Below are 72,089 nucleotides of genomic sequence, written 5' to 3' on the forward strand. Positions count from 1 at the left end.
TCTTATTACATCACTTAAAATACTGTATCATTCTTCAAAAAGGTTTAAGAGAAGTGTGGTGCCACCTTCTTTATAGCCTTTTTGTTTGCTTGTTTGTTTTAAGTTTTCATTAAACAATTAAGAACTAAATTAAAAAAATTTTCTTCTATAATGGCAATGAGTAAAACATTGGAAAAAAGACTTTTCAAAATTATTAGGCAAATGAGGAAATAATGCAGAGTCAGATGGCACTGCTCAAGATTCTAATGATGATGGTGAAGTTGAATAGAAATCTCAGAAATGTCTTCAGATGACCATAAATTACATGATTTTTCTCAAGAATTAGCAATATTGAACAAGTGAACCATCATTTCTAAAGACAAAAAAGGAGCTATGAGTTTCTTGTGCAGTACTTCATACAATAGAAGGCATTTCATCATGCATGTTTTATGATAAGGGCATGAGGCATGCTTTTTTCTTTAAAAAACGTGAAAGTATTTTGTATTTTTTTATTATGTTTGTTTACCAAAATGTACTTGATATATTTCACAAGTGGACAAAAGCTGAAGGCTAGTATGCATGCAAAGATTATCGAAAGGATATTGATGAAATTGAAATGAAAAATAATTCATTGGCTTCTTTACTCTAATTGGTTTTCATAAATCTAAAAGTAAAATGCTTTACAGTTATGGGGCGTAGATGATGGACATCCTCTTTTTTAAAAAATGAGGACAGTCAAAATATTCAAAGGTATTATGTTTTGGTGATATAAATGCAAGAAGGAAAACAAGGACAATGATAAACTGGAACCCATAAGAAATGCATTTGAAATTTGGAATCAGTATTTAGAAGATGGGTATGTTTCAGGTCCATGCATAATAGTTACTGAGCAGTTAGATGCATTCAAAGAATGTTGTCCATTTTGGCTATGTGTTTTCAGAAAAAAATGATGAAAATTATGGTGTGTTATGTTTAAAATCTTATTAAAATTTCTAACAAAGCTGTTTTTTCACTATATCTTCTTACATCTATAAAGAATTTACAAAATGACTTAAGTGTATCTATTTTTTAAAAAGAACAGCTAATTGGCCTCAGAGTAAGCGATGAGGACAAATTTTGGGGGCATACTGGAGTTAATGTGTTTTAACCAGGCCCATAATGCTTGAGCATGTATGTTTTTGACAAAAATAAATCTCTGTAATTTTTAAACTCCTTCCTTTTTATCTCCTCTCCCAGATGATATTAAATGGAGGGACATGATTATAATGTTAAGAGACTGTGGATTGTGTTGACCTAGTACATTTTGAGAGCTTAGATGATATAACAGGGTGTTCACGTTACAGAATTCCTAGCTTGAAGTGCATGAGTACTTCCTCCTTGTTGAATTAATCAACTAATTATTGGAATATTTAAATTATTGACTGTGATTGTGGGTATGGCAGTAAATAGGCCTAAAATGTTTGGTATTATATGTTTCACATGTGTCTCATATATGAACTAAAGTATAACTTACATTATACAGTCTATAGCACCTACTCCTATTACCCTTACAACAAGAATGGCTTTTGAAAGAAGCTGTTTAGATAAGGGGCCATTAAAACATTCTGGCAGAATTTGCCATGAAATAGAGCACAAGAAACTGCATTTTTAGTTTTCACACTATCATAATGAGCCATGAGAACAAATCAACCCCTCTGAGCTGCATATTTTTTGTCATCTGTAAAAGGAAGGATGCTAAAATTATCTCTAAATACTTTCTGTCCCAGAAAGTCTAGATATCAATGTCTTAGATGCCCTCCGACCATGCAGGGATTCAGTTTGGACCCACAGTCTCTTCTAACTTAGCTCTGACCTGAAACGTACTTTATAATTACAGAAATTGCTGGAGTTGATTGGTCTACATCTTGAGTAGTTTCTTCTCTCATTCTTGCTCTATTCCAATCCCTTTCATCTTTCTTTATGTGAAATGACAGATTAATGTATTTTCCCTTAGGCCATGTTAATATAAAATTAGAGGCAAATGAGGGTGGTTCACTCATAACTCTGGTGAGTTATATGAGATAACAGTTTTCAGCATACAATAGGAGCATAATAAATATTGATCAAATGAGTACATGAATTAACAAATAAGCCTAGTGAGAGAATATTACACCTTAATTTATCTTGTTTTCTTCTCTTCTACCAACAGAAGAAAAAAAAAGTTCGAGAAATTGAGGTAGCACAGTAAAATATCAACTTCTGGGGACTTCTACAACTTACAAATATTATCCCTTTCCCCCTGCAAACTCAATCTATTTCTCATGCTTGCTTGCTTGCTTTCATACCCACACACAAACAATCCGATCTTCTTCATTTCCGACTCCAACAGAATCAGGTCAGCAATGAGGATAGAAGCAATAAATCTCTTTATCTCTGTTGACTTTTATGGGACTGACATCTCTTAAAATATTTTTCTTGACTTTGGTGCTTTTTTACTGACTGATTAGGCAGTAGGGCATGGCAGTCAATCGAATCTCCCGAAATCCAATATTAAAAGCGGAAGAGGAAAGACCTGTGGAGCAGCAGAATAAGTGAAGAGGACTAAAGAAGGTCCAATAATTCCTTTCCAAAAAAATCAGAAATTGCATTTAAGTGTTAGCCTTTCTGTCTACCCAAGTTACTGTCTTCGTGGCTCTGACATTCTCTGTTTTCTATCATTGAGATAGCATTCCACTGTTTTATGTTAGTAATAGACTCAGCTCCTAAAAATGGATTGATGATAAATATATTACAAAGTAAAATGTACATATCTAATGCCAAGTAGGAAGGAAAACATTTCTCCATTGTGATGGAATAGACAAGTTATCTAAGATAGTGGAATGTGCAAAACAAAAACACAAGCTCTGGGAAATTTTATTTGTGTTTTGGGGTAAAGTTTTTGATTTGGGCATATTGGCATTTGCAAGAATCAATAATGAGTAAAATCTGGAACACTAAACTGCAGAAGAGCATCACAGGTACTGTCTCTTTCAACTTCTAGCAAGTATGGATATGGATGGCACCCAGGGCAGCAACTGAATAGTATCCAGATGCTTGAAGACATAATTAAAATGTAAAAAGCCACACAGAGATTTTTGCTAAAGCATCATGTCACTTAGCCAACTCTTTATAATTTCCAAAGTAGCTTTATTTAAATCCCCTGGACAATATGAGAAGCAAAACCAAAAATAAACAACAATGAAAACTCCTATGTTCCTCCTATAAGGAAATAAACATCTCCCCTATCTTAGGAGATAGTCAATATCAATATCCAATGATATAAATACTGCATGGTTTAAGGAAGTATGATAACTTCATCTTGGAGGCTGATAATCTAAGGGCTTCTAATTTCTTACCCTTTTCATGTAGTTCTTAACTCTGCAGCTCATAGAGAGGGCTTAAGTTGGAGGCTGTCATGGCACTTAATAGCTTGTTTATTTGCCCTACAAGGCCAAAGAAGGCTTGGAAAAGAGCCATTTAATTTCACTTTGTTTTTTTTTTTTTTTTTTTTTTTTTTACCATAACAGCTTTCCAAAGTCATCCAATAGGTAATATGAAGAGACGTGATCAAGAAACATGGTTGCAGGATGAAAAAAATCAGTCTTTTACATTTTTGATTTTCATTGTATAAAGGTTTTCAATATTGCAAAATTCACCAAGCTTCAAATTCAACCTGAAGAACTAGAAAAGTTAGTCTTTCAAAAGATAAACACAGTAAAAAACAAAAACAAAATATAATCACAAGTCCCTACATTTATCAATCTACTTGTTCTTAGGAATGGGTTTAGCTGATAGAATATTTCTCCTCTGAGATCTTTTGATGGAAGAGAAAAATATTTAATATTTGATAATTCCAACACTAAAGAGAATATGATGCAAATCATGAGTTCCTTATGTATGAGCCACTTGACTCTGGACCAATTTTGTGATATTGTTCAATGGTTGGCCTAGAAATTGCTTAAAGAAAAATTCCTTCTAGAAAACTCTAAGATGGAAGTGGTCCAGCAGGACATATCTAGGTATGTTTGCCCTGTTTACTGCTCAGTGATGCTTTAGGGTGCACTTTAAATCATTTCAAACATTCCAGCATGTACTACCTTCTAAGTTGCCTTGGCATAGACTCAAGTCTCTACATACAACAGTAACCTGCAGCCAAGCTTTTAATCTCATAGACCTTGAAATAAAAGAAGAGATTTGGAATGGAGAACTTTCACTGTCACTTCTCAGTTCCCCAAACCATTAGATTATTTGGAAGTTGGAGCCCTAAAACAAAAGTTAAGCAGAACACTATAATTAAAAGGCTATCTGGGCAATTGCTGCCTTGTTTTTGTCCCATTTCCTTATTTTTAAGTTGTGATTAAGAAATGAGATTAGAAAGAGGCAGTAGGCAAGACTTTGAACTAGTCAATGTTTGTTTGCAGGAATCCAGCAGCTGAAACACAGAAATCTATACAATTATTTGAAAATTAATTATGTTAAAATGCCTCTGTTTACTCAATCACTACTTTTCACTTTTTTTGTTCTTTCCTGCAATTTTCTATTACTACCTTAATTATTAAATTACTTGCATAGAATGACTTACAATAAAATAAGTGATATTAAATATGGATAAACATCATACTATATACTCTATCACCATATACTCTGTCACCATATTTTGACATTTATTTGCATATATATTTGCAAGCTCATATGAGAAACAATGGTAGCACTTGCTAGACTATGAACTATGATCTTGGGAGAAGAAGGTGTATACAGTTTAAATATTACATATCAGTTTGAGTTGTAACGTCAACTTAAGTTTCTTGAACACATTGCAGAGGTTAATGTTGAGGTATGGGTAAGCAGAATTATATTTGCTTTCAAGGTAGTTTTGAGGAGTGGGTAATATAAATATCAAAGCATGTTCAAGGAACATTAATCCAGTGAAAATAGTTTTACAGTTACTTTACTTTTATTAATACTTGCTCTTAGTAGCAATAGAATTTGATGAGGTTTCATAATGCTAAAATGATCCTTACCATCTCTTGTACAGTACATATCATCAAGGTGAATATTCAGCTTCCTTCTTCTTCTTTTTTTTTTTTTTTTTTTTGCGGTATGTGGGCCTCTCACTGCTATGGCCTCTCCCGTTGCGGAGCACAGGCTCCAGATGCGCAGGCTCAGCGGCCATGGCTCACGGGCCCAGCTGCTCCGCGGCATGTGGGATCTTCCCAGACCGGGGCACGAACATGTGTCCCCTGCATCGGCAGGCGGACTCTCAACCACTGCGCCACCAGGGAAGCCCCAGCTTCCTTTTTTTGATAGATGAACTATGTTATACCAGGTTCTTCCCCCAACATTGCTCACGATTGTTAATTTTAGCCTGGTGGCAATGAATAATCCTGGTTTTCTCACCGTCTGCAGAAGAGTTATTCATTAGGTAGGACACCATGAGGCACAGATAAGTGTCTAAGGATAGATAATTGAAAGTCACTGCAATTCCCCTTAAATACTTTGCCCACCTGTCAGGCTCTTTGGCATAACAAACTTATTTTTCTGTCAAATTTCAGTTTTCCAATAGCTCAGGAAATTCTGAGAGAATATCAGCCTCTTTAATTGTTAAAAAAGAAGTCTCAGAACATTCAGAGTTTTCTGTTTCTCAAGGCAAATGATTAGTTTGCTAAATATAAATAAAAATCCAATTTGCCTGACACTGGAATATCTTAAAGTAAATATGCAAATTGGAAAATCTCCTTTGCCAAAGTTGCATTATAATTAGGGTGAGCTTTAAAAAAAAGAAAAGAGAAGCAGTGAATTTAAAGTCATTGTAATAAGTTCTTTTTGCTTCTGATCCTCTCCTATCCCTATCAACCTCTTTCTTTGCTTTCTTTTCTCCCTTTCAACTTTTCTCCCTTTGAAGTACACAGCTTTGAAATGTGCTATTGTTATCCTATCTCTCATCTTTTCCTGCAGCTTCTTTTTGTTACCCTTTTGTTAGATATCTACGGGAAGCTGTGTTTGTGGGTGACCTCTGAGTGGTTTTTGGCTTCAGGTATATACTTTTGTTTTCTTAGTCTGGTGATCTGAGACGTGGACTTGAAAACCTGGTTAGTGAATATGGATCAACTTTGGGTCGGTAGTCATTTTTGTCAGAGTCACTTTAGATGTATATCCAAGTATATAGGTATATTATTCCACTACAACCTCTTGTAATGATGTCTTCATTCTTCAATTTAGAATTAAGTATAAAATCAAAGCACAGAAACCTTAAACTTTTATTTGTAAATCACAGCCTAGTATTTTCCTCAAAAATTATACTGTGCCTATTCTGTCTTCTACCTTCCCTCACCTTATAGCCGTTGGATCTTTTACTTGGTCATCTCATGCATCTGGCGTGTTCTTTTCTGTACATTCACGACAGAAGAAGTCACTGGGTGTGGGCAGAGCAGCGGTGTGCAGTCATGCACCCCATCAATCTAGACCCTGTGCTTCACCAGCCATTGATCACTTTAACTTTATAGCACTGCCAGTTCATTATTAACCATGTGACCAACTGTATTTCCAGATACACCTGTCCTGTAACTTTCACAACTAATTTTTAAACTAAATGTAAGACTTGATTTTCAGTATTCCTATTAAACTTAATCTTGTTTTTTTGGACTGAACATTCTAGCTTGTTGAGAAAACTTTTATATCTGATTCTTTCATTTATCATCTCTCTCAACTGTATGCCATTCAAAATTTGATAAGCATACTTCCTGTGTCCTATCCTAGTCATTAAATTTTTTGTACAGGACAAACCAGACAGAATCTTTCATCAAACTAGAAGAAAATTCTAGTCATGTTGACATTAATCGATATGCTCTATGTACTCCTCCACCAGTTAAAATTTATTTCTAATCCTCAAGAATATTAAGAAAGTCATGTCAAATATATCAACAAAATTAAAATATACTGTGTGGTAGTTTCCAAATCAATAATATCAGTAAGACTGCTAAAACCTAAGTCAATTTTTGTGTAATTCTTTCTTAATAAATCCTTTCTGATTTCCAATTGTTTTAATTTTATTTTTAAAATGTCCATAAACTTCTTGTTTAGTAATTCTTCCCTTTCCAGGCATTTCATGTGACTATTAGTTTAATCACTTCCACATTAGAGATGTTTAACACAGTCTATTAAGGCCTAGTTTTACACAGAAAGAAATCTCCAATTTTATAATGGAAATTATATGGGAAAGGGAATACATATCATAATTAGTTTTCCTGAAATGCATCTATTCTGTTAAGTGAAGATGAATGAACAAAGTTATTAGAATGCAATGGGTATTTTACAAATTATGTGTTCACTTCCTCCTGCCCCATTACAGAATGATTAAATCAGTCAAATGATTACTATGTATTCAGTGTTGTTCAGTAGAGCAAGTGAAGTAAAAGTTTGGCTTTTATAAATTCAGTACCCTTAAGGGATGTGAAATCTAGACAATGAGACAAAAATAGCAAATTAGTAATAAGAATGCATATATCAGTTCATGTTTTACATTCTAGCTATTCAGTTGGACATAAATAAAAGCTATAGTAGAGAGGAGAAAATAACAGATGAGTGTAGTCATTTGAAAATCATATCTGTGTACTTTATCTAATTTGATCAGAAGGTTTTATGGGGAAGATAAGATATAATTGTGGTGTAAGGCCTAAAATTAAAAGTCTAGTATCATGTGCTGCCTTGAGATCTGGAGGGCCTCAAATGGCCTTTCTGCAAGTTCCCCTCCCCAGGATACTCCTAACAAAACAACCCTTCTCTAACCAAATATGGTTCTCTAACCAAACAACCCTTCTTATTAAAGGGACCAGGTAAATTTCTTGCTTCTACCTGAGTAGCAGGTTTCAGTTCTCTGCTAGCCCATGGAATTATTCAAACAAGCCAATCGTATCCTTCCTTTGGTACTGGTGGCACTCACCCTCTTGATACTACAAAACTCTTGTTGTTTACTCTGTTCCTAAGTGCAACCCCTGTGGGGCCCTGAATGGCAGGTAGGGTCCTCCTCCCCTCCGGGCTGTGAGTATTTGTGACTAATAAACTGCCCTTGATCTCATTTGTCCAGAGTTGGTTGTTGTGTGTTCAGCCATTCCCACAACCTTAGGACAAGAAAAGTCCTTCATTAATGGGATGATAGGAGGTGTTTAAAACACTAAACCAGATATTGAGGAATTAGCCTATGAATAATGAAGACATTAACCTAAACAGAAAAGGAAAATTAAGATGGCATTCTGAGTTTAAAAAAAAAAAAAAAAAGGAGATAGGCATGGCCATGGTGTATTTGTGGCACAAGGTGAAGACTATTCTGGCTAGAGTAGAAGATACTTTTGAGGGATAAATATATTTAAATAGAGATCATACACCATGACAATTATTCAGAGGAACTGAATACAATATGGTTTAAACTAATGAGGCTTTTCAAAAGGAAGTGCCCTGATGAAAGCAGTATTTGAGGAAGATTAGAAATATGGAAGCCAGAAAATTATAAAATCTCAGGGTTAGTAGAAATTCTAGTCCTGTGTCCCTTTCAAGGCTTGGGTCTCCTCTCCCAGATTCTTGCCATGTGATTAACCAGTATAAGTTTAAGTTTGAATATGTATCCCTCCTGTGTCCCATGCCATCTTTGTGTACCTCTAACTTGTAGAAATTTTAACTTGAATTTGATGCTTGTACTTGTTAGTCCTATTATAACTACTGAGATCCAAAGAAACAAGTTTAATTACCCTTCCATGGGGATAGAAAGAAACTTTTTTGCACTGCAACTAGGACCCAAACAAGCTAACTGGATTGCCTACCATAATTGGAGCAGAGAGCTGCAAAGCAGAATTTGAATCCAGTTTTTCCAATTAGTAGTCTTTCCATTACACTGCTGTTGTCATTGACAAAGACAGGGAAGTGAAAACATGTATCTGTGGATAATTTTACCTTTTTGCAATTGCAAAAGCATGATCTAATTTTGTGATGAAAAGCTTAAAATAAAATGACTATATATATTGGCTTTTTTACATACATGGATTCAGATTTTTTCCTCATCTTTAAGGATTATTGGATTTTAACATCTTGGAAGCATATAAGAATAATAAAAGTAATTACTTAGTTTTTTAAATGTAATTAGTTAAAGAGAGTTTCTATTATTTTTTTTTCAAAGGACTGCATATGCTAATTCTTTCAAAAGATGTGTATTCTTCCCCAAAGGGAGTTTTATGATAATCATGACTCTGTAAAGCACCTTTGCATTAGTCAAATTCCCAAAGGGAACATGTGGATTCAGATGCTTTCAAATACTTTAGATTCTTAAACTACAGAAGTTTATAATTTTTTTTTGTGATTACAACTAACATAATTATATAAAAAATGCAGGTCAAAACTCAGGAGCTGTAGCTTTCTCATGTGAGATGAGTTGATATCTTTGCATTTTGTGGTTTATTTTCTGTTAGTGTCATTTTGGTACTGATAAATGCAGATATTGTCAAAAACTGGGTACCTCTGGCATATGAAAGGCATCTACCTTTTTTGTTTTCATTTGAAAGATTACATTATAAGTTGAAGCATCAAATATATTTTGATATGTATTCAAGTGTAATTCATCTGTTTTCTTTCTGTCTAAACTGGAATCATAAAGTTGAATATCACATTAGGGCTTGCATTAGTTATTCAGGTGATAGGACTTTATTTTTTTTTACACAGAAATGCCCTGGAGCATTAAATCTTTTTGTATTCATCTTAGTAACTAGAAAAAGAACTTTGTAGTGGTTGCTCGAAAATGAAAACCGCTGGGAACTGAAGGAGAGGAGATGTACGCAGTTCTTTGTCCTGAGTCTCAGCTTATGGGTCACACAATTCTACCACGAAGAATGAATTCTGTGGGATTTTTATACCTTTATTATAGAAAACAGAAGTTTGAACTTGGGGATATTTTCCCCTTTTTTATGATGTTCTGGACAGATAAATTTCAAACTCTAAGGAGCAATCTAAAACCTTTGAAACATAAAGACTGAAAGTAACAATAAGTTACAAACAAAAGGAGCTTTGTAAACTACGATAGGAAGTCACTTCATCATATTACCTTTCATATTTCTCTTCAAAGTGGGCGAACATTCCCAGTCTGAGTATATTGTTAATAAAATATAGCACCAATTCCCATGACAAATTATTGAACTACACTCACCTTCTGTTATTACCAAAAGCCTTTTTTAAGAAACCTCAAGCCCAGGTGCAGCATGCCCATGGGTTTGGGGGATGGGAATTGCAATAAAGGGAAATATGTAGGAACTAAATGAAAGCTATGACCAAGGACATGGTTTATCTCATTCATAAGTTAATACTGCCTCCATGAGCAAATAATAAATCTAATAGGACATATTGGGGTCCAATTACTCAGTCCAATATATTGTACCATTCCTGTGGTTGTTTATTTCTACTGGTACTTAAGGAAGTCTTCACTTTTCTCTTTGGAGATAAGAGGCGTAATCAGTATAGGCAGAAACAAATCTACTTCTGGAGGTAACAGACATATTATCACAGGGTTGGGAAGGAGGCCATTTTCAGAGATACTCTGGCCCTTCAACTATCGATAATGTTAGGAATGGCTAGAAAGCTTCCTTGGTAACACACCTGCTTTCAAACTACACTTACTGTCATTATGGTGACGATAAGACTTACTGAAGTGGTTTGGTTGCTAGTGGATACCAACAATGGGGCTCAAGTAGGAAGGGAGGGCAGAAATGACATCTCCAGGTGACAAGTCCTTGAGCTGGTTTATTAGGAATAGAAAGACCCTTTTTGGAATTCACAAATTTAACATAATCCTACTTACATTTACAGGATCACGATAGCTTTAGACTATAGGAGTGTAAGAATAGAATCAGGAAGACCAGTCAGGAGGCTACTGCAATATCCACTTGAAAGAATGTGGTGTCATGAGTCAGAAGGGTTGCCTGGAGATGGAGTCAAATGCATAGATTTAGGGTGAATTTAAAGGTATACTTAGCTGATGGATCACAGTGTGATATGAGGGAAAGAGAGGGGGCAAAGGTGACTCCAAATTTTTTTTTTTTAATCTGAGCAATGGGTGAATGGAAGAATCGTATGTGGGATTTTAGACGATCGGAGGAGACACAGATTGAGGGACAGAAAACAAATATTTGATTTCCGATACGTCAAGTTTGAGATGCTAATTAGATATCCAGGAGGAGATGTGAGAAGGTAGAAATATGAACGCGGTATCTGGGTGATAGGTAGAGACCAGAGTGACATTTGAGTGCCGTCAGTAGGAAGATATTTAAAGTCATGAGCCTGTATAACAACAGAAGTGAGTATAGATAATGAGGGCGGTTCCAGGATAAGCCTTCTAGTATAGAGAAAGTTTGTGGTAAATACTTTACCCTGTGTGTCAAAACCCTGCCATGAAAGTCTCTGCCACAACCATGAAGACTGATTTCTACATTTCCCTCGTGCCAGACTGATGGTCCTATTCCTCCTATCCCCTAACCATCAAAGATGGGTCTTCTTTCTCTTAACTGAATAAAATTCTATTCAACAGGCTGTTCAAAGCTTTCTTTAAAAATCAGCCAGCTTTTGCTTAGGTAAAGCCTCATAAGCAGAAGTCAACTGTTCATTGGTTTAAAGACTTGGGAGTCCAGCCATGTGCCTACTGAGACGCATATTGAACAAATTCACCCACCTTCAGACAGTTGATATCTCTTCTACACAGTGAAATGGGATAGGAACTGCTTGATGTTATTTTCTTGTTCCCAGCTCTTCCTGATAAGATTGGGGATGAATGGGGACCTGAGAAACCCTGTGTCTTCCATCACATCTTGATGTATGCAGAAATAATGCATATCATATGAGTGGTGTAGGGGAAGGAAATTAATGTTCCTTCTACCCTTCTGAGTTCATGGCTGAGACCCCTATAAAAATAAATTAGTAAAAGAGCAATAAACAGAAGTTTAGCATGTATACCACATGTATACATGAAAGATACCAGGGAAAAATGAGTAACTCTTCGAGGTGGTTTAGAATTTAGGACTAAATGCCATATTAATAGCGAATACTTTTTAAAGGTAGAATCAATGATTTTTAGGAAAGATGAATGGGGCTTTAGAAGAAAAGATGGAAGATACGACAGTTTGTGACAAAGTTTGTCTGGGTGTAATATAGTTTTTTCTCCTGTGATAAGAGTATATCTTCCCTGGTCAATGAAACTCCCAGAGAGGGGATTTATGACAACTGAGTTCCTTTTGGAGGTTATATCTTTTGGCAGATAAGGGAAATTTAGAGAAAGCTTCTACCTGCATTTGTTGTTTATCAGGTGCCTACAGCTCAAAGAAATCAATATACCAAAGCAGCATATTTTGGGGTGGCATGTCGTGCTACTCTTTAGTGGTTATCAGAATAACCCCCTTATCTGCAGCCTCTGAATGGCTTTACCTGTGTGCCCCATAGAGGAATATAGAAAGCCTTCTGTAAGCATCAAGGTTGGTGCTAACACCTACCTAGTGTGCTGTACTGTAGCTGTCTGGCCTTCTGCATCTATTCTCCCAAAGGAATGTGTTCTGAACATCTGATCATGAAACATAAGGATGCTTTGCTTCAAGACTTTTGACATGCTCCTATTGCAGGGTATATTTTGTGGTCCTACACTATGTTGTTCTAAGGACTGGGATTCCCAGTAAATTTTTCTGGTTCTCAATTGCTATATAGCAAAAATCCAGTTGTTTAAAATAATAACCATTTTATTAAATCCTGTAAATAAGTGGTTAAGGAATCTGGAAAGTCTTGGCTAGGTGATGCTTTTGCTCCACGTGGCATCAATAGGTGTCACAGGGTTAACCTGGAGAGTCACGGGTAACAGAGGTCCTGAACAAGGGTTAACCTGGAGAGTTACAGGTAACAGAGAAGTCCTGAACAATCATCACTAGAACTGATTTTAGTGATGAAGATTCTGGACTTTGAGCTGATGATATAATGGGATGAGACTTCCGAGGACCTTGAGAGAGTATTTTAGAGGGACATAAATCGTTGGAGGCCAGAGGATAGACTATGGTAGGGAATCATTTAATATCACTTCCAATGATTCTTGTGTCTTAGTATTCCTGCCCTGTGTAATCTCTCTTTGAGTATGTCCTGGATCTAATGGTTTGTTTCTAAAAGATAGAATAAGGCAAAAATTATGGAATGCCACTTCCACGAACAGGTTTTCAAAGATGATGACTTCTGTCCTTCTAGTAGACTCCCTGTTGCCTTCTCAGCATGTGTGTTTTTATGAAGCAAGCTGCCTTGCTGGGGAAGCCCATGTGGCAAGAAACTGAGGGCAGCCTATGGCCAATCGTCAGTGAGTAATTGAGCCTGTCAGTTTCTTCACAACCTTCGAGAAATGGAATCCTGCTATCAGTCACATGATCTTGGAAGCAAATCTTTACCCATTTGAGATTTGGCATGATGAAAGCTCAGTGGGCATCTTGTTATAGCCTGTGAGAGACCCTGAAGTAGAGGTCCAGGATAAGTTGTGTAAGATTTGAGACCCACAGCCACTAAGAGATAACAAAATGTGTGTGCTGTTCTAAGTTTCTAATACTTCAGGTAACTTATCTATTGTCATGTATCAATAGATAAATAATGCAGAACTTTTGCTGTATTCTATTTTTGCCTCTCTCTGATTGTTAGCTGATTTGTATTATGATGACTTTCTCTACAAGGTGGGGACATGGCCTCTAACTACTTTTAAGTTTTATGTCTCAGAGCTTTTGCCATCAGAGAAGAACTGACTTTCTCTCTCTGACTAGTGAGAAAAAGCATTTGGGTATGTAAACCAAATCATATCATTGACCCTCTTAACCCCTCACTCCCAGTGGCTTCCTGTTACATTTAAAATTTAAAAACAATTATTTTTTCCACAGGCAGGGACCTTACATGAAAGGGATATTGCTTCTCTTACCCCCCACTTCATCTTTTTTATTGTTTCCCCCACCCCACAAACTCTCTCCTGATTATTTTCTTCTGTCCACCCTTGTCCTTCTGTCCTCAAACATGCACACTCACTCAGACCTCTTCTGCCCCCCTGGCCATCAGAACTTCTACATCCTTGCCTAGATTGTTTTTCTCTTTTCTTTTTGTTCTCCTGGATCTTTCCATCCTTCTAGTCTCACCAAAAACATTGCCTCCTTAAAAAACTGTCTTTTTATTCAAGCTAAAGTAGTACCCAACTCCAAGACAACCTGTACACATTTTCCTGTTTAATTTTCTAATATTTAATTGCTATCTGAAATCATCTTATTTACTTACATATTTATTACTTGTTTTCCTCCTATTAGGCTGTCAGTTCCATGAACTTATAGGGACTTTGTCTTCTCTATTTCATTGCTATAAGTTCAGGATTTGTTAAATGCATAATTAATAAGTGAATGAATGAATTAACTGTAAGAATATTGGCCTTGGTGATATTATACTTACAACTCAGAGCATGATTTCTTTCTTGCAGAGGAAGAGGCTGTTTGAGAGGCCACTATAAGATTGGTGGTGGCCTGTCATAAAGATATGTTTAAGGAAACTTTATAGAGAGAGGTATTGTCTGAAACACATCCTCTATGGGGCTTATAGGAATTCTCTTTGTGTTGGGTACAATTTCTTTTAAGTAATACTAAAGAAATGCCAACTTGAACATCATTTTGCAATTCATTTCTGAGGAAGATCATGAGTTTACTTTAGGGCGTATGAGATTCAAAGGGCCTTCAGGACATCTTCACATATACAACAAATAATGGTCAGCTATTGTTTCTCATACACAGAAAAGTGGTTTGAAATAATGATAAATGTTTGTGTGTTTTGTGTAAGGAATGGAACTTAAGCTGTGGAATGGGTGAGATGTCCTAAGGAGTGTTGGGAATGCAAAAATAGATTAGGGCCAAAATTTGATGCACTCTATTATTTAAAGGTCTGGAGGAAGGATAGTAGTCAACAAAGGAGACTAAAGAGAGGCCGGAAACATTAGAGGAAAATCATAAATAGAAGCTAGGGGAAATAATATTTCAAGAAGCAAGTAGCGGCAAGATACATCCAAAGTTAGGAAGTCAGGTATAGTGAGAAGAAATTGACCATTCACTTTAAAGTCATAATCATTGTTAATGAAAGAAATTTCTGTGAAATGGGGGCTAAAGCCAGACTGAAGTGAATTGAAGAGAGAATGGAAAAGTTAGGACTAAAATTTTACATGTAAAGAAAAGTTGAGCAAAGCAGAGATTAATGTGTTGTTGGTGACAAGGTTATTGGCATGATTCCTATAAATGTTCTGCATCCCTCCTTCAGGAGAAAGTCTGGCCATTTTATTTAAGCTCCATATGGTGGAAGCAAATTCAGCCTTGGATGTATAATTTCATCTGAATTCTTTTCTTTGGTTGAATTTATTGGTCTTTGTTTCCCAACATCTGTTTCCTCTTTTTTATTTTTTAATAATAGACTGAGTAATGGAAATCATCCAGGAACTGACACTGAATTGAAATAAACCTGGAAATAAGACTCCAAACTCAGTTTTAATATGATCTAAATGTGTTCCTTTGAAGAAGTTACTTACCTGTAAAATAAGCAGGTTTTACAAACTCTCTTAACATCCTTCAATTTCCCCAATTCCATGTGAATATTTGAAGATGACATTTTACTTACAGCCACTGTGAGTAATTTGCATTTTTAGTTGTTAAATATGGGCATAGATAAACAATTATCCAACCTTCCAGCGAGCTTTTTAATTATTAGAAATCTACTCACTTATTATTTGTCTTCAACAGAAAAATAATTAACAGATGTTATATTTTCCACATAGATTTTAATTTTCTGCAAATAAGTTGACATTCTGTCTAGGTAAACATCATAGGCATATCAAAATGAATTAATTCAAATAAAACCAATTCTCTTTTTAAATAAATAATATATATATTTAATATTTTATTGTGTATAAGCCTCTAACTTCCTACATCTAGAATACTATAAAAAAATGCCATTTTAGTTTTCACATAGAAGTTTAACTACAAAATTAGCTATATATTCAATTAAAGAATTTATCCCTAATTATGACTTTCATAACAAAAATTATCTTCTCCTGTGAAGAACAGAGACTTTTGTGAAAATACAGTTTGAATTGTTTTTGGCAAACTGCAATTTGAATTTTCCATCAGCATTTCAAAAATAAGTTTGTCAGTATGAGAAAAGGAAGACAATGCAGCCGTCTACTTTTCCTGACAACTGCTGTGTTTCCCAAATGATGATTTTGGCATTTGTGCTTTGCTATAGCAAAGAAAAGAAATAAAACTAAGGTTCAGGTAAGGTCCAATTCTATGATATCTGTAACTTCAAAATGACCAACATAAGGCCGAAACATGTCTACATTAGTATATTGGCACCTAACTCAATTTCTCCCTTAAACTCAAAGATGCCATGTAGATGGTACATTTTAGAATCAATTATTTTTATCACATTTATGAAGACAGGGAAATTTACTCCTATGAATTATGAAGGAAATATTTAGGTACATTAAAAAACAAAAATCAAGAAATCTTGCTTTCAGAGTAAACCTAGATTATGTTATCTCTATGGCAACTTAAACAAATCACTTTTTATATACTAGTGCCATAGCAGGCTTATTATAATTCAATAATTTATTATGATAAATGTAAAATGTACCTTTTAAAACATACCCTTTAAAATGTGAATATCTAACTTCACCAATGTAGAAGTAAAAGCCTACCTAATTTTAATAATTTTCTTGGGGCCACACAGTTTTCTTGGAGCACGGCCAGGATCAATAGCAAATCTGACTCTTCACTTGGCCATATCATGTATTACATATCAAGACCAATTGCCCATCAGAAGCTCATGTCATTTTTCAAAATACAAATGTCAGGCCACCCGTATCCTGCATTCTATTTCAGTAGGTCTGGGGAATGACAAACTCATCTCTGATTGTGATGTGTAGATGGCTTGGGGAATGACTGTTTAATACTCAAAACTTGCCTTATCTGGTCACTATAGGTCACAGAGTGTTAATGTTGCTCAGTGGAATAGATGGAATAGATATTTGTTTAGAAGAGTTGTATCCAGATGAGGGTCGGTAACATCCTTAGGACATGTTATACATGGCATGGAATTCTCATATCATCACTTGGGAATCAATATGTTCCTGTTCCTGCAGCTTTTACTCAGAGCATAAGTTGCTGCTAAGGAGTCGAAACCTCAATAGAAAACCTTAGTGTGTCATAAGATATATTTTACATGTGTGTATGTGTGTGTGTGTGTGTTTACTTTTTCTGAATACCAGTGTGTCTACTAGGAAAATCATTTAACACATCAGTCTCATCTTTTCCTATCAGACAAAAACTGCAGATATTCAAACTAGAAGGAATAAATTTTCTTTTTACATTGTCTTTTTTTCTCTATATTACTAAAGATTCAATACTAGTTCTGGTCCAGTATTTTATATTCTCCTAGATTCTGGGTAGAAAAATATCAGGCATAAAGATGCAGCATTTGTTCTACAGAATTGTTAATAGTTTTTTAACTAACAATAATAAATTCCTCTTTCCCCTCCTCTCTTCTCCTCTCACTATACAGCAATGTTTTTATTTAAGAGCACAACTTTAAAGTCAGAGAACTGTAGCCTTGGGTCCTGTGTCTGCTAGTTTCTTGTCTGATACTTTACTCAAGTTACTTTGATTTTCTAAAATCTTCATTTCCCAATCTTAAAATTATAATAACGTTTGCTTCACTCATTATAGTAAGCATTAAATATGAGAAAGTATGTGAAACTATTAACATAGTGCCCAAGAGATATGTCTGTTTATAACCAATATTAATTGATCAATAAGATTTCATTATTGTATGAATCAATAAGATAACTGAAGAAAATGAACAGTGCTATGGACTGAATATCTGTGCCCCCCCAAATTCCTACGTTGAAACCCTAATCCCAAATATGATTGCATTTGGAGGTGGGGCTTTTTAGGAGGTAATTAGGTCATGAGGGTGGAGAACTTATGAATGGGATTAGTGCCTTATTAGAAGAGACACAAAGAGATGATCTCTCTCTCCACCATCCGAGGACACACCAAGATCCGTGAGAAATAAATTTCTGTCATTTAAGCCACCCCTGCCCATGGAATTCTGTTATAATAACCCCAATGGACTAAGACAGATATATTGGAATAATATTGGGAATCTCACAGAAATAAGGAAAAATCTGAGAAAACAAGCTTAGGAATCATGGGATCCATGAATCTCCCTGATGTTTTCCAGGAGTTTTAAAACAACCTCTTTTCAGTGTTTCATCTGCCTTTTGTTCATTTTTTATTCTTAGGATTCTAATTTCTGGAAGGGAGAGTGTGTGTGGTCTACCTGGGTCAGGTGCACTCTGCAAGGGATGAGGGAAGGAACATGCAGAGTGATAGATCTTTGATAGACATTTCCATGAAGAACACAGGGAATGTGAGAATTGTTCCACAAAGGAAAAGAGGGATACTGATTTTTAAAGAAAATGGATGAGAGACAATGGCTGGAAAGTATCTACTATATTCATCTCTTGTGTGTTTAAAATATAAAGAGACAGTCACACACAGAAATACTTTTCTTCATAGATACAATTTTAAAATGCCCCCACTTTACATAATTGTACATTGTGCATGCATGCGTGTGCATGCGCACACACGCATGCTTTACCCTATTTCTACAGGGTGATAGCCTGAATACCAATGACAAGTACATGGCCTTGAATGATGCCCCCTTTCTCCTGTGAAATGTCATAATATGATGTGATAGTCTATAAACTATGAACATAAAGGTAAGTTTAGCTACCTCTAACACACTTTATATGTATTAGTAGGAGAAAGATCAGTGGAAAGCTAAGACTATCAAGATACATGATTAAACATGTATTTGGGATATGAAGTGAGAGTATGATTCTTTTCTTGTATGCAAATAAAACCCAAGTTGTAGTTGATTTTCTTCATATAGTACAGATCATGGGTCAACACATCCATTAAACCACCTTCTGGTGTAAGACTCCTCCAGAAGCTGGACGAAGCAAGCAAGCAACCAACAAACTTCATTTCCCAGATAATCTTATGACCAGGTTTTTGGACCTGTTTTAATTTTCACCAGTTCCTACATTTGTGCAAATTGCCAAGTGTAAGATTTGGAATTTTAGTTGAGGTGAAGAATGTCTTTCTTCTGCTTCTTCTGTATAATGGTGCCTACCCCAGTCAATGGAGATACTGTATTTTAAGGTGTCAGCCTGCAAGGCTGAGACTTGTGTGTTCATTGATTAATTACCCATGCACATTAAGCAACAGGCATGGCTAGAGGACAAACAGTTGCAGAGATGGTAGGGGTTTCTGATATTCTAAACTGAAGTGAAGGCACCTATGTCCCCAAAGATGACCATCCCAAATGCTGTTTCTTGATTTCCCTGTCTTACTAATTGTGGCAGAGAAAGCAGCTCCCTGGATCAGATCTATAGTATTGTTGCTAATCTTTCACTGGTGGAGTGAACCAAACTTCCTTTCCTGAGTGATTTAAAGCCTTGACGATCTTTCCTGTTTTGTTTTGCAGTAATGTAACCATAATTTTGGACATAGTTCAGAAAAGAAAGTGTCTCAATCACCTGAACTCCAACTGTACTTTTCTGGGCTCCTATTTTACAGTGGTTTTATTATTGTCCTTTATTACTGTTTTATTACTATGAAATAGTCTATCAAATACTGAAACATTCTTTTTTCTTATGTTTAGTGGAATGCACAACCCTCAGTCACCAACTCTTAGATTCCAAACTAGTGGAACTATTGTTGGGTCCCCTAGTAGAAAGTATCCCTTGGGTGAAAAAATCGGGATGTCCATAGAACCTGACCTCTTGGTGAAAAAATTAAAAATATTGTGAAGGTATATACTTGGGTACAAACATGAAGTCACTGACAACTCCAGCCATTGATTCTAGGACTCATGTGTTTTACCTATAGGAGAAACTGCAATATTAATTGGCATCTGATTCTAATCACATCCTACAAATCAGTACATCACTGCATTATTCAGTAAAACTGTTCCTGGGTGGAAAAGTAGGTAGTGTTAGAGAATCCCAAAGGCATCAGCCTGTTGCCCTACTTTTGCTGTTAAATAAACTCTATGAGTGAGTCAGTGCTTTGTAAGATTGTGTATGATGGATAGTATTTGATGCATGTGGCAAATCTATTTGTAGAAGTGCTGGCAGTTATTTGAATGGAGGGGAGGCACATCCATCTCCACAAAAAAAAGTCTATTCAAGGGAAGAAAAACCAACTGTAACTTTTAATATAAAAGGGGCTCTGTATAATAACTTGCTTCCAGGTTGGTTTCTTGAAGGCATCATGTCAAATGGGAACCAAAAGTTTGATTTATTTGTTGCTTGTTTATTTTCATAGCCGGAAACATACAATCTAGATCAGAGTAGTCAGTCACAGTCTTTGTGAGTAGAAATCCAGTGACAGCCTCTATTTCTGCCACCTTGGGCATTTTTATGAGTCCATAAAATGTCTGAAGATCATCCATGCACTGGGCTGAATAGCAAAGGTACTGATTTTTCATTCACAGAGTAGATCATTGTACCCACTTGATTGTTAAGAGCCTCTAATATAGAGGGAATTTTCTGATGAGCTTTTACAAGGAACACAAACATCCTTATTGTCTGAGCTCATTCTGAAGGGATCCGTTTCTTGTCCGCCCCATCCTCTGGTGGGCAAAATGAGGTCCAATACAGTAATAACTTATTTATACTCTGTTTTTGCTTATCTGACTATTTCAGATAAATCAAATATCTTAGTTTATACTTACTTTATAGAAATATAATTTCTGGTAGGTTAAAATTATTTTCTCAAAATAATACAATATAAATTGTAATTCAGCTTACTTTTTTTTTTAAAAAAAATCTTTCGTATACAGTTCTGGAGCTTGGTGTTTTAAACTCAATATCCATATCCAAGATGTTTAGGTGATTGAGCATCTGAAATTGGTAGGTAGCTTGGATCTCTCAGAGTATGAATCGGGCCACATATATTTTTGAGGTTTTTTTCTGACCTGAAACTTAAACACGTAGGAATCATTAACTGGAATTCTAACTTCGTGAGTGAGGGTGAGATTTCACCATCTCACCCACTTATGCTTCATTCACTTCCATGGAGTGATAACGTCCTTCCTGATAACTTCTTTCATATTATTCATAGTTGTACTAAGTTTCCTAATGAGAGATTTCCTTTGCAAACCAGACAGTAATTTTAGGGAGGAAAAATAAGATAAACTACTGAAATTTTTCTTGTAGGTTTAAAAAAAATTACAAAACTCACAAAAACACAAAACAAATGCATACTCACTGTGATATATGGTTAAAAAATTAACACAGTACAATAAGATCTATTTCAAGGCTTTATAGAATTGTAACACATTTTAAAGAAATATCAATAAAATTGATGATATGACTTTGAACGGATTTCTATTTCATTTGGAAAATGTGAAACAAATATGTAGTGCGAAATTTTTATGGATTTAATAACTCAGTTTGAACATAGTCCACATTCTTGGTTCATACTAATTGCCAATTTGATATGGAATTTGTTTTATTTTAACTATAGTTGATTTACAATATTGTGTTAGTTATAGGTGTACAGCTTCAGATTCTCTTCCATTATAGGTTATTACAAGATATTGAATATAGTTCCCTGTGCTATACAGTAAATCCTTGTTTATCTATTTTATATATGGTAGCATGTATCTGTAATCCCATACTCCTAATTTATCCCTCTCCCTCCCCTTTTCTATATGTATCACACTTCTTTATCCATTCATCTGTTGATGGACATTTAGGTTGCTTCCATGTCTTGGCTATGGTAAAGAATGCTGCTATTAACATTGGTGTGCAGGTATCTTTTCAAATTAGAGTTTTTGTCTTTTCTGGATACATGCCCAATTTGATATCGGATTTTAAATGTAGCATTTAGAGTCTTTATCCTTAAAAGTAAAAGTCTGTTTATTTCCTATAGAAGACAACTTTTCTTGCTACCTAATCAATGAAAGAAAGAACATCTTATAAATCGATGTGTGTCTATCTCTTGAGGAAGCATTTCAACAGGCTTCATAAGATCTTTAGTGGAAGAGGATTCTATAACCATCATGTATAAATGTTTGTAGTTGAGGGTTGCATAACTTGAAGCATAACTTAAATCTTTTGAGGTCTTTGTCTGAAGCCAAACACTGTGACTTTGTTTTGCTCAGCCATTTGAAGTGCATTTTTTCAGTGGTCCATTGTGACCTTGATGGACAATAAAAGTGTTTTATATCACTCCAGTCAAGCCTCCTAGAGTTAACAGGGAAAGCGGAAGCCTAAAGATGAACACTAACTTGTCCAAACTTTGAACCTTCAGGCTTACTTTTCTCATTCTCTGCAACAATACAAACTTGGCTACTGTCTTACTTGATAGGTAGTCAGGTAATTTCCAACTAATAAAGTAGTGCTTGTCACCATAAATTAAATGGATAGAATGAGTTGTTAAAATACATCAAATAAAATACATGTAGTTCTTCTTATGAATGGTTTTAAGATTGAGGCTTAGCACACAGAAAACACTGTAGACTCTTCAACTTCCAATTGAGAGGACTTCTGTTAGGGGACTGAGTAAATTCTGGACATACTCCCACCTCTACCAAGCTTCATACCTTAAGCTTCAAATACATAAAAGTAAATATATATTATTGTCAATGAAAAGACATAGATGAAAAGAGAGTGAAAAAGAGAAATCTTCAGGTACTTAAAGGGACTTCCTAGCTGTGGCAGTAAAGTGGAAGTTGAAGGTATATGACTTACTGAGGTACAAGGGCCGGTACAGACCTGAGAGCCTGGGGTGTTGATGTCCTTGAGGGATTCAGAGTTGTAATTTTAAGCCCTGGTATGGCAGAGCTGTATCTGGTTTAACTTAATAAAGCCAGTACCTTGGAAAGCAATGCATATTCACTGAAACTTCCAACTGCTGGTTAAATTGTACCTATGAGAAAAATTGGACCCGAGCTATGGTCATTTGATAAAGTGAGTCCCAGTTTCACAATACCTGTTCAGCTGGGCTGAGATTCTTTTGGTCAGATAGGAAGGCTTCATAACACATCCATGTGGAAGGAGTTTTTAGTGTTTTTTTAAGCTTTATTTTTATTTTTTCTTTGTTTTAAACCAAATGAGCACTGGTACACAGTGTGAAGGGACTATCTTAGGAAAGAGTACGCTTCAGGGTACAATGAGAACACTGACCCATACTTAGTAGAGTAAGATGTGCATCTGCTCAGAAACCACCTTCTCAGAGGGGATTCTCCTGCCTGCTTTATACAACAATGAGGAGCCACATCATCTCACTCTCTACCATCCACGATGTGTTATTCTTTTGCTTTGTCATTTATCTCCCCCTGACAAACTACACATTTGTCAGGGGCAGATAAATCTTCCCCACATATCTCTCTTCCCTCATTAAAATACAAGCTTCATGCATCAGTGTTATGGTTGGTCTTGTATGTTGCTATCTATTCAGAATCCAGAAACTGTGCCTGGCATCCAGTATGTACTCAATAAATATTTGTTGAAATTATTGAATGAAATTTTGAGCATAATTATACAATAAATATGACAAATATTGCCCACCTATATAAACATGAGTTTTAGAATTGTTTGAATCAAAGAACAAGATAAACAAACAAACAAACAAACATGATAATACTGAAAACTTGTAGCTCTCTCTGTTTTCCTATATGTGATCTATTGTATATTATTTGGTAACCAAAAAGTGGCAAGATTTGGAGGATAAACACAAAAAGGAACTAGAAAATTACATAAATTTGATATAAAATGAAATTGACCTTATATTGGCCATTTTCAAGTATTAGTCATCAAGTGTGTGTCCCCATATCACACTGAGAGCTGAGAATAGTCAAAAGAAGCACAGAAGATTTTCAGGGCAGTGAAAACACTTTGTATGACTTTGTAATGTTAGATATGTGTCATGATACATTTGTCCAAACCATAAAAGGTACAACACAAGGAGTAAACCCTAAGGTAAACTATGGACTTTTGGTGATTATGATGTGTCAATGTAGGTTCATCCCTGGTTAAAAATGTACCATTCTGGTGAGTGATGTTCATAATGAGAGGCTATGTATATGTGGGGCTGGGGGTATATGGGTAATCTCTGTACCGTCTTCTCATTTATTGTAAACTTAAAACTGCTCTAAAAAATAAAATGCTTTAAAAATTAAAAAATAAAAGAAGCAAGTGGGAAACTTTTGCTATGGAAAAAAAATGATCTAGGTGCTAATATCCAAATATCACATCACAACTTGCTAAGGACAGAGCATGTATATCTGTTGGTGATACCCAGTTTTGAAGTCAGCTCACCTGTTGATGGAATCCACATTTCAAATTAACTTATCTAGCACCTATCTGGGTAGCAGTCTACCAACCTCACCTCAGGGATGGATTAAAGCAGTATATGAAATAGCTCAAAATGGTAGAATATAGCAGGAACATTTCAAAATTTAGGCAACGAAGATCTTTTCCTATTGGAATGTTATAATCTGCAGCAGGAATCAAGAACATTAGCAGAAACAATGTGGCATTAAAGCATATCAAAATACCAAGAGGAACACAGATGTATTAATTATCATTGTGGTCCACGTCCACATTGTACCTGACTCTGTGAGAACACAAAGTTATTGATCAGGATGCCATGATGTCTTTCATCCCTGTCATAGGACTGCCACTGTGTATTGCTCTGCTCTGATCATCTAAACTCTAGCCATTAAGAATATATCATCTTGTCAAAAGACAATTTACCAGCGTCTACCTTTTCAATGAATGTATTTGCTCAGTTTAGATTTGAAAACAATACAATTAATCACAACAAATAGTTTTTATAGCCTTGCTCAAGATAAGCTCCTGGTGTAGGATTCAGGGTTTAAAAGAATTTTCTATTTTTTCATTATAAAATTAATTCTTAATCACAATTTGCAGAGTATTTGAGTTAATATTCATATACCTATATTCACTATTGACTCAAAAAGTTTTTTAGTTATAATGACTTTTTATTTCCCCTTTTTTCTTTTGCTTAATTTTAAGATCTATTTGATGTAATTGTTCCTAATGGTGATTTCTACAGCTACATTTGCATCTAATAATCCTCTTCCTCTTCCTTCTTCATCACTTAGAAGCATTTTCATTATTAAAATGTGTAATCCACTTAGTTTTGCCAGTTATCCTTTTACATAACACATATTTGGAATATCACTATTTTTATTAATTAAGGATCACAATCAATTTATCATGAATTGTCTTCATACAAAATGTTATGAAACACTGAAACACAGTAGGCGGCAGGGGGTGAAAGTATTGTCTCTCAGAAATTTCTCTGTTTTCCATGAATTCTGAACCTAGAGTTTCATACTCTAAAATAGCTAGTCTCAGAGTGTGATCCAAGGTTAGCAGCACCAGAATCATCCAGTGAATTTGCTGACAGTATCATATCTGGGGTCTCATTATTGGCCTACTGATTTGGAATCTCTGGATATGGAACCTACAGCGATTTTAATGCACACTATAGTTTGAGAACCTATGATTCCAAGAGCTCTAAAAACTTCACACATAGAGGAATAAATGAGAAGAGAATGCTCATTTGAAGTACATTTGAAATTTTTTGTTTTTAGAGATCTCTATAGAAGAAAAATTGAGTAATGAGGTATATTTCACAGCCTGGCATAGCAGGATAATAATTCAAGCCCCAACTGGGTATGCAGATACCACCCAATGCAAGCTGAAATTCAACAGGCCTTATGACAAAGGGACTCTTATTTTAAGGTAAATAGATCATAATTCGTGCAGTAAAGGAGCTGAATATTATGTGTTCTATGAGCCTGGCATAATAGAGTTGCATTAGGATATATGATACCTCTAGATATTACAAGTAGTATCACTAAGAACAGGAAGCATTGTTAAATCACAGATGGTAATTAATGATCAGTAGAGATTTGCTCAGTAAAGAAATATTTCAAAATATGAGTCTCACACAAAAAACCCGTAAATATGTATGAAGACTAATCTTTCATAGGTGAAACATAAAGTTTGTAGTAAAGTTTAGAGCTTTTAAATTTTACACATTTCATTGATTAGATATTCCCCAAACATTTTTGAAAGGTGGTGTGGTGGAATTAAAAACATCCAAAGGTGGCATTGAAGATGGAAGGACATTATTATTCACTCATGACTAAAGGAATCCCACAAACTATGATAATTGAAAGAGGCTTTGAAATATGTCTTGGGAGTTTAGCTTTCTCCTAGGGAAATTAATGCCTTATTTGTTCACATAGAGCTGTGGGACATGGAATCTAGTCTTATTAATTGTAACATTATTTATTAAATGCATGTGTTTTCATAGACATTATGTGATAGAGGTGGTGAAATGTATAGTTTATCTTAGCTACATAAGGTTTTCAGAATATCAAGAAGGATTATTCTGAGGATGTGGCTATGGTCATAGCCAAACCAAATACATGGAAAGTATGGGGACAAACTGTAGATGTATATATTTATTTCTTGAAAGCCCTCAAATGTTCAATTTAAAATACTTACAGCTGAAACACTGAAAGCTAGATTCCATGAATGAGGTTCAGTTTTTTAAAAAAGAGAAAGAAATAATATGTTGCTGCCTCAAAAATCTGACTCTGTAGGAAACTCAGGAAGCAAGTTTTCTATCTCTGTGCCAAAGATCAGCACATAACATTGACTGTGCCAGAAACTAAGGAAAGCCATCATCTTCCTCCTAGCCAAATCTTCCACCTGATTTTTCTTTTCCTTTTAATATCTATTTGCAGTTTATAAGTAGCAAGAACTATATTTAGGTAAAATTTTGAATCAGCTTCAGCATTGAGCTCAGTAAATTAATTACTATGTAAATAAATCAAAGACAAGGAAAAGGGAAATGTATAAGATTTGAAAAATTACTTCATTCTCCAACTTTATTGAGTATCTACTGTGTACCAGGTACTAAACTAAGTATCGGGGTAAAGAAATAAAAGACACAATCCCTGCAACCAATAATCACCATCTAATGATGACAAAAGACAATTACAGCTAGGGGAATATCAGGGGAAATGTTGTAGAAGAAGAGACATTTCAGGTAAAATCCAAAGGACAAATAGAAACTAAGAAATGACAGTGAGGTAGTACATTCCAGTGAGGACAACAGCATGTACGTAGACAATTATGCATATAAATCATGACACATTTATGAGAATTAAGTTTTGGATATACTCCCTCTGAGAATAGTTGTAGTAGCCACCAAGATTAACCAATACCATTAGGATTTTGTAAGTTCCTGGAAAAAATAAATTAATGCTAAGGAAATCTATTTGTACAGCCCATAGAGAAACATATTTTTACTATTTATTTTTTAATATTCAATAAATATTTACTAAAGTATTAAAATATTTAATAAATTAGAAGCCATGGTCAAGATTTTATTAACTAGATTGGTAAATTCTAAAATAGAGGAATCTGGCACCTCATACTACTACATTTATTTAGGATAAGTATCTTATTTTTCTTATTATAGGTTTACCATATTCTGGGAGCTTTTTAAGAGGAAGAAAAATGGAGAGCAAGGCATTATTTTAGCCTTTGTTTTAGTCTCTCTCTCTATATATATAGAGAGAGATCTAAATAGAATACTACTTGTATAGTATATGAATCAAATATCTTTTTGAACCTAAATAGATACATGTCTAATGAATAGAGTATGAAATGTTTCACAGACATCTAAAATGTGTCGTGCGAAGATAGGGAAAAGACTAAAGCAGCTACAAAAGAGAAAGTGAAAAATGAAAGTCTAGCCAAAGGTGGGAATCAGACCGTAGGTGAATAGAAGAAATATATATGATCCTTGGAATTTGCAACTGTTTGTAAGGACATTGGGTGTAGGGTGGCTAACTTCAGAGTTACATTATAAGAAAATGTGTGTAACCTTGCTGTTTAATAATCTTAGCCTCACAGACCTGAAATAAATTATTTTATGATATATATTATATAAATAAAACATTTTATAGAAGATATCCATAACCATTTATATCAGATATATATATATATATATATATGTTTATAATCAACTAACAAATATACAAGGCTGATATTCTGCTACTCAAGACTTTAAGTTTACCCTCTCCCTTATTCTGAAGCACCTCCCATAGCAGTGAATTTCACTTTTGAAGATAATATTTAAATGATGGAGCTTGATGCTGTTCACAAGAATGGATTCTTGCATGATCTGAAAATATAATTAATCAATGTCATAGCTGGGTCGCCTTTGTAATGATGACCAGGAAGTACCTGAATATCCCCTATTTTGAGAACAAGTTTATAGGAATATGTCAAAAACACAGAAAGAAAATAAAAATAGTAGCTAAAGTACTGCTCTACATAATTTCAGCATTTGTTGTGACAGTAGATTCTATTCACTGTCTTGAATAACATTTCAAAGGTCCCTTGTAACACCTTCATTCTTGTCACCAGCATTTAAAAATATTAAATTTATCTAAAAAACTATTCTGGGACTTCCCGGGCAGTCCAGTGGTTAAGACTTTGGCCTTCCACTGCAGGGGGCATGGGTTCTATCCCTGGTTGGGGAACTGAGATCCCACATGCTGCACAGTGCAGCCCCCAAAAATAAATAAACAAAAAATAAAAATCTATTTGAGCCTTTTAATGTAACCTCTATTTCTATTTAATGTAACCTCTATACCCATATATAAAAATTAACTCAAAACAGGTCAAAGACCTAAACATAAGAACTAAACATAAAAAGAAAACACAGGGTAAAATATTCATTAAATTTGGTAGTGATTTATTGGATGTGACATTAAAAGCATTGGCAACAAAAGAAAAAAATGGATTCAATGAACTTCATCAAAATGAAAAACTTTTGCATCAAAAGGCATCAACAGAGTGAAAAGGCAACCCACAAAATGGGAGAGAATATTTGCAAATAGTGTATCTGATGAAGGATTAATATCCAGAAAATATTTTTACAAAAAACTTCTAAAACTCAACAAAAATAATCTAACTTAAAAAAATAGGCAAAGGACTTGAACAGACATTTCTCCAAAGAAGATTTACAAATGACCAATATGCACAAGAAAAGATGAACATCACTAATCATTATCAGCATTATCAGAATGCTAAATCTCAACCAAAATGAGATACCACTTCATATTCATTATAATGGCTACTATTAAAACAAACCCCAGAAAACAATACTGTTTGAAAAGATGTGGAGAAATAGGAACACTTGTGCGTTGCTGGTGGGAATTTTAAAGTGATGAAGTTCCTGAGGAAAATGGTATGGTATTTCTTCAAAAAAAAACAGAACGACCATATGACCCAGCGATTCCACGTCTAGGTATATACCCCAAAGAGTTCGAAACAGTTGAGTGCAAGTTGTCAAACAGATCTTTGTACACCATGTTCATAGCAGCATTTTCCACAATACTCAAAAGGTGAAAATAACCCAAATGTCCATTGAAGTTTGAATGGATAAACAAAATGTGGCATATACATACAATGGAATATAATTCAGCCTTTGTAAAGAATGAAATTCTGTTATATGCTACAGTATGGATGAACTTTCAAAACATTATGCTGACTGAAATAGGCCAGACATAAAAGAATAAATGTTGTATGATTCTACTTATATAAGGTAAATAGAATAATACACAGAGACATAGAATAGTGGTGGTAACAAGCGACAGGAGGCAGAAGAATAGGAAGTTATCGTTTAATGGATACAGTTTCAGTTAGGGATGATGAAAACTTATGCAGATTTATAGTGATGATGGTTGCACAAAAATGTAAATGTACTTAATGCTACTGAATTGTACACTGAAAAATGGTTAAATTGGTAAATTTTATGTTATTCATATTTACCACATTTTTTTAAGTATAGGGGAAAATATCTGTCTACACCATTGATTACTTGAAGTTATGATAAAGAAGGGAAGAAATTTCACTAATATTTTGGCAATATCATTGTTGACCGGTTACTTTCTGGGTCCTTTATGTAGATTTTTTTCATATAATTTTCATAATCTACACTACATACTTTGAATGATTTCAAAGATGTTGAAATTCTCACTTTAACTTAAAATTACATTACATGTAAGTAGCAGGTACAAGATTTAAAAGGCTGCGTCTCTCGCCACAAAATTCAGTCTGAGTATAATTCTGACAACCTAAGGGGATGTATTTTCCTACATTCAATAATAAAAGTGTTTTGTCTACTTAATTTTAATTTTGCATAATAAATTAGTGCTATCATGACCAACTAAATTTTCATAAGAAAAAAGATGATCACTGTTTATGATAGTCTTATTTCTGTTATATGTACCTAGTAATTACAGAAAATTTATTGCATGTTAAATTATAACATATACATACTTAAATGTATTTAGTTGTATATTTTAAAGATGATTGTTATTATAACAAACATAAGAATACTGCAAGATAAGTTACTATAATTTGTCCCTTTGTTTCCTAGAAGCATATACAGTAATCCCAAACATACAAAGTTATAGAGGAAAGCGTTTCTGGTAAATGCCTTGTTTTTGTAAATGTGTAGTATATTCAATTTACCAATTGAATACTTGAGAATGATTAAGCGAAGTCTGTTTTGTCACTATTAATAAATAAATATATCATAAATTTATAATCCATTGAGAAATATTTAATAAATGTTGATGAACATGGATTTCTAAGTGATGTTAGAACATAATCCACATATATAAGTACCTGGGGACCAATATATTTTCATTATAAATCATGTTCCAAATAAGTTACTTCGTCTTAATACCCTATTTTCTTAGAAAATCATATCAAAATAAGATATTGAAAAGAGGAAATTTCTTAAATGTAATCTTTTAGGTTACCTCTTAAGAAATATTTTTAAGGAAATAATGTTTTCTATCTTTACTAAGGCCTTTTATTTTCAAATGTGTGTGATTCAATCTTTTTCTCAAAATGGCAAGTGGAACAGAAGGGTATTTGTGGTACATTTTAATTTTTTACCCAAAGGATTATGTAGTAATAAGGATTATAGTTCCTTTTGAAAATAAGTAAAAATAATTTCTATATTAATTTCTCAAATGTTCCATACTTTTAAGCTATATGCTTTTAAAAAAAATTTCAAATACACTTACATAAATATAACTGAACATGTATTCTCACATAAAGCCTGCTGAAAAAGTGAGTTTTAAAACAAATTTAGGATGAATTTTAATTATATTTACCAAAACCGTCATCAACAAACCAATAAGGCAGAACTGGGCTTCACTGTCATTTTAAACTCTGGTTAAAAATCAAGACGAAAAGGTTTCCCCTAGCGGTCCAGTGGTTAGGGCTCGATGCTTCCACTGCAGGGGGCATGCGTATCCCTGGTCAGGGAACTAAGATCCCGCATGCCGTGTGGTGCAGAAAATAAAATAAAAAAAAATCATATTTGAAAAAAAATGAATCAAGACAAAATAAAAACAGAGCATTTAAATTCCTCCTGATGAGAAGCAGCTGTGGCAATTCTTGTTCAATTACCTCATCCTGCTGGAAACTAGGTCTTCTTCATCCAAATGCTAACTTTTATTAGGGTGTTACTGGTTATTAAACATCGTTGTTTCATTTTGTTTAAAAGACTGAATTAATGGGAGGGACTAAGATATTAAAAATCAGCAAAGACAACAACCAGATACTTAATTTAGATTAAAAACATTAATTTAACAGGCTGGATGACAAGAAATGTATTAGATAGCATAATCTTTCCTCCTTAGCAGAGAGGTCCTCCTAAAATATTGATACTGTGATGTGTTTATCTAATGTGCATAAAATAAAATCTATTTACTAGATAATGATTTTCTTCTTAAAGTGTGAGACTTAACTATTCACACATTATTCACATGTAGAATTTAAATTCCTTTATCTGGAATTTGAGAATAAAAGTAAGAAAAAAATCAATGTATTTTCTAAGAAGTCAGGTAGATAAAATAGGGAAAAGAACAAAGAAAGTGGTAAAACACAGGGACACCAGAGTGATTTGGGAAACAGTGAAGGCAAAGTGGGAAGTAGAAGAGAAATGGAGAGTTTCTGTTTGACAGTTATTAAAGTTTTAATATACAAGATGAATGTGTTCTAGAGATCTGCTCTACAACATTGTGTCCATAGTTAACACACTATACTGTGCACTTAATGTGTTAAGAGAATATATATCATGTTAAGTGCTCTTAACGACAACGATAATGATAATAATAATAAAAGTAGAAGGCAATGAATGATACACATGGTTGAATAAAGTAACCCATTAATGGCTAACAAAGGGATCACCAGCAAATGAAAAATAAATGAGACAGATGGCACAATACGTAGGAGAAGGAGGGAATTAAAAGTTTGCTCATATACTGATTGTGTTATTTAACTGCCAAATTTTAAACTACTAAATTATATGGTGTGGTATTTGAGCAAATATGATGAACAGTTTATAGTGGTAGATGTATCAAAGACATAATAGAAGGGGATTGCTCTGTTAAACAGTAAATGACCCCATTCTTGTGTATGTATTCTTTTTCTCAATTGCATCATATTTTCCCTTTTGTAAATGCTATCACTGTTGTTACCAGGGAGAGTACTACCTGCAGAAGAATAAATTATGTTCTTTTTAAACCGTATATTATTTTTAGATTACTATGTAAATGTTTTTCCATGATTAAAGCAACTCAAGGCATGCCTATTATATGCTTATATTTACATAAATTCACACAGATGGTCAGACTGATTTATTTTAATTGTTATGTTGTGAGTCCTAATCAAAGTCCTTGTGCATCCGATTAGGCTTGGGAATAGAAGGCTAAACAGAAGTACAATGTTGAACTCTCAGCAAGTTCTTCCTTCATTTTAAACATTATTAGAGTTGCTTTTAGTCATTAATTTTGTAACAAAGGACATTGATATGTGTTCAAGGTGTAATAGAGAGCTTCAAGATTTAACTCTGTATGATGACATTTCTTAACTCAATGATGTTTAAAGATCAGGATGTGTGAAATGTACATCTAGATTATGCCTAGTGATGCTGTGCATCTCTGTCATTTTTGGTCAGAGGCAGATAATAGGACATGGGGAAATTGCTGTAATCCTTCCTAAGGTTGTGGTGTGGAACATTTACAGGTCTGCATGAACAGCTGGGCACTTTCTCAGTTCATCGTTTGTGAGTTGTTTCACCAGTCCTGTCAACAGTTATTCCTCTAAGAAGCAATCATCTGCATCTTGCAATCCTCTAGGACTACAAAGTCATCCTGCAACTAGCAGTTAGATTGACGCTGCTTACTTGATCCTCAAAATGGCATTATGTTGTGATATAACCCTCAGTTGCCACACGGAAATAGGGTCCAGTAGTCATTGGGAAGCTCCGAATGTTTGGCATAGCTGTATTCTTTAGTTTAAGCACTTGCCTTATGCTTTTCCCTGTACTTTTTGAATATTAATGGTTATCATGGGGCATAAGAGATACACATCTTAATGAGCAAAACTAAAGAGGCATTCTAATGCTCTTGAACTGACAAGCTAGAGACTGAGATGGGCTCTACACAGATGACATTTTTTTTTTGAATGGGAATATAATAGCCTCTGGAGATACTGGTCAGGACAGATAGATGTTTCTTCAGGTCTACTTAGACACTAGAGATTTATGATATGAATCTATTAGAATATATTTCATCTGCTCCTTAAATCTGGAACAAAGAAGTGCCCTTGATTTGAAGGGAAAAATTTTTTAAAGGCACAACAATGTGAAATAGATGATTTGGACATTTTGCTGACACTTGGGAAATTTTTGGAAAGGAGCATTTTTCTTGCTTCTAATTCAATAGCCAGCACCAGTGACTTTGACCAAGTGACATAGGATATTAATGTGAGGATTATAGTTGGAAGCCAAAATTTAATCACAAAGCACTCTCAGCCTGTCTGGCTGTCTCTCTTTCTCTCCATTTATGTGTGCATTTTATTCATCTTAACTAATAAAATCTTTAATCCCTACAAAATAAATGAACTATCACCTATTATTGATGGCACAATATAATTTTCGTAGCCATTGTTTTCTGAATATACCTCAGTAATAGAGCTCTGTGATTAAAAAAAAAAATAGCTGTAATCGATACCAGTTTATTTTGTTTTTGCTTTTGGAAATCTTGGAACAATCTTGTATTATTTGATGCATAAATATGTATGTAACAAATTTGTAAGTTATAAAGCATAATAACAACAGATATCAATGAAACCACAACCATTACTGCTACCTTATTACTCTTCCCCATTCCATTGTCATGCCTCTCATTGTAGTGAAAAATTAATCTTTTGAATTTTTAAAAATTGGGAATTTTGTTCACATGCTATATGTATGTAATTACTATATGTATGTATTCTCACACAATGCGTTATTAATTTTATTTACTTTGAGCTTTTAAAAGTTTTAATACTTTAAGAATTTTTTGATATTTTTATTTATCATTCAACATGTTTCTAAATTTTATCCATGTTATTCCTATGAAGTTCTTTTCATTTGTTGCCATTATTTTATAATATTATGCTACATAAATACATTATGATTTATTTGTATATTTTCCTATACTTTGGGGGCAGTTTCCATTTCTTGTTAATACAATGTTGTTTTGAATATTCTTGTTTTCTAGGGCACATTTGCAGGAGTTTGCCTAGTTTAGAAGTGGAGTTGCTGGTTTTTTAGTATTTGCACATATCATTTTATATAAGATAATGCCAAATTTGTTTCCAATATAATTACATCAATTTTTTCTGCTAGCAGTATACATAGTTCCCTATGTTCTATATTCCCGCCATTTTTGGTATTGTCAGACATTGCTAGTCTCATGAATATAAAAGTTTCTCATTAGAGTCTAATTTTGCATATTCCTAATTAGTAATGAGAGAGCATCTTTCCTTTGCTTTTCTTGTTTGGTTAATGTTCTAAGTAAACTCTTATGTTTGAATAGTATTTCTATGCCAAGGCCCATAAGAGATTCTTTCATTTTTTCTTTTAAAGGTTTTGTAGTTTTTGTTTTCCTTAAGTCTTTAATCTATTTGAAGTTGACTACCGTGGATCTCATGAACTAATTTCATTTTCTTTTCTCTATATGAATAACTAATTCTCCAAGTAACACTAATTAAACAATCTCTTCTTTTCTCAATTATTTATTAATAATTGCCATGATTCTTCTGTCATATATTTCATGTTCTTCAATTAATGGATGTTTTAAATCTGTTTTGACTATTCCTGTTTCAAGACCACATTCAATTAAATATTTCAGTTTTCTAATAAATCTTTATTTCATAAAGATCTTCCAAACTTGCTCTTCTTCAGGAACCTCTTAGTTACTCCTGGGACTTGCAATTCCATACAAATTTTACAAAAATCCTGCTAAAAATGTTAGAGCAATTGCATTGAATCTATAGGTCAATGTTGAGAAAAATGATTGGGTAGATTCTTATAACCTAAGAACATTGTATGTGTTCTCTATTTATGTCTCATAATGAAGTTTGTAATTTTCCGCAAAAATGTCTTACTGTATTTTAGATTACTCAGAGATGACATATTTTAATCACCATGACAAATGATGTCTGATGTTTTCCTTTTGAATGTGTCCTCAATATTTATTTTAGTTCTCCAAAAATGCAATTAATATTTTTACATTTATACTACATTCAGCAACTTTCTTAATACCTGTTTTAATATTTTTATGAATATTTTAGTCCCTACACAATTATATCATCCTTGAATAATGGCAATTTATTTCTTTCCTTCTAATCCTTATAAAGTTAATTTTTGTCTTATTCCATTTGGTATGTTTTCCAATACAATGTGAAGAGACAACTGTGTTGTCATCCTTGTATTTGTTGTGATTTTAAATGGAACACTTTTAAGGTTATCTCTATTAAATTAAGGATACTTCTAGTTTGCCAATAGTTCTTTTCATGATAACATTTGAATTAATAACTTGATATGCCTGCATTTATTGAATTAATCATTTGATAATCACATTTACAGATTTTTCAGTGATAGACCAACCTTGGCAATTCTAGAATAAACCAAGTATAGTCATGCTTTATCACCTTTTCATGCACTGCTAGATTAAGTTAATAATATTTGTTCAGGATTTTTATATCTATATTTATAAGGAGAAGTGGCCTATAGTTAACCTTTCCATTATGTCCTCGTCTAAAGTTGATAATGAAAATACACCACCTCATAGAATGAGTTGGAGAGTATTTCTTCATTTTAATTCTTTTAGTTTATGTAAGATTTAAATTGTCTCTTCTTAGAATTACATTAAAATTACTCATAAAACATTTTTGTCCTGAAATTTGCCTTTTGGAACATTTTTAAAAAACTGATTCAATTAGTTTATTTATTTGTTTAAGTAATGTTTGAGCTTAATTTCTTTCTAATTCAGATCCGGTAGCATAGATTTTCTAAGAAAGTGTCCTTTTTTTCCCAAATAGCAGATAAACTGCTTTCACTTTTTCATCAAAGTCTGAGATATAACTATATCTACATATACACACACAATCATTTCTTAGCATTTCAATTTCTATAATGATTCTTATTTGTTACATTAGATAGTTAAAAGAGATTAATTTATAAGCATATGCATATATTAAGAAATGTATCACTATAGTTTATTTGCATTTTATTTATGATACAATTGATACCGACTTTTTTTTTTTTTTTTTTTTTTTTTGTGGTACGCGGGCCTCTCACTGTTGTGGCCTGTCCCGTTGCGGAGCACAGGCTCTGGACGCACAGGCTCAGCGGCCATGGCTCACGGGCCCAGCCGCTCCACAGCATGTGGGATCTTCCTGGACCGGGGCACAAACCCGCATCCCCTGCATCGGCAGGCGGACTCAACCACTGCACCACCAGGGAAGCCAATACCGACTTTTTTTTTTTTTTTTTTTTTTGGTGGTATGCGAGCCTCTCACTGTTTTGGCCTCTCCCGTTGCGATACAGACTTTTAAAATTTTTTTCGGTATCTTATTTATATCCTAGTATGTGACCAATTTTCTGTAGGTGCACTCTATGTTCTTAAGAATGAACATTCCTCAATTGTTGGTTTCAGGGTGACATATATGTCTTTTAATCTAGCTTGGTAAACCTTTTGTTCAAATTTTTAAATATATATTTATTTACAGAGATAAAAATACTTTTAGTGGTCTTCTCAGATTTTGAGAGAGGAATATTGAAATCTCTCACTATAATAGTGGTTGTCAATTTTTCCCTATAGTTGGCAGAGAACCTTTGCCCTGTTTGTCCCTTTTCTAGCCTATAGCATGGGACACAAATGTCACCTTCTTGGACCAGGAGCATGAGGACTATATCTAAGTGTGACTGAGAGATGAGGTGCAAGAAACCTGGTCCTTGAGGAATTTGAAGGCAAATTTCTAATACCAGCACTGGAAGTTTAAATGTATAAAAGGAAGAAGAAAGCTACTTCAACCATTGCTATTTTAAATTGTGTAACACATATAGCTCTAACTAATCTCAGGATACAATTTTATTAGTTGTAAACAAATATACAATTGCTATATAATCCTGGTTAATTGAACACTGATCATTGTGTAGTGACCCTCACTTTCCTATTTATATATATAGGAAACTTTGGGGCTGTTTATGTTTTCTGTATGTTTATTGTAAATAGCATATTGTGGGGTGTTATTTGATTTTCCATTTGGACTTTCTCTGCTTTTGTTTAACTGAAAAATTTAGTCCTTTTGATGATTGATATATTTTGACTTATTCATCTTACTTAGTGTTTTATGGTTGTCTCACTTTTTAAGACCCTTTTTCCTCCTTTCTTTCTTTTTTTTGGGGGAGGGGCCTCTCGCTGTTGTGACCTCTCCCGTTGCGGAGCACAGGCTGCGGACGCGCAGGCTCAGCGGCCATGGCTCACGGGCCCAGCCTCTCCGCGGCATGTGGGATCTCCCCGGACCGGGGCTCGAACCTGTGTCCCCTGCATCGGCAGGCAGACTCTCAACCACTGCGCCACCAGGGAAGCCCTCTTCCTTTCTTTTTCATAACAATTGTAAATGTTAATTTTTTTCCCTATTTTTCATTGACTTTTACCTTGTAAAATTGGGAAGTTGTGGCTTTTGGCTGTCATTTTCCATGCATCCTTTAATATTGATGTTTGGCCTCTGAATGATTCAAACACCTAAGGACTCTCACTGTTTCAACTCTAATCTGTTTTATAGATCATTCTGTTCATGACTTTACTTTCTTCTTTGTAGCCAAACATATTTGATATTACACAGGTAACTTTTTCAAAAAATATTTATTTATTTATTTGGCTGTGCTGGGTCTTCATTGCAGCCCGCTGGATCTTTGTTGCAGCACGTGGGATCTTTTTAGTTGCGGCATGCGGAATCTTTAGTTGTGGCATATGGGATTAAAATTTTAATTAAATTTTAATAAATTTATAACACTTTTGGGGCTTAAACAACAAAAATTTGTTGTCTCACAGTTTTGGAAGCAAGAAACCCCAAATCAAAGTGTCACTAGAGTTGGATTCTTTTGAGAGCTATTAAGGAAAGATCTGTTCTAGGCCTCTCTCCTTGTCTTGCAGATGGTGTCTTCATGTTCACCTGGCAATTTTCTGTATTTTTACATCATCTTCCCCAAACCACTTTTTTTTTTCTTCCCACTATTCTTTCTTGCATCTTAGACCATCCTTCTGGTATATGTATTTTATTCTTCCTGAAATATATCTTTTAGACATTTCTCTGGGGAAGAATTATTTGTGGAAAAAATTAACTTTAGTTTGTTAGAAAATATAACTATTTTACTCATTATTAATATATGGTTTACCTGTACAAGCAAATTTAGGTTCTTGGCTATTTTTTCATCCAGTCTTCTGGCTTCCATTGTGGTTGATAAGTCTGCAGTTAATCTGTTGGTCTATCACATCATTATTAGTACTTCTTTTATGTTCTTTTTATATGCTACTTTTTATCAATAGTCTCTTGCAATTTTATTATAATTTATATTTTTTCACACATATCATGGATCCTATTTCTATGACTTTATCTCTGATTAGTTCTGGGATTCATTTGAAGGATTTTTAAAGGCAGTAAGTTTTAGTCAGTACTATTAAAACCTTAATATTACCACAAATTTTCCAAATGGAGAGAATTTTTCCCCAAGAAGGATGAGGCCTACTGATTCTAGGTAAAAGAAAATCTGTGTGGCATTAAAAAAATTCATTTATGTAAAACAATAAAAATCATTTTGGGGAGAACAAAGATGATTTTATGTAAGAATTTTTTTTTCTCCTTCTTATTTTTCTAAACTAAAAATTGCTGAACTTTCTCCCATGTTTAAGTAGGCACTAAGTCATCTTATGTAGACAGCCACGTAAAGGAAAAATTTACAAAATAAAAAGAGAGATGGTTCCTCTTTCCATGAGCATACAGAGGGTGCTTCACTATTTCCAGCTTATTAATTCTAACTTGATTTTTTCTTCTCTTAAAAAAAAAATGTGGGAAAGTAAGTTATATTGATGTTATAGGAATAAATATTTTCAATATTAAAATTATTCACAAATTTGCAGCTCAGATTTAACCTTGAAAATAACAACACCTCCATTTAAAATTATTATCTTAAAGCTCTAGTACCAGTTTGTTCACTCATTCACTTATTCAAATATGTATTAAGCTAATAATGCAGGTTATTAATCTACCCCTCTTTTGAATTTTTCTTGACACCTGCTGAATAAATGAACCAAAAATAGAGACTCACTTTAAATTAAGGGGGAGAAAAGGAAATGATAATTTTTTCTTAAAGTATTATTTTTAAAAAGTATAATGGGGGAAATAGTTGTAAACCCATATATAATGGTATGCTCTATTTTTAAACTCTTATATATTTAGATCTTTTCAGAAGCAAGAAGTAGGTTAAATAGAATTCAATGCCATCCTTGAAATATTGATCTTGTAGTTGTAAATTACTGCAACAAAGTTAACCCCTATCCATAGTCATTTTGGCTATTGCCTATAGGTTCATGTCCCACTGTATCTGTATTATACGGAGTTTAGAAATAACCCAACTTCTTACTGCAAATCCTTTATAATGAGGACAATTTTAATCCTCAGTTTCTTTTTGTAAGCTGTTCTTACTGAGAATCTGTTTCATTGATAATATTTTAGTTTCTTTAAAAGTAACCATCTTTTGAGGTATCTTTGATATTTTTGAAGGATTGTACTATGCAAAGCAATGATTTATAATCTACTTTTTTCATTAAAATTTATAAACTATCATGGTTGAATATATTTACTATCCCTATGTATTAATATTTTGAAGTTAAATTTCATGACATAAAATACATTAACTAGGCAGATAGTGTAAAAAATATTTAATACATATTCATGTTCATTAAGGATACCAGAGTTTAACTCAGAAGTTAATGTGTCTACCCTGCTAATGTTTAATGAAGGGATGTGGCTGTGAATTACAAACAATAACCACAATTAGTCTCATTGGTCATTTTTGTTTTAAAATAAGGATGTATATATACAGGGCCAGAAAGTTAATTTTTAAAAATCCTATGCCTTCTTGAAGCTTACTGTCTAAGTAGCTAACACTAAATTAAGCAAAATTGGACTAGGCAAAAAATATTCTGTAGAAAAGAAAATCCTTGAATTAGTTTAATGAAAGGAACAAATTCTTACTTCCAAGTAAGTTTTGGCGTTAGACGACTCAACTTGAAATAACTTTGGGCAAATTTCCTCATTTTTTTAAGTCCACACCTCCCTTCCCCCCACACCTCCTCCCACCCCCAAGGTTTTCTTTTTGTAATACGTGGTTATAATATCATCCCTAGCACTGCCCCTGTCATATGGCTCAGCTCCTTCCGAAGATTTCATTGTACTACCCCCCACACACATACATTTTCCTTTGAGATTAGAATAATTTCGAGACTGAGAAATGGAGTAGTGAGTTAAAAATAGGTGAAAAAAAATCAGTAATTCACCACGGGCTAATTTTATTTTGCTTGTATGTGGCAGAAAGATTTGGGATGATTATCATTTTTTTATTAGGATTTATCTTTTTCTGTCTTCTTTCCAAAAATCAAGTCTTCAAGCAAACATTTGCATTCAAGTGAGAGAATTTCTAGAAGCTCAGGTCTTTTATTTTACTCAGGCAGTAATATGTTAGGAATCACAGGACTTGATTTGGAATCACAGATCTCCTAGAACCTGTGGATTCTGTTGTTTCACATGATACATTATAGTAGTGAAACCTAAATCACAAGGTCATTATGAGGATTAAATTAGAAGATATGTACAAAATGCCAAGTAAGCAGACACAGTGCAAGAGATGCCAACAATTATTAGTGTATATTAATTAGAAGTGGGTAGAGATATCACACCTATTTATGAAAGTGATCTTAAAAATTTATTTTCATATTTTATAAACAACTTAAAAGCCAAACTAGAATCATTGATTTTTATTTTTAGAATTTTTACTTTTTGTAGAAGAAAACTACTACTATCAGAGTTTTATTGAAATATACAAATATACATATTTTACACATGAAATTCACAACACTATGCATGATCCTTCCTTATGTAACACATTTTATCATTTCACTATCCATGTTTGAAGATGTATTAATAGTTTTATAATTTGCATCAAGTGGGAAGTACATAATAATAAAGGCTAATGCTTATTGAATGCCTAGATTACCTATTCAAAATTCTTTATATGTAGTATGTAATTTAATTTAAATTATACTCCTATGTATAGTGATATAAAGACAGAGACACTGAAGCACAGAGAACTTAAACTGCCCATTATCAAGAACCATAAAATAGATGTTAGAAGATAAAAGTAAATAGTAGACTTTAGAGCCAGTATCTCTTTATAATACTGTTACCCTCTACTAAAAGTATTGACTGAGAAAAAAGTGAATTATTCTCCATATACTAGACAATTTCAACATTTAAACATATATTTTCTATGTTTTTCTATATGAGTCTAAATAATTGAGTAAACATCTGTTTTACATACCTTATATTATGTGGACATAGAAGTGATCTTCAAACTATTTTTTTTCAGTATTAAAACCAAAACAATTAAAATGTATTTATTTTGCCTTATCTTTAGAATAATTTTTAAATGTGTATCTGAATGGCTAATGGAAAATAAGTTGTAAAATACTCTTGGTATTTTATGTAAATGGTGGCTGAGATAAATTGCCAATTCTGATTTCAGCTCATTATGTGATTGGACATTGAGAAGAGTAAAAGTTAAATCTGCAGAATGACATTACAGTTTACTTTTTATAAGCTTAATTTAGATGTATGGCAATTATATTCTTTAATACTCTTTACATTTTGAGTTAATTTGATGTATGATATAAGGAGTGGTCAAGTTTCATTCTTTTGCATGTGGTTGTCCAGTTTCCCTGACACCATTTATTAGAGACTGTTCTTTTCCCATTGTATACTTTTCACAACTTTGTCATAAATTAATTGACAATATATGAGCGGTTTTATTTCTGGCTCTCTATTCTGTCTCATTGATCTATGTGTCTGTTTTTATGCCAGTACCATACTGTTTTAATTACTATAGCTTTATGGTATATTATGAAATCAGGAAACGTGATGCCTCCAACTTTTTCTTTCTCAGTATTGGTTTGGCTATTCAGTTTTTTTTTCTGTGGTTTCATACAAATTTTAGGATTATTCTATTTGTTTGAAAAAATGCCATTGGAATTTTAACAGGGATTACATTGAATCTGTAGATTGTTTTTGGTAGTATGAACATTTTTACAATATTGATTCTTCCAATCCATGAGCACATCATATGTCTCCATTTATTTATGTTGTCTTCAATTTCTTTCATCAATGTCTTATAGTTTTCAATGTATAGGTTTTTTGCCTACTTGGTTAAATTTATTCCTAGGTGTTTTATTCTTTTTCATGCAATTATAAGTGAGATTGTCTTATTTTTCTTTCTGATAAGTTATTGGTTATAGAAATGCAAAACTTTTGTGTATTGATTTTATATACTGTAAATTTACTGAATTTGCTTATTCTAGCAGTTTTTTAAATGAAGTCTTTAGAGTTTTTATATAAATATCACATCATCTGCAAATAGTGGCAGTTTTACTTCTTTTCCAATTTGGATGCCTTTTATTTCTTTTTCTTGCCTAATTGTTCTGGCCAGGACTTCCAAAATAATGTTTATTAAAATTGGCACAAGTGATCATCCCTGTTTCTTTTCTTAGAGGAAAGTCTTTCAGCTTTTCACTATTCAGTTGCTATTAGCTGTGGGCTTGTTATATATGGCCTTTTTTATGTTGAGGTATGTTCCTTCTATAAAAATGTTGTTGAGAGTTTTTGTCATAAATGGATGTTGAATTTTGTCAAATGCTTTTTATGCACCTATTGATATAATCATATGATTTTTATCCTTTATTTTCTTAATGTGTATCACATTGACTGATTTACAGATATTGAACCATTCTTGCATCCCTGGAATAAATTCATCAAATGTATTGTTAAATTCAGTTTGTTAATATTTGCTTTATATATTTAGATGCTCCTATGTTGGGTGCAAATACATTTTCAATTGTTATATCTTCTTGTTGGATTGACTTCTTTATCATTATGTAACACCCATCTTTGTCTCTTATTATAGTCTTTGTTTTAAAGTCTATTTTGTCTAAGTAAGTTACTCCTGCTTTCTCCTGGTTCCCATTTTCATAGAGTATCTTTTCTTCCATCTTTTCACTTTTAGTCTGTATGTATATCTAAAGTCTGAAGTGAGTCTATTTTAGGCAGATAGATGTGTTGTTTTTTTTTTTTTTTAAATCCATTCAGCCACTCTGTGTCTTTTGGGGAATTTAGTTACATTTAAAGTAATTATTAATAGGTATGTAATTGTCATTTTGTCAGTTGTTTTGTTATTGTTTATGTTGTTCCTGTCCTCTTTTTTTCTTTTCCTTTTTGTGGTTTGATGACTTTCTTTAGTGATATACTTAGATTCCTTTCTCTGATCTTGTGTGTATTTAACATAGGTTTTTGCTTTGGGGTTACTATGAGGCTTATAAATAGAAACTTACATCTCTATCAGTCTATTTTAAACTGATAACAACTTAAGTTTGATCCCAGTCTAAGGTTCAACATTTTTACTCTACCCTCCATATTTTATGTTTTTGATGTCACATTTCACATCTTATTGTGTGTATCCCTTTACTAATTATTTTAATCAGTTATGTTTACTACTTTTGCCTTTAACCTTCGTATTAGCATTATAAGAAATATTCCATTCCCTTTACTATATATTTAACTTTCCAATGAGATTTACTCTTTCATATATTTTCTCCTTACTAATTAGAATCCTTTATTTTCAGTTTAAAGAAGTTCCTTCAACATTTTTTTGTAGGGCTGGTTTAGCTGTGATGAACTCTTTTGCTTATCTGGAGAAAACTTTATGTCTCCTTTAATTCAGAATGATAACTTCGCCAGTAGAGTGTTCTTGGCTGGAGTTCCCCCCCCCCACCCCCATTGAATATATCATGCCACTCCCTTTTGACCTGCAAAGTTTTTGTTGAAAAATCTGCTGATAGTTTTATGGGGATTCCCTTGTACATTACAACTTGTTTTTCTCTTGCTGATTTTAATATTCTCTTATTGTCTTTAAGTTTTGACATTTTAATTATTAACATGTCTTGATGTGCCTCTTTGAGTTACTCTTTTTTGGGGCTCTCTGGGATTCCTGGTCTGGATGTCTGTTTCCTGTCCCAGATTAGGGAAGGCTTTAGCCATTATGTATTCAAATAAGATATTTGCCTCTTCCCTCTTCTCCTTCTGGGAGCCCTATAATGCAAATGTTAATTTGTTTGATGTCCCCTAAGTCTCTTATGCTATCTTCACTTTTTGTCATTTCTTTTTCTTCTATTTGGCACTCATATTTTCCATCTCTTTGTTGAAATTCTCACTGTGTTCATCCATTCTTCTCTCCAGTTTGGTGAGCATTTTTATGACCATGACTTTGAACTCTTTATCACATGAATTACTTATCTCCATTTCATGAAGGTTTTTTCCTGAGGCTTTATCTTGTTCTTCGAATTGGAACATATTCCTCTGTTTCTTCATTTTGATTGATCTCTGTGTTAGTTTCTATACAGCAGATAATACAATCACCTCTCCCAATCTTAAAGGATTGGCCTTGTGTAGAAGATGAAACTTGTCATTCAACCCTGCTTCAGCTCCTTATTGTCTTTCAAACCTTTGTGCTTGTCCACTCAGCCTATTATATTTTTAATAGTTTTCAATAGTTGAGGAAGTGCCAAGCCTTTCAGTATCCCTAAAAGACACCTCAGCACATAGAATCAGGTTTGGAAACCAGATTCTCAGGCAGTAGCTTTTAAAAGTATGTCAGTATTTATAGTCAGGTGGGGCTACAACCATAACCTCACTGTCCAGAGGATCTTGCCATGTCCCCTGGGCAGCAGTCACAAAAATCAGGACTCCAGATGAGTATATAAGCTTTTTTCTGGGATATAAGAGAAAGCTGGAGTGAGACAGAGGGAGAGTGCCAAGATGGTGCCCACAGCATACACTCCTTGAGAGCAGCTCCATAGCCTACTAGATGTGTGTCAAACCTGAAAGTCGTTCCCTCAGGCCAAAGCTCCAGGACAAGCAAAGAGGCCTCCTTCCCAGAAAGACTAGGGGTGTGCCTTAGTTTGTGCAGTGCCTTGTGGAGGGTGGTGCAGCTGCAGTCTGGTGGAACCTAGGAATGCAAGTGCCCTGGCCACCTGAGTCAGATGATCAAGAGTCATCCCCTGGGTGGCAGCTGCCCAAACCAGGGTACCAGACATAAAAGCCAGGTTACCAGCCATGTGTAAATCTCCCATCCAGGAGATACTTAAGCTCTGGATCACAGCAGAGGGAGAGCACAAAGATAGGTATCTGGAAAGGACTTCAGTCAGCCCCTAGAATCCTGCCTCTCAGGCCACAGCCATAATGATTAGCTAACAGTCTTCCTTCACAGAAAGACTGAGCTCCTGGGTCTGTTGCCTCTTGTTGTGCCCTGGGGGTGGTAGCTGTTTAAGAACGTTTTCTCTGTTAGTAATAGTTCTGTAGGACTCGTGAGAGTAAGCCCCACTAGCTTCCAGAGCCAGGCAATATAGAGGTGTCCCCTGACAGAAGTCACCAAAATTGGGGTGCCAGACAGGCATAGGAGATTCTTTCTGAGTGACACTAATTATTACAGTCCCCTGGGACCAGGAACCAAAATTCCCCTGGCCTCCAGAGTCAGGCAGTCAAGAGGCGTTCCCTGGGTGGGAGCCACAGGGATCAGAGCACCAGACACGTGAGACAGCTCCCTCTCAGGAGATACTGGTGCTCTGGAGTGCAGGAAAGGAAAAGCATAAATATGGAACCTGCTAGCCTCCATGCCTAGATAGTGTTCCAACAGGATCCTAGATGCATATTTTAAATTAAATGTCTTTCCTTGAGCCGATGCTTTAATATAAGCAGGTAATCCTCCTTTACTTTCAGTCTGGGCACCATCAGCTGCCTCTCAGTTAGGTTCTGGGGTGGGTAAGTCTGAGCATCACAAGGGCCCTTTAAGAGCTGTTTCCCAGATGGCCACAATCTTGGGGGTCTCATGATGTGAGCCCTGTGGTTTTCAAAGTTCTGGTGGCTTGTCTCTCACATGTAAGCCCCATGTAGGGTTTGAACACTTTGGTCCTTGGAGATAAGCTCTGGGTTTTGAGTTTTCTCCCAGTTGTGGGTCACTGTGCTGTGGATAGGATTTATGGTGAGATTGTGTCCCAGCCTCTCCTACCCACTTTGATATGGTTTTCTTCTTGTTTGCTCAGTAGTCCTCACTCAGCCAGGCTTTAGGTTATTTTAAGAGGAAATTGTGTTATATGTAACTGTAGACTCAGTGTATTCACGAGAGGATGTGAGTTCAGGACCTCCCTACGTCACTGTCTTGAACCAGAACCTTAGTCAAATTACCAGAATTAGTCAACTCCTGGTTTAAACAACAATAACAACAACAACAATAAAAACCCCTCTGTTGTATACTTTACATTAAGTATAGAGTGTGGTAATTTAATTCTGTAAAAATAATCTATAAAACCTAACAACAACAACAAGGTGATATCCATGGGAAAAAACGATTTTACCCCAAATAGCTCTGATGCAAGTCATAAAGAATCTGGTTCTGGGGTGCCAAGAAAAAAACAAAGGTAAGATCATGAAAGCTTGTGTTCATTTGCTCTGATAGGATCATTTTTTACACAGTGTGAACTTATTTAATTTATCAACATGGTGGATACACAAAATATAATCCCTGCATTTGCAAATGATTGGCTACTGATAGAGCTCTACAAAACAAAAACAACAAACAAACCCCTCACTCTTGACCACTTTTATTAGCAAGTTTTTTACTTGCTAACGGGTGCTAGATTAGAGAATTAAACCAGCCAAACACATAGTGTTTACATCTCACTGTTATTACTAGCACAGATTTTAAATGGCCCATATATCTATCTGTAACACTAAGGAAATACGTCTGTGTTGCTGAGAAGCAGGCTGTTTGCATGAAAATCCCAGTGGCTCAAAGGAACATAGCTTTGGAAGCTCAGAGATAGTTCTGTAAAAAAAAAAAAAAAAAAAAGGAAAAAAATTGGTCTAGGAGAAGGGAGGGCTGTATTCCAGTCTTCACTCTTATGGTAACTGACCACGTGATCTTGGGCTTCTTTATTCCTATTTAAAAACTAAGTAGATTATTTTTAAGGTCACCTTCAACTCATAAAATTTATATCTCTGCAAACATAAGTGTTCACTGTCAGTATTATGTGAACTAATATGGCTGCTTCTCCACATGAGATATCTTTCCTCAAAAAAAACCCCCATATATATGTGTGTATACATACACACACACACACACACACACACACACACACATACATATATTCTTTACATTTTGATGATTTTTCTTATGACTGAATATGGCAAGTAAGTTTATGCACTAGAAGTTTTATGCATTTGATAACAAAATATATTATTTGGAGACTTTTTGTAGACTAGTAATAAGTAAATAGTGATGAAAAAAGGATCATTGCTGTTAAGGAAAATAGGCCTATGTGGTTGAGTCTCACACTACTGTAACTGACTGTAGCTTATGTAACATTAGATTTTCTTTTTATGCTTAGAAGGAAAAAACTCCATGGCTGCCTTCAGATTTGCATCATGTTTTACTAATTAGCATATCAATAAATTACAACCTCATTTTCCTGAATGCATTTTCTTTTTGGAATCCTACTTATTTACTTCATATTAAAGATTCTTCAAATTTAACCACAGAACTTGAATTTACAACAAAAACTGCCCTACTCCAATTTTGGAAAGTGTCCAAAAACCTTTAGAGTCGTTCAGTCCATTTAACACTTGAAAAGTAAACCTGATTGAAGTCACTATGTGGCCAAGCTCTAAGTGAATAACATTCTCTCTGTGGCCATGCATAATTCTCTCTAGTTTTAATGCCAGTTGTGATTTTGCCTCAATAGAACACCCCAGAGCATAGATACATGGTGGCTTGAATCATGCTTACTCTTAAAATATATATATATATGAAAATATATGAAATAATTATCAATATATTCAAATGAAAAATAATGGGATCGTCACAGATCAACAAAGAGGGAAAAAGAAAACAAAACTCTTGGTAGATAAAGAATTTTCATTAGGAACCAACAGACTTGTTGGCTCAAGACCACTAATAAAAAGGGTAAATTTTTATTTTGCTAGCATTACACAATGTTTAGAGGATAGAGGTCATGGAACAGGACACAGAATTCAATCAGCGCTCCTTAGTCATAGAGCACACAGGAACTTAAGGGCGTTTGTCCAGTAATGAGGAGATTCTTCGCTAAAGAAAGCACATTTGTAGAACTCAGTTTTCTCGGCAGAAACCTCTTTTGTGTTTTTTCCCCCAACTTTATTGAGAATAATTGACAAATGTAATTTTATATATTTGAAGTGTACAATGGGATGATTTGACATACGTATACATTGTGGAGTGATTACCAAATCCAAGATAATTAATATGTCCATCAGCTCAGACAGTTAAATCTCTCTCTCTTTTTGTGGTGAGAATACTTAAGGTTTGTTCTCAGTAGCTCTCAAGTATACAATACCATTTTTTTTTTTTTTTTTTTTTTTTGTGGTACGCAGGCCTCTCACTGTTGTGGCCTCTCCCATTGCAGAGCACAGGCTCCGGACGCGCAGGCTCAGCGGCCATGGCTCATGGGCCCAGCCGCTCCGCAGCATGTGGGATCTGCCCGGACCGGGACACGAACCCGTGTCCTCTGCATTGGCAGGTGGACTCTCAACCACTGCGCCACCAGGGAAGCCCCTACAATACCATATTATTAACTATAGTCACCATGCTGTATACTAGATCCTCACAACTTATTCTTCTTATAACTGAAGGATTGTGCCATTTAACCGGCATCTCCCCATTTCTCCCTCTCCCTACCCCCTAGCAATCATTCTATTCTGTTTCTGCTACCTGGCTTTTTTGTTGTTGTTCACGTATGTGATGCCGTACAGTATTTGTCTTTCCCTGTTTGGCTTATTTTACTTACCATAATGCCCTCCAGTTTCATCCATATTGTCACAAATGACAGGATTTTCCTTTTCTTTTTATTGGTACCTTTATCTCGATGGACCCACTGTGCTCCCCAGCACCTGTGCTGGGCTTAGCTCTAGCCTTTGGTTTTTTTTTTTTTTTTTTTTTTTTTTTTGTGGTACGCGGGCCTCTCACTGCTGTGGCCTCTCCCATCCGCGCAGGCCCAGCGGCCACGGCTCACGGGCCCAGCCGCTCCACGGCATGTGGGATCTTCCCGGACCGGAGCACGAACCCGCGTCCCCTGCATCGGCAGGCAGACTCTCAACCACTGCGCCACCAGGGAAGCCCTAGCCTTTGGTTTTTTGTTTTTGTTTTTTAAATTTTTATTGGAGTATAGTTGACTTGCAATGTGTTAGCTTCAGGTGTACAGAAAAGTGAGTCAGTTATACATGTACATATATCCATTCTTTTTCAGATTCTTTTCCCATATAGGTTATTACAGAATATTGAGTGGAATTCCCTGTGCTGTACACTAGGTCCTTATTAGCTATCTATTTTATATATGGTAGTGGGTATGTGTTAATCCCAGTCTCCTAATTTACCCATCCCTCACCCCAATGCTCCCCTTTGGTAACCATAAGTTTGATTTCAAAGTCTGTGAATCTGTTTCTGTTTTGTAAATAACTTCATTTGTATCATTTTTTATTAGATTCCAAATGTAAATGATATCATATGATTTTTAGTCTTCTGATCTTCACTACAATCTCAGGCCTGATGAGTCATGGGGTGAGGTGATATTTTCTTTTTCTATTTGAATTTTATTTATTTTTATACAGCAGGTTCTTATTAGTTATCTATTTTATACATATTAGTGTATATATGTCAATCCCAATCTCCCAATTCATCCCACCACCACCACCACCACCCACCGTTTTCCCGCCTTGGTGTCCATATGTTTGTTCTCTACATCTGTGTCTTTATTTCTGCCTTGCAAACTGGTTCATCTGTACCATTTTTCTAGATTCTACATATATGTGTTAATATACAATATTTGTTTTTCTCTTTCTGACTTACTTCACTCTGTATGACAGTCTCTATGTTCATCCACGTCCCTACAAATGACCCAATTTCATTCCTTTTTATGGCTAAGTAATATTCCATTGTGTATATGTACCACATCTTCTTTATCCATGCCATTCGTCTGTTGATGGGCATTTAGGTTGCTTCCATGACCTGGCTATTGTAAATAGTGCTGCAATGAACATTGCGTGCATGTGCCTTTTTGAATTATGGTTTTCCCTGGGTATATGCCCAGTAGTGGGATTGCTGGGTCATATGGTAATTCTACTTTTAGTTTTTTAAGGAACCTCCATACTGTTCTCCATAGTGGCTGTATCAATTTACATTTGCACCAACAGGGCAAGAGGGTTCCCTTTCCTCCACACCCTCTCCAGCATTGTTGTTTGTAGATTTCCTGATGATGGCCATTCTGATTGGTGTGAAGTGATGCCTCATTGTAGTTTTGATATGCATTTCTCTAGTAATTATTGATGTTGAGCAGCTTTTCATGTGCCTCTTGGCCATCTGTATGTCTTCTTTGGAGAAATGTCTATTAAGGTCTTCTGCCCATTTTTTGATTGCATTGTTTGTTTTTTTTTTAAATATTGACCTGCATGAGCTGTTTATATATTTTGGAGATTAATCCTTTGTCCGATGATTCGTTTGCAAATATTTTCTCCCATTCTGAGGGTTGTCTTTTCATCTTGTTTACAGTTTCCTTTGCTGTGCAAAAGCTTTTAAATTTTATTAGGTCCCATTTGTTTATTTTTGTTTTTATTTCCATCACTCTAGGAAGGGGGTCAAAAAAGATCTTGCTGTGATTTATGTCAAAGAGTGTTCTTCCTATGTTTTCCTCTAAGAGTTTTATAGTGTCTGGCCTTACATTTAGGTCTTTAACTCATTTTGAGTTTATTTTTGTGTATGGTGTTAGGGAATGTTCTAATTTCATTCTTTTACATGTAGCCATCCTGTTTTCCCAGCACCACTTATTGAGTAGGCTGTCTTTTCTCCATGGTATATCCTTGCCTCCTTTGTCATAGATTACTTGACCATAGGCGTGTGGGTTTATCTCTGGACTTTCTATCCTGTTCCATTGATCTATATTTCTGTTTTTGTGCCAGGACCATATTGTCTTGATTACTGTAACTTTGTAGTATAGTCTGAATTCAGGAACTCTGATTCCTCCAGCTCTGTTTTTTTCCCTCAAGATTGCTTTGGCTATTTGGGTTCTTCTGTGTCTCCATACAAATTTTAAGATTTTTTGTTCTAGTTCTGTAAAAAAATGTCATCGGTAATTTGATAGGGATTGCATTGAATCTGTAGATTCCTTTGTGTAGTATAGTCATTTTTACAATATTGATGCTTCCAATCCTAGAACATGGTATATCTCTCCATCTGTTTGTGTCATCTTTGATTTCTTTCATCACTGTCTTAGTTTTCTGAGTACAGGTGTTTTACCTCCTTAGATAGGTTTATGCCTTGGTATTTTATTCTTTTTGTTGCAGTAGTGAATGGGATTGTTTCCTTAATTTCTCTTTCTGAACTTTTGTTGTTAGTGTATAGGAATGCAAGAGATTTCTGTGCATTAATTTTGTATCCTGCTACTTTATCAAATTCATTGATTAGCTCTAGTAGTTTTCTGGTGGCATGTTTAGGATTCTCTGTGTATAGTATCATGTTATCTGCCGATAGTGACAGCTTTACTTCTTCTTTTCCGATTTGGATTCCTTTTATTTCTTTTTCTTCTCTGATTGCCATGGCTAGGATTTCCAAAACTATGTTGAATAATAATGGTGAGAATGGACATTCTTCTCTTGTTCCTGATCTTAGAGGAAATGCTTTCAGTTTTTCATCATTGAGAATGATGTTTGCTGTGTGTTTGTCATATATGGCCTTTATTATGTTGAGGTAGGTTCCCTCTATGCCCACTTTCTGGAGAGCTTTTATCATAAATGCGTGTTGAATTTTGTCAAAAGCTTTTTCTTCATCTTTTGAGATCATATGGGTTTTCTTCTTCAATTTGTTAATATGGTGTATCACATTGATTAATTTGCACATATTGAGGAATCCTTGCCTCCCTAGGATAAATCCCACTTGATCATGTTGTATGATCCTTTTAATGTGTTGTTGGATTCTGTTTGCTAGTATTTTGTTGAGGATTTCTGCATGTATATGCATCAGTGATATTGGTCTGTAATTTTCTTTTTTTGCAGTATCTTGTCTAGTTTTGGTATCAGGGTGATGGTGTCCTTGTAGAAGGAGCTTGGGAGTGTTCTTTCCTCTGCAATTTTTTGGAAGAGTTTGAGAAAGATGGGTGTCAACTCTTCTCTAAATGTTTGATAGAATTCACCTGTGAAGCCATCTGGTCCTGGACTTTGTTAGAAGATATTTAATCACAGTTTCAATTTTATTACTTGTGACTGGTCTGTTCATATTTTGTATTTCTTTATGGTTCAGTCTTAGAAGTTTATACCTTTTTAAGAATTTGTTCATTTCTGCCAGGTTGTCCATTTTATTGTCATGGAGTTGCTTGTAGTATTCTCTTAGGATGCTTTGTATAGCTGTGGTGTCCGTTGTAACTTCTCCTTTTTCATTTCTAATTTTATTGATTTGAGTCATCTCCCTCTTTTTCTTGATGAGTCTGGCTAAAGGTTTATCAATTTTGTTTATGTTCTTAAAGAACCAGCTTTTACTTTTATTGATCTTTGCTATTGTTTTCTTTGTTTCTCTTTCATTTATTTCTGCTCTGATCTTTATGATTTCTTACCTTCTACTAACTTTGTGTTTTGTTTGTTCTTCTTTCTCTAATTGCTTTAGGTGTAAGGTTAGGTTGTTTATTTGATATGTTTCTTATTTCTTAAGGTAGAATTGTATTGCTGTAAACTTCCCTCTTAGAACTGCTTTTGCTGCATCCCATAGATTTTGAATCATCGTGTTTTCATTGTCATTTGTCTCTTGGTATCTTTTTTATTTCCTCTTTGATTTCTTCAGTGATCTCTTGCTTATTTAGTAATGTATTGTTTAGCCTCCATGTGTTTATGTTTTTTACATTTTTTTCCCTGTAATTTATTTCTAATCTCATAGTATTGTGGTCAGAAGAGATGCTTGATATTATTTCAGTTTTCTTAAATTTACTGAGGCTTTGTGACCCAAGATGTGATCTATCCTGGAGAAAGATCTATGTGCATTTGAGAAGAAAGTGTAATCTGCTGTTTTCAGATAGAATGTCCTATGAATATCAATTAAATCTATCTGGTCTATTGTGTCTTTTAAAACTTGTGTTTCCTTATTAATTTTCTGTCTGGATGATCTGTCCATTGTTGTAAGTGAGGTGTTAAAGTCCCCCACTATTATTGTGTTTCTGTTGATTTCCTCTATTTTAGATGTTAGCATTTGCCTTATGTACTGTGGTGCTCCTACGTTGGGTGCACGTATATTTATAATTGTTGTATCTTCTTCTTGAATTGATCCCTTAATCGTTATGTAGTGTCCTTCCTTGTCTCTTGTAACATTCTTTATTTTAAAATCTGTTTTATCTGATATGAGTATTGCTACTCCAGCTTTCTTTTGATTTCCACTTGCATGAAATATCTTTTTCCATCCCCTCACTTTCAGTATGTAGGTGTCCCTAGGTCTCAAGTGGGTCTCTTGTAGACAGCCTATATATGGCTCTTGTTTTTGTACACATTCAGTGAGCTTGTGTCTTGTGGTTGGAGCATTTAACCCATTCACATTTAAGGTAATTATCGATATCTTTGTTCCTATTACTATTTTATTAATTGTTTTGGGTTTGTTTTTGTAGTCCTTTTCTTCTCTTGTTTTTCCTGCCTAGAGAAGTTCCTTTAGCATTTGTTGTAGAGCTGGTTTGGTGGTGCTGAATTCTCTTAGCTTTTGCTTGTCTGTAAAGCTTTTTATTTCTCTGTCAAATCTGAATGAGCTCCTTGCTGGGTAGAGTAGTCTTGGTTGTAGGTTTTTCTCTTTCATCACTTTATGTGTATGCTGCCACTCCCTTCTGACTTGTAGAGTTTCTGTTGAGAAATCAGCTGTTAACCTTATGGGAATTCCCTTGTATGTTACTTGTCATTTTTCCCTTGTTGCTTTTAATAATTTTTCTTTGTCTTTAATTTTTGTCAATTTGATTACTATGTGTCTTGGTGTGTTTCTTCTTGGGTTTATCCTGCCTGGGACTTTCTGTGCTTCCTGCACTTGGGTGACTATCTCCTTTCTCATGTTAGGGAAGTTTTAGACTATAATCTCTTCAAATATTTTCTCAAGTCATTTCTCTCTCTCTTCTCCTTCTGGGACCCCTATTATGTGAATGTTGGTGTGGTTAATATTGTCCCAGAGGTCTCTTAGGCTGTTTTCATTTCTTTTCATTCTTTTTTCTTTATTCTGTTCTGCAGCAGTGAATTCCACCATTCTGTCTTCCAGGTCACTTATTTGTTCTTCTGCCTCAGTTATTTTGCTATTGATTCCTTCTAATGTATTTTTCATTTCAGTTATTGTATTGTTCATCTGTGTTTGTTCTTTAATTCTTTTAGGTCTTTGTTAAACGTTTCTTGCATCTTCTCGATGTTTGCCTCCCGAAGGTCCTGGATCGTCTTCAGTAGCATTATTCTGAATTCTTTTTCTGGAAGGTTGCCTGTCTACACTTCATTTAGTTGTTTTTCTGGGGTTTTTATCTTGTTCCTTCATCTGGTACATAGTCCTCTATGTTTTCATTTTGTCTATCTTTCTGTGAATGTGGTTTTTGTTCCACAGGCTGCAGGATTGTAGTTCTTCTGCTGTCTCAGGATTTTCCTTTTTTGTGGCTGAATAATATTCCATTGTGTAGGTATACCACATTTTCTCTATCCATTCATCTCTCAGAGTATGTTTAGATTGTCAGTATCTTGGCTGTTGTGAACCTTATTTTTATTTCTATGTAGCTTCACTATAACTTTATTTTAGGAAAAACTAGGCTAAATAGTCTTTGTTTCTTAACTTTTACATTCTAGAAGCCCACACTAAATGTAGTAATACATGTTCAAACCTAAATGAAACAATTCATCCTGGAACATTGAGATCAGTACTTTTTCAAAGACTTAGATCTTTCCAGATAGTATACCTCTATATATTGGTATATTGATAGTATACCTCTCCATATTGAGAACAGTGGTTCTCAATCAGGGACCACTTTTCTCCCAGGAGACACAGTTTGTTTTTGCAATTTGTTGGGATAAGTTCATAGTAGCATCTAGAATCCAGTATGTTGCTAAATATCCTACATTGCATGGAACAGCCCCCATGCCAAAGAATTATCCAGTCCAAAATATAAATAATGTTGAGGCTGGAAAACCCTGCAGTAGACTATTTCATGAACATAAAGCTTACTTTTCTAATTTGAAACATTTAATAGTTTGAGACTATCTGTTGTTGATTTATTACTATTGGGAATGTTAATGGCTCTTTATTATATATCTATATTTTTAGTATGTAATGTGTGTGTGTGTGTGATGAGAACCAGTCATTCATATAGAACTTAATTGGAAGGCTCCCAAATATCAAGAAACATTGCCTTTATAATAAGTAAAGCAATGATGGGTGACTCTTCTCTTCCTTGAGCAAGTGAAGTATTCACACATTTCCAGGGAATTGATGCATCTAGCTTAGCTGAACCTGAAATTCTTTTATTCATCATTTAAAATGTAACAGTCTCATTAAAGAGTCCTGACACTTAGAAGCAAGAATAGTATTCTTGCTACATTCTCTGTGTTTTTAGGGAAACAAACATAGACTATTCACTCTCCAGGGGACTTTAGAGATCGTCTTTTCTAATCCTCATATTTTATAGATGGAGAGAATAATCCTCAAAAAAGGGAAGTATCGATTTTCAGTTGCACAACTAGTTAGTAATGAAACCAGATCTACAGTTATGTTATATATCCCTATCAAAATGAGGTCATGATTTGATGACTTTGTAAAATTGAATCTATGTATATTGAGATGTTATATTGAGATGATTTATAATGGAATTTTGCTCAGCTGCAATAGTTTGGAATTGTCCTTCTTGACTGACATGACCTCTTTTGCCATCTAGATAAAATGGAACTTACCGCATAATTTTTTCCTTCTCTGGGATGTACTTTCTTTGTGCTAGTATTACATTCATACTGGAAACATCATTTTCAAGTCACAATGTGCCATATATAATATTCTACTCTAAATCATGTTATGCCTTTAAAGTCATACAAGTCTGTGTCCATATGTCAGAGAGATTAGGAGATGAGTCTCTAAAAATTAATTCCTATCCACAAATCCATTAATCTTTTACATTTTTATGGAAAAAGTCTGCTTTCTGTCCTTGAACAATAGCCTACATATAGACATTTTTTTTTAATTTTTTTGCTTTATTGTTAAGCTGATTCTCCTGGGTTTTGTGCCTTCGTATGTTAATAGGGCCATATGACCAAATTATTTTGCCTGTTTTAATTTTTACCTCAAATTCAAGATAACTGATGTTGTCTTTAAATGAATATTATAAGATTAATGGAAACTACATATTTTTCTCTCAAGGTGATTATACAATAATCTATATTTCATATCAGTTTGAAGTGAAAAACTTTATAGAAGTTTGACTGAGTTATTAAAAAAAGTGCTTTTAATTGTGTTGAAAGTATCATCCTGGCTTATGACCAGTTGAGGTGATCTTAAATAATATTGTGTTATCTATGCTTTCACTGACACATTTTAATAAACTGAAGCTTCATATATAGAAAGCTTCAAGGCAATATATATTGACAAAATGAGCTCTTCTATTTTCATAGCCTCCACTTATATATAACTGGTACATTTCATGATCCAGAAACTAAAACTTATTAGGAAAGATCCAATGTTATATTAATGTTACAGAGGCCTAATTGAAGGTCCAAACATTTAAGAATGTCCTTCATCAAGGAACAAGCTGTCATATCCTCAGTAGAGTGTATTGTTATTTTATGACTGTCTTCTTGTTATAGGTAATTTTAGAAGACATTAATAATTATATAAAATAATATGATAGCATATAAAATTGCTCTGATATGATGTCCTCTTTTCAGATAAGTTGTAAGGTATTTCAAAGTTGGTACCATATTTAGCATTTAATTATATTCAACTGAGAGGTTCTCAGACTGTCAAACCTATCTTAGGGATTAAGGGTGTCAATATATATAGCACTCCTTTCCCTCCTGAATTAGAAACAAATTGAAAAATATAAGAGACAGCAGGTGGATATAAAAATCATTATTGTAAAAAAGTATAGAAAATTAGTCTAGATTTGTATCTAAAAGGGGATGACTATTATTCCTTCCTTCTCCCACAGCATCCCCTTTTCCTATACTTATAAATGCCTTGGAACCACCTATCCCAGGAAAAAGCTGTGTTTACAAAGCAATTTGAGTTTTCAAGACAGCTGTCTCTCACGGGTTGAAGTGGGGAAAAAATAAAGCAAATGCTTAGAAATTAAACCTTTCAATGCTTTATTTGTACAAAGTCAAGAAGTATGAACCAGTTAGTAAATGAAAGCATCTTCTTATCCAGCCTGATAATCAGTCAAAAGAGAAATAAAAGGTGAGGAGTATAGCAAGGAGAGATTCTAACACAAGCATCTTCATATGAAAATGTGATATCAGAGAAAGGGAGTGTTCCCACTAGCATAACATATTCTAATAAAATGTGTTTCACTTTGTTGATTGACTATTCCTTGAAAAGATACTTTGATCCCTCTAATAGTGACTCATTAATTTTTTATCCCCTCAAAATTAAGCAAAAATGTCAATGTGTCCTCTGGGATTCTGTAGCTCTGCTGCAAAAAAAAAAAAAAAAGAGATGGTTATCTACTTGTAAGGGACATGGAATTATATGGACAAGAGAAATAACCAAAAAATTGGGTTGATTATTAGGTGGAAAATATTTACATGAGAGTACTGATTTTTGTCTCTAATGTTTAACATTTATAAAAATAATCAAGATTAGTCTTGATTAAAGATTCACTTTTGTTTAGATCTTAAATTATTTTTTTATTAACTTGCATGCTATTCAGTTTTGTTAATGAAAACTGCTATTATGGGGTACTTTCAGAATTTTGGAATTTTATGCTCAATTATCTAATGATTCTCACTAAGTTAAATTCAGATAGAATGTAGAAGTATGCAAATCACATGCTATATATTTTCCCTAAATTAACAAAGCTAAATACATATAAATAAAGAGGATATAAATGAGAGAATGAATTTAAATACTTGTGTTTTATTTGAATAACTTTGGTAGTCGTATTCATTTTTTAAATTTTTGTGATGATATGTAATTATAATGTTGTTAAACTATCCTAAGGAGAAATATTTCATAGGAAGTAAAATACAGAATATGGAATTCATGGCTTATATTAATATTTTCTCATTCAGCATTTTGATAAAATAGTATATTTATTCAGTTAATAAGACAAGGTTAGATATGACAAAAACAAGTTTTAGACTAAGGAAATGTGTCTTATTTCAGTTGTTTCTAATTGAGTCTTTATTTGTACTACTTTGAACATAAGAAAAACATCGAAGACACTATTTGTTTCTGTATATCACGGCTGTAGTATATGTTACCTAGATTTCAAGGCATCGGCTAACATATTCAATTTGACAAGCCGAAGGGAAAGCATAAAGACAAACTAGACTTCAGCTTGCCATGATTCTAAACTAGACTATCCTGGCATCCTGAAGTAATCTCTAAATTAATCCACATGAGATGAAAAACACTCAGAAAGGACATCTATGAATTGCTGTCCATTCAGAGAGTAATCCCAGGGCCTTCTTTTGGACACCAGGCACATTTTTACCTGTTCAAGTGGAGCTTTTCCCAAGATATTATGATAAGAGTCTGGAGGGGGGAGAGAGACTCCTATAGCAAATTACAAAAGATGGTAATAAAGTACAAACATTAATTTTTTTCCTCCAGTTTTTTGTATAGATAGAGATACAGATATAAATACAGATATGGAGGTATAATAACTTGAGTTTATTTTCCCTCACATATTATATTTGGTAGATAAATATATTCATGTTTGGTAGATAGACTTTTGCTGGTGAAAGCTCAGTATGATCCCTAGGAGAAATAGAGAAAGATGCGTGATCCCTCCCTACCTCCCTGCCCTCTCTGTCTCTCCCTCCCTCCCCCACCCCGACTTGGCAAAGATCTCTTTGTCATGCTTCTGCTCAGAACAATGAAGGCTCTGACCAGGCTAAACAAGTGTGGATTGGCAAGGTTATGGCCTTATTAGAAAATTCTCTCTCTAATATCTCAAATACCCAAATACCAAAGTTGTAGTTGCCTGAGTCTGTCTTCTCTGATTTCCCCCAATACATTACTCAGGAGCTCTCTGTCAAATTTGGTACTACTGATAATAGGCAGTCTTTTGTATTAAATGCAAGTTCTCCAGGAAACTTTTGAAAGTGAAAAGGAAAAATATAGAGAAAATTGAAGACAAGAGGGAATATGTTTTTGTTCTACAGCAATACATTTACTCTGTAAAATAATTTATTTATAATTTATTTATAATTATGCTTTTTACTTCTATATTAACCTCATCTGATTTATGCTAATTGCTGCCCCAAATGACAATAGAAACAGAAGTTTACAGCCTCACACACAGTATTTGCTTTACTATTACTCCACCTACTGGAATTGCCCTTCACTGACCACAAATTTCTAGGACAGAGACTTGAAGAAAAACAAGAGAAAGGGAATTGGAATTATATGCAAGCACCAACAAAACCATTTTCTTCATATTGATTTATTTAATAGGATGATACTTACAAAAATGAGACTGGTAATTTTATTGGATCATCAGTTGAAACTGTTCAGTAACAGGATACATTGTTTTACTCTTTATTATTTTATGTTTTCTCAGCTACTGAGTCCCAATCACATCATGTAGAAATAGTGTTATTTTGATATTAAAATGCTGTACTATACATTATTCCAATATGTATCACTTGCTTACCAGTCAGGCATGCATGCTTTTGTTATAAAAATAAGATGTATGTTCTCAATGTTTCAGAAATGTATTCAAGCAAAACAATTCTAGAGGAAATATTTTGTCAAGTGTAGTTTAACATCAAGGTAATTAAAATAACTTGTTACAAATAAAATAGGGAAGACTTTTGAATTTACTATAAATTATATGTTCTAACTTAATAGGTTTTCCAGATCATTTAGATCAGAGCAAGAGAATCCTCTATGTATAAACATATTTGCATTTATTTTTAGATATGTTTTACCTAATTTTCAATCTTGGAGTACCTGAAAAATACAACTTTATTACATTTAATCAGAATTTAATAATAACTAAGATTACATGGTATTTATACGGAACACTTAGTTGAGCAGGTAATTTGTCCATGACCATACATATTTTAGAAGGTGTATCTTAAAATAACATACTGATGAAAAATATTCTAGGATATTAGCAGTTATCAGGCTCACTATACTTTGATTCATTTAAAAATAAAGACAAAGTCAGCTGAATTTATTTTTGAAGTGAATTTAAAAGTGACTTCCCTTTATAATAATGTGGAAACAAATTGATACTAAACTAATGCTGAATAACGTCCCTGTGTGTGTGCATTTATATATGTGAACAAATATATATAGAGGCATTGTCAATCTCCACATTTATGTTAACTTTTCTTGAATGTACATTAATAAATATAACAGGACAGACAACTTTATATTAACATCTAATGTGGTTTGGGACATCTTTTAGCATAATCCATTAACTAATGACTTTATATAGAGGCTGTTAACTCTGTATTATAAATGATTATATAATAAATACTAGATTAAGTACTTCTATTTTCATATCCACGAAAGGCAAAATGATTTAAAATAAGTCATAGACTAGCTTAAAACATCATAAATTTTTTGTGAGATCATTCACAAATACTGTATGCAACATGGCAAAAATAAGAGATGGTATTATGTTGTTTTTGATGAAAAATACCCTTGCCTGAACACAAATGAAATGATCTTCTTTTCCTCTGCAGCACAATAAAAGCATGTACTAGATACAAGTGAATCAACACAGCTGGTTGATGGCATTATGATTAGGAATGCACTAGTTTGGGTAAAATAAGAACTGGCCTGAATCTTTGCCCAAAGCTTGAACTGAAATGACCCTGAAAGAGGTTAAAATATTTTGCCAAACTTCTTTTTTTTCCCTCTAATTTCACATGTCCTGTTTCTATAATGAAAGATTGGGGGCATCCTATTTCTTGATTAACTTAAGAAAGGAATTCTAAAATAAAAATAACCAAATATACAAGTATAGAACAAGACGTATGCCAAATTTTAATAACCCAAATTTAAACCCCCAAATTGAGTAAAAATAAATTTTATTTTTTAAGTGAATTTCCTCTTGGGTTCTTTTTCTCAAGTAAACATTAAAAGAATACAAACCAATAAATGTTTAATTTTCCACAAGATTTTTGAGGAAGGGTATTGAACATTTTATTGCATGTTGATATATACTTTGTGGTGTTTCATGTTTCAGTGATCATTATTGCACTGTTCTGTTGGGTCATATTCTGAATAAACTTAAATTTATAGCTGTCCACTTATAAATTTATATAGCTGTCCATTCTTCAGTACGTGTTAAAGTATAGGTAAGGCTACTAATGAAAAAGAATGTGTTTCAAGGATGCACATTATTGTCAGAAATTGAGTCCTCAAAAGTAGAACTAATATGAGTCACAGATAAGCACTCTAGAGGAATCATAACTCCCAAATGTCCTTGCCTTCTCAGAAAAATGCAGATATCACTATTAATGTTCTAACACTGACACTTGCATTGCCTTTTCCTTAATCTGGGTCTCAGTAATAAATCATAAGCCAGGTCATAACAGTTTAGTATTCTTCCACCTACTGACTCAGACTATCATCACATGATTTAAAGCCAATCAGCAGTTGTTGAAGACACATATTTTATTTATTTATTTATTTTTATTTATATTGGAATACAGTTGATTTACAATGTTGTTTTAGTTTCAGCTGTACAGCAAATGATTCAGTTATACATATACAATACCAGATTCTTTTCCCATAAAGATTATTACAGAATATTGAGTAGAGTTCCCTGTGCTATACAGTAGGTCCTTGTTGATTACCTATTTTATTTATAGTAGTGTGTATATGTTAATCCCACACTCCTAATTTAAAAAATTGAACATAGACAACCTCTAAGGGGCATATTACTCACTGGAACACAGCAAGCTGAAAAAACAGAATACTGTCTTCCTTTGGGGAAAGTGGCCAGCAGTATCCTAGAAGGGAGAATGAAAAGAAAAAATGTTTAATGAACGAAAAATGAGAAGGGAGAAAGTTGGGTCAGAGGAAACAAAGAGAATAAGAAGGAAAAAGCAAAAAAAAAAAAAAAAAAGAAAAAGAAAAGAAAAGTAGGGACAGAGGAAAAAGGGTGGAAGGGTGATGATATAAGGAAGAAAAAAGCAGGGTGAAGAGTAATGGGTAAGAAGCAAAAAATAAAGGTGAAGGAAGAGCAAGAGAAGATAATTGAGGGAGAAATAGGAAGAGGGAATAAGTGGTAGTGGTTTCTCTCTAGCTTCCTTTATTTTTTGTTAATATCTGTTTAAGGCTGATCTGAGGAGACCTCCCTGTTCCTCATAATCTAGGTCTCAGGCATGCAGGGCAAGGCTTCCCTCAGGACTTTCTTTATGTGTGCCCTGCCACATACAGATCACCACGTGGAGATGCTTTCAACAATCTCTTCAAACCAAACTTCTACCATTATTTCATCTTTTGTGAACAATAAAATTCAAACTTAGTTACAAATGAATTAGGATGTTGAAGAAATAACAGGCATTGCCAATAACTAACGAAAATTAACTCAAGTACTATGTTGATTTCAGAAGATAAATTAATTTTTTAAAAGAGCCTTATCCTAAGGAATTAAGATCAAATATTCCTATGGTCTTCAGTCTCTTTAAAAAACATCTTTAATTCATTGACCCTTCTTCAAATTCATCATCGAATTGCTTGAAACTTTCTCTACTGTAAAATTGTTATATAATCACAGATATATATATAGTTTCCTTCTTTGTCCAGGCTCCTGGCCAGAGTTCCTAAAAGCCTTGTAATTTCCTAAGTGATTCTTAAGTGTAGTTTACTAATTTCCTAAGAGCAATAGGAGTATATTTTGTCATAATATTTGGTTTTTGTCTCCAGTTCCTGAAACAGCTCTAGAGCAATAGAAATGGAATGAGCATCTTATGTTATTCATAACACATGCCAACTCAGATGAAAGGCACCTCAGTTTATGTTAATGCGGTGACTTTTGGAAAGCCCCTAAGTCTGAGGGGCGGAATGCCAGGGGAACCGACTTGTGTTATCAGAGTTGGAACTTTCAGCCCAACCCCCAAGCTCCAGAGCGAGGAGAGTGGCTGGAGGTTGAGTTGATCATTAATGGATAATGATTTAATCAGTCGTGCCTAGGTAATGAAGCCTCTGTAAAAAACCCTAACCACAGGGATTTAGAGAGCTTCTGGGTTGGGGAACACATGGAGGTGTGGGAAGGGTGGCTTGTCCAGGGAGGACATAAATGCACATCACCTCTTGCTATATACCTTATCCTGTGTATCTCTGTATTTGCCTGTTCATTTTTATCCTGTAATATATTCTTGGTTATAAATCAGTAATAGTAAAGTGCTTTCCTGAGTTCAGTGAGCCATTGTAGCAAACTACAGAACCTGAGGATGGGATTGTGGGAACCTCCAATTTATAACTGCTTGATGAGAAATACAGAGAACAACCTGAAAATTGTGATCAGTGTCTGAAGGTGGGGTGGGGAAGTCTTATGGTACTGAGCCCTTAACCTGTGGAGTCTTCACCAACTCCAAACAGTGTCAGAATTGGGGACACCGAGTTAGTGTTCATCCAGAATTGGAGAATTGCTTGTTGTGGAGAAAACCATGCATCTGGTGTCAGAAGTGAAGTGTAGTAGAGTACAGAAAACATGAGTTTTTCCATTTATCTACCTTGACTTCTTGTCCTAAAGATGATTCTTCTCTTTCCTTTCTCCTGAAGTCTCTGAAATGCTGGTTTTGTGGTAAACAGTATTTGCTCAGCCACATCACAGAACATATGCAGCCTCATTTTGCTTCAACTCAAACCCAGCTCTCCCTATAGCATTCTTTATTTTGGTCCTTTTAGAGGAAGGCTACTTATCTTCCAGTGAAATTGATTCAAAAGTGGAAGGGGGAGTCAAAAGTCTTTGGGCTTTCAGCTATTATTTCTTGCCTGCTTATAAAGTGCCCTCCTTCTTTGTAACTCATGCCCTCTGCATATGCTAATCTCCTTTATACTAGGGTATTTCAACACACCTTTAAGGACTGAAAAACTTTGATTTCTGTTCTTGAGAGATATTAGGGAGTCTGTGGGGTTAACCCATCTAGCTCCCTTAGTCCTCATCCTCAGTCACTGTGCTCTGCATGAACAACCTGGTACAGAAACTGAATCATTCACCTTGACATAGGGGCCACATTACCACTGCACTGAAATAATATTTTGAATATTTTCATGTTTCTGCATCAACGGAGCTTTTGGAACAAAGATTGCTGGATGCACGGTTAGAGGAATGTTTGAAAGGAAAACAAATCTTGAAAATTAAAGACAGAATGAAAGCGTTCAGAACATGCCACCCTGAAATATGCCAATTTGGCATATTGACTTTTTTGAGCTAAAGGTACTTAGAAAACAGCAGATGCCCCAAAAAAGCATCTGACCTCCACTTTTCTTCTTGAAAAGAGAGATGAAATTCCCATGTGAAAGATGCCCTTCCTGAACCTGGAGGAAAAGAACATTCTTTTTTTTTTTTTTTTTTTTTTGCGGTACGCGGGCCTCTCACTGCTGTGGCCTCTCCCGTTGCAGAGCACAGGCTCCGGACGCGCAGTTTCAGTGGCCATGGCTCACGGGCCTAGCCGGACCGGGGCACAAACCCGTGTCCCCTGCATTGGCAGGCGGACTCTCAACCACTGCGCCACCAGGGAAACCCAAAAAGAGAACATTCTTATCACCAGGAAAGGGGGGTTGTGGCTGAGGAGAATCTGTACAAACACACTTTGTTAAGATAACCCTTATCTTCCTTTAGCCTCCCCAAATATTTTGCTGTTTCACCATTACTTCTCTTTGTTCAACCTAGTATTAAGTACTTAGACCTAAGCACTGTTTTTGGGCATTCATTTTCCTGTGAAGGCTTCCATGTATATGTAAAAATAAAATACGTATGCTTTTTTCCTATTAATCAGTCTTATGTCAACTTAATTCTTAAGCTCAGCCAGACACCCTAAGTGGGTAGAGACAAAATTTTGCTTCCCCTACAAGACTTTCAGAGAGATTTAGAGACAACTCCCCTGGACCACTTATTTACATATCAAGTGAGAATACTTAGGAACTTTTACCTCCTTTCCCCAGTCAGGGTTCCTTTGCATTCCAAACCAAAGGTCATTCTCTCTTCAGAGAGGAGAAGAGGTAAGTGTGCCAGCTGCCCTCGATAATCTCCAGCACTTGTAATTTCAGAGATCCTCTCCTGTGGTATTGACAAGAAGGATGTATCTGACTCTCACTGCATTCCCCCTTGGGGAATTAGGGCATAGAAAATTTGTGCTAAGATTGCCGTGTGAGTAAATAATCAGTCTGTGTTCTGATCCAGGAAACTTGTGTTTTCTGTCAGGATAAATGAATTTTGATATAAAAACATAATGCACATTTCTTCTTTAGCTATGTGGAAACATCCTAGACCTTTATCCCTTCATTCTCTCTGCAATCCAGCAGATCAACTCTGATTTCACATTCTTTTCTTCAAGTTCTACTATTTTTAGCTCTCAATTACTTTCTAATTGTCACATAAAATAGAGATCACCAAGAAGAATCTCTAGTTTCCTGCCTCTTGTCTATCAAAGTCTTTTATTTGCATGAATCTCAAAAGTTGAGACTCATCCTATATTACTCCTTCTGCTAACACATCCAATTCATTTTATACCTTATTGACTCTACCTTCTAAATATATCTTGAAACTTTTTTTTTGTCCTTAACACCTTGGTTACCACTCTTGACTTAGTTTAGACCCACATCACTATTGAATGGCATTAGTGAAACACACACCTTAAAATAAAATTGAGCTGATGCTGAACAGAATGCCTGGAGTGGGAGGGCAAATTGCTTTTTAAAACTGTACTTTTGGGGACTTCCCTGGCCGTCGAATGGTTAAGACTCCATGCTTCCAATGCAGGTGGTGTGGGTTCTATCCTTGGTCAGGGAACTAAGATTCCCCATGCCAGGGGGCGTGGCCAAAAATAAATAAATACAAAAGTAAAATAAAACTGAGCTTTTTTTCAAACAATTACTTTTTAATAGAATAACAAATACTGAAATTGCTCTGAATACATTTTTTATATTTATCTGTTCTAAATATGTACTTAGCACTAGATGGATTTAATCAAAATATCTGTGGGTTTTTTTTTAAGCTCTTGATTATTTTATGGTAAACCAGCAGACTCACTTATGTTTTGTGGTTCTAGAATTTTTGATGCCAATTACTTTATGAAGATAGTTCTTATTTTACCCTGTTGCTCATTAACATACTAGAACTTGCTTACCATTTAGTAATATATTTGATAGTTAGTAAAAAAACAAACTTTAAATATATTGCAGAATAATGCAAAAATCTAAATCTTGGGTAATTCACATTTATCCCACAGAGCATATTAAACTGAAAATAGCAATTTAGTTTTAGAATCCAGAAAAATAATTTAAAAATTACAATATTTTTCTAGATGTTTATCTTCACAAATATTGGATTTATTTCAATGGTTCTAAATCCAATAGCAGAAAGGTAATGATATTTGCCATGATATGTTTTATGTGTTGTTGAGGATAAAATGATATTTTCCAACACAAACACATAATAAATGATGATTATGAGTAAATAAAAGATCTCTTCATTCTTCTGATTCTCTTCATAGCTGTAGAGTACATCTGCAGCTGAGTCTGAAAGTAAGGTCTGGAGAAATAAGTGAGTTTGTAATAATGTATAAGGACAAGACTTCTTGGACATTCAAGAGGGAGAAGGAAAGGAAAAGAGTTTTAGAGGGAAGAAATAGGAGAAGCCGAAAAAATGATGTGTGATTGGGATTCTTTGTGGTGAAAAGACAAAAAAAAATTCTAGTGTTGGAGCACATAGGAAAGGCTTTTTAAGTAGTTAATGTCTGACATTTCTTTTGAAATTGTCTTATTTTTGCAATCTAAACTCCTTTTACCAATGGAAGTCCTAAACAAGATCTATTACAAACAGTTCTTTGTGTGATCTTTGAGTGTGTTTGGAAATTTAGAAAATGACCTAATTCCATGTGTGGTTGGATAAAGTAAGGAGTACAAATAGCATCCATAGGAAGGAGAGGCAATCTATAAGTGAAATAAATTATACAAAGCAAGATCTCAGAAACTTCAGTGATAGATTCACAGCTCTAATGAAGAGTATTTTAAACTTCTTCGGCTTTAGTCTACCTTTCATAGATCAGTCGGGCAAAGATAAGCCAATTGACATCTGAGTTAGTTATACAGGAATGTAAAGTATACACTTTCAGCTGCAAATATAATTATTCATCTTTCATTCATTTAATAATTCATTCAACAAATATCTACTGAACATTCACTGTGTACTGAACATTCACTGGATGCTGGCCTAAAGATTGTGAACAAAAAGCTAGTTAAAACAATACCCTGGCCATCAAGATCTCACAGGGATACAAGCATGATGAAAAACAGTTGTAATGTGTGTTGGTTCCTAAAACAGACATGCACAGGGCTAGAGGAGCTCAGAAGAGGAAAAAAATCTTACTTGGAAAAATCAGAGAAGGTTTCAGACGTATTAGCCTTTGAATTAAGTAGTGAACAATTATTAGGAATTCTTTAAGAACAGAAAGGTATGAAGGACAATCCAAAAAGAAGTAATATGTGCAAAAATACAGAGGTATAAAAAGCAGCGGTATGTTCAAGATAACCTAGAAGTGTCCAGAGTAAGTGTGCACATGGTACAAGACGGCCGGTAACCTTGTAAATCACCCAATAGAAATGTAATGCAGACCACATATATAATGTTAAGTTTTCTAGAAGCCATATTCAAAAAGTAAAAAGAAATGGTAAAATCAGTTTTACTAATATGTTTTATTCACCTGATATTTCAAAGATATTATCATTTCAACATGGAATTAGTGTAAAATTATCAATGAAATATTCTGCATTAAAAAATGTCATTAAAGTTTGGAATGTTATCTATATTTACAGTGCATCTCAATGCAGACAAGTCACATTTCTGTGCCCATCAGACGCACGGTGGAGTGATCACTTTATTGGATGGTGTACCTCTAAAATTAGATTGATTGTTGCATGACAACAATCAATCTAAGTAATGTAGAGATTCATTTTAAAAGAAAAGTCATTCTCAGGAGTCTTACATTGTGGACAAACCACTTCTGTTTAATTTTATATTTATTGTAATGTTACTACTTAAATACATGCAAGTATGAATCTAGTGATAAATTTCTCAAACTTATAGCTCTTATACATTTATAAGATCCACACAGATGTAAATTCATGTAAGCCACTTAAATGCTAATAATCAACATAAATTTCATACGATGAGTAATATAATTTACTTAATGTGTCAAACATAAATAAAAACTTGGCTGCTCTGAGCATGTTCTTTTTTAAGTTCAACATGTTGTACACTAATTTAAACTACTACAAAACCTTTGCTAGTGTACTGCATAATGATATTATTTGTTATTTCAAAGCAAGAGTGGATCTTTTTCTTTTTAGATTCCACATGTAAATGAGATCATACGGTATTTGTCTTTCTCTGTCTGACTTATTTCACTTAGCATAATAGTGTCCTCCAGATCTATCCATGTTGTCACAAATGGCAAGATTTCATTCTTTTTTATGGCTGAATATAATATTCCATTGTGTGTGTGTGTGTACACACACACACACACACACACACACACACACACACACACACTACATTTTCTTTATCCATTTATCCATCAATGAACACTTAAGTTCTTTTCATAGCTTGCCTATTGTAAGTATTGCTGCAATGAACATGGGGATGTGTATCTTTTTGAATTAGTGTTTTCATTTTCTTCAGGTAAGTGGGTCTTTATCATATTGAGTCACCATTATTCTTTAATTTGTTGACCTGAAAATTAAAATAGTTTAAAGTGGTGTCAATGTGATTTTAAAAACAAACTCAACCAATGAATTCCTTGGTCAGTTCTTGGTTATAGGGCAGGTTATTCAGATAGTTCAGATATATTGAGTGTTTTAGGTGCTGTCAAAATGAAAACAGAATATTTTTAAACATGCTACAGAACCTGTGAATTCTCTGAATTTAGTTTACAGATGGTCCTGTTTGAGAAATTTTGCTGTTGCCACATTAGAATGTTACTGTGATATCTAAAATGTTAATAGGGAATCATTTAAAATCTCTAGGGATTTACAAAGTAAACTTCAGGTTTTAAAAAGAGAAGTTCCTGTGAGTGTAGATAGATGTTGTACTTGTGTGTAAGAAGTATGATTCTAAACTCAGGAGGTTTTGGGTTGAGAAACATAATTTAAATATCCTTATTTACTGTGGGAAAGAAAATACAGTTAAAATATTGTTATTCAAACCATTTTTTGATATCTTCTTTGGAATTGCCTTAAAAATGACTTAGAGTTATATAAGCAAATCAATTCCATTATGTTATAATCCCCAAAATTTTATTACTGAGTTATCTTCAAAAATGAAACTGCCCCACCACTGAGCATGTTCAGCAGAGGAGTGAAGTTTGAGTAGGTCCTTGGCCTGCCTGGGGTACTACACTGAGAAAAAAATATTCACAGTGTTCACTTGAATATACATGACCAGAAGCACTTGTTTTTTTCTATGCTAACACAGTTCGGTAGCCATAGTTTGAGTTTTCTTCATTTCTGCTTTTGTATGTAATAACTTAGTAGTAGCTCTTTTTTCAAATATCTGACTCTCACTTAGTATTTAAAAAGTCTGTTATCAGCTCCGCCCTCTGTGATATTAGTGAGCTAATTATATTTGATTATATTTATATTATTTGTTCATAAAAAGATGTCTGGATATTATTTGTTCATAAAAAGATGTCTGGAAAACTGTATTAGTAGTTCTTATATTGACTTGCTAAATATTTAAGAGTAAGTTGACATATTCTTTTTGTGCATATATGTGTGAGCATGAATTTAATTAGATATACATCCATTCAGGAATGATATATTAAACTTATTTGGTTTTAGATGTTATTTAGAAACTTACATGTGTTATTAAATAACATTACTGAAAAATTCACAATATCCATGATAAAATGCTAAATATTACAAAGATCATTTTCTGAATATCATACTGATTGTACATTCAACAAAAACAATTTTCTCAAAGATTTGTTTCTCAAAAGCCGTACCCAGTTGAGGAAAAAAAAAATGATTACAAAGGCTCAGTGTACCAAACAAATCAACGATATATCCATGTGTGCTTTATGGCCTTTTAATTCCTTAGTATATTAATTTGTGTTTTAATTTGTGAAAAAAGGGTTAGATACTCAAATAAGTTTACAAAATCATGGATTAAACCCAGTTATATAGATTACTTTAGTACTGACTGTCTCTCTGTCTACCACATAATAATTTGCTTTGCGACTTTCTGATAGGAAGCTATACCTGCAGAGGTATGCAAAGGTTTCTGACCAAGCTACAACTTTCTCTACAGGAACATATATCTAGATAACTAACTAAAAATAAGAAAATGTCTGATTTTTTTTTTAAGTTATAGCATTGCAGTTAGATGCTGATAGGAATATTTACTGCATAGGTAGGAGGTTTTCTTCAGTTTTTACACATTTTTGTGTTCCTGCCAATGACAAACACATAAATTAGATTAAAATTGATTATACTGGAATACTTATATTTTGTTTTATAAGACATTGTATAAATTCATGTTGCAACTATCATTAAATAGTGACCTAAATATAATTAAGAAGTCCTCAGCAAAAGTATCTAGTCTTAATGATAAAATTAGCCTATTTACCATTGACTGAGAATATTTATGCTTTGGACTATAAATGACTGATTTTAATAGGTAAACATAACTCT

Source organism: Leucopleurus acutus (genome assembly GCF_964270905.1).
Source record: "Leucopleurus acutus genome assembly, chromosome: 5".
NCBI classification, from domain to species: Eukaryota; Metazoa; Chordata; class Mammalia; order Artiodactyla; family Delphinidae; genus Leucopleurus; species Leucopleurus acutus.